At 37.8% G+C, this 72,089-nt stretch overlaps 2 protein-coding genes across 6 annotated transcripts; one reads left to right on the top strand and one right to left on the bottom strand.

Moving 5' to 3' along the window:
* The first annotated feature begins 21,744 nt into the window (after window positions 1-21,744).
* LOC140014623 (uncharacterized mitochondrial protein AtMg00860-like) lies at window positions 21,745-22,516 on the top strand. Its single transcript, XM_072065696.1, has 2 exons — window positions 21,745-21,954; window positions 22,061-22,516. Exons 1-2 carry the CDS (start codon window positions 21,745-21,747, stop codon window positions 22,514-22,516), a joined length of 666 nt encoding a protein of 221 aa, XP_071921797.1.
* Window positions 22,517-45,486: 22,970 nt separating this feature from the next.
* On the bottom strand, window positions 45,487-66,895 carry LOC113709510 (protein SHORT ROOT IN SALT MEDIUM 1). 5 transcript variants are annotated; one of them, XM_072066101.1, is made up of 23 exons: window positions 66,635-66,862; window positions 66,313-66,423; window positions 65,517-65,720; window positions 62,355-62,438; window positions 61,743-62,033; window positions 60,877-60,977; window positions 59,905-60,639; window positions 59,765-59,810; window positions 58,947-59,039; window positions 58,813-58,868; window positions 58,346-58,463; window positions 57,214-57,425; window positions 57,068-57,131; window positions 55,463-55,636; window positions 51,104-51,134; window positions 49,865-51,021; window positions 49,665-49,739; window positions 49,445-49,519; window positions 49,020-49,328; window positions 46,405-46,602; window positions 46,256-46,297; window positions 46,113-46,175; window positions 45,487-46,022 (listed from the first exon to the last, which is right to left on the bottom strand). In XM_072066101.1, the coding sequence occupies exons 2-23, from the start codon at window positions 66,403-66,405 to the stop codon at window positions 45,924-45,926; spliced, it is 4,320 nt and encodes a 1,439-aa protein (XP_071922202.1). In that variant the 5' UTR covers window positions 66,406-66,423; window positions 66,635-66,862; the 3' UTR covers window positions 45,487-45,923. The 5 variants fall into 5 exon arrangements, with proteins under 5 accessions (XP_071922202.1, XP_027088085.1, XP_071922203.1 ...); XM_027232284.2 differs by lacking the exon at window positions 62,355-62,438 and having other exon boundaries at window positions 66,635-66,895; XM_072066102.1 differs by lacking the exon at window positions 66,635-66,862 and having other exon boundaries at window positions 65,517-65,767.
* Between the last annotated feature and the right edge of the window lie 5,194 nt (window positions 66,896-72,089).

Genomic DNA, 72,089 nt, shown 5'->3' with positions numbered 1-72,089 from the left:
AGCAATCTGACTGGGTCATGGAAGATGAAGATGGGGATGAAACTATCTGCTCATCCATTGCTCACAACGTTCTCTCTCGGTCTCTGCACTCTAGTTCTCTCTCTATCTCCCAAAACTCCAGCCACCTCTCCCTCTCTTTTCAGATTTTCAGCCGTCCCCTTTTTGCTCTCTTTCCTCAGCCCCCTAAACTCTCCCTGCTCTCTCTAGTTTTAGCCGTCAAAAAACCTCCCCCTCGTTGCAGCTGCTGTCTTCTTATATTTCTACCAGACCAATACCTCTCAAACCCTCACCTCAAGGGTGAGGATGAAAGTGGAGATTTCTTTCGCAACCCAGGCCATCCGATGAGCCTATGATTTTTCCAAACTTCTGCCCTACTGCCGCGATTTTGCTGCGGGCAGTTTTTTCCTTTTTTTATTTATTTTTTTCAGAACCTCTTAAACTGCCCAAAACCCGCTCTCGGGTTTTCTTTTTTTTTTAACAAAATAAATAACAAACCTTCCTAATTTGAATCTAAAAATTTAAAGAATATTTTTTTGTGAGCAATTCTCTCTTTTTCGAAAAATCTTGAAATTAATAGACACATAAGCAAAAATGAATAAAATTAACAAATAAAACTAAATTAAAAGATTTGATGTCCAAAATGCTTAAAAAAAATGTCTAAGATAAAATTTTGAGATAATTAAAACAAAAATAGTAAATAAATCAACGAGTAAAATTTTGGTGTCTACAGGGAGGTACCTCTCATTCCCGTCTCCGTACTTTTCTCTTGACTAAGTCGATTGGTCATCGACTATAGTGACTACTTGGGAATCCAAACCTCACTGGCTAGTTAATCGAGTCGAGCCGGCAAGGGCTTGGTCGATTAGATAACGAACCATGGGTATCTAGTGTTGTCGAGTGGAGTGTTATCTCCTCGACTAATCGGTATACTCGAGTATTACCACTAGTGTTTAGTTGGTATTCGGGCTCGGTAAGGGGGTTGAATGGTGGACGGATTGGTGTTAAGCGAAGTACTACTGGATTGGGTTACTTTACTTGAAAGTTGACGGAGTGTCAACTAATACTTGATCAAGCTCTGGTGAAGTAACGGGAATTTGGCTCCTGAGAACCATCTGTATTCTTATACTTTGATTGTTATTCGTAGTGTTATTGTTTCTTTCAGAAAAAGAATTTTTCACTCGCTCATTTTGAGATTTACTAATTGAAGTGTTATTACTCACTTTTATGAACTTGTTATGCTCGCTATTTTGTCACTTGATACTTGTACTTTTGATTAATGATCAACTTGCTATTTGGAACCTCACTGGATTTTTAGCTCATTCCACACCATTTGTTTTCCTTACAGGGGATACGAGCGAGGCGTGAGACTTGTACAGGCTAGCGTAGTCTAGTTTTTGGATTTTGAAATTGTACTCGCGCTAGCATCCGACTAGGGTAGATTGTATTTCGGTTGTAAACACTTTAACGTAATTGGGCGTGCATAAGCCTTGTAGCTGGATTTGAACATCAATGTATATGTTAAGTTTGAAATTGTTGTTTCATTTCTTTTCTATGGTCGTGATATCTTTTCTCGAGATAAGCGTGAGTGAGTTCTGGCAAGAGTTGGGCAGGGGGTCCGCTAAACCCTGGGGTACATCCTAGGGGGAAGTGAGGTCGTCCCAGATGGTATCAGAGCTGCTTCGCGTGGTCTCTGCGCGGAGTAAGCTTGGGCAAAGTGGTATATGGTCCCGATTATGTGAATAAGTGTAAAGGACTAGGTGCTCTTCTTGGACGTAAGCTATGAATCGTGCCTGTTATAAGTGGAACTCCCTTATCATGGATAGATATGTACGTCAGGTAGACATCTCTAGTAGGGGTGATTTACTCTTGGGATCGGCCGGCTCGAGATGTGAATTATCTTATTATGGATTCTTGTACTTGAGTACCAAATAGTGAAGAGCACTGGAATCAGGGTCTGTATTTTGATTGCACTTGAGGTAAGTTTGTGGTAGCACTATAAGTGAGAAAAAGCCACTTGAAAATTGGAGAAAAATCCTGTAGCATCAAGTCTTGTGCGAGTAAAGGTTATAATTTCGAGGACGAAATTCTTTTAAGGGGGAGAGAGTGTGAGACCCCGAAATTTTACTTGTCTTTATAGCTCTTATTTGAACTTACTTGCCTTAGATTCTTGGTTGTTTTAATGGTTGTATTTGAGCCAAGGGAGTGAATTTTGTTAAGAAAAGTTTCTTAATCTCAAGTTGTTAGAAAATCTAGAAATTTTCGCAGGAGGCTCTGCGCAGTTTTTGGAAATTGGCTATAACTTCGTATAGGAAAGTCGGAATTGAGTTCCGTTTGTTGCGTTTGAAACTAGACTCAGAGGGCTTCCTACGGTGTAAAATCAGAGTTTGATTCAATGTCTATAAATTCTAGGAAATTGGCAAATTTGACTGAAATTTCTGCCCTGCACAAGTAAACATATGAATATTGTAGTAGTTTATGACTCAATTTGGACCAACTTATGAACTAAATCTGATACGAACTCGACCCAACAAGAACCTGTCTTGAAGAACCAAGTCGATCAGGCAGCGGAAGGATCTATCTTGATCAGGCTATGGAATAATAACTACCTTGCTAGACCTAAAGAGAACCCGTCTCTCAAAACCTAGTAGATTGGTTATTGGTTATGGAACAATAACTACCTTACTAGACCTAAAGAGAACCCGTCTCTAAAAACCTAGTGGATTGGTTATTGGCTTGAAAGAACAAGATGATGTGATCATCTTGCCTTGAACACCACAAGTATCCAAGCTAAATACTTGATACTGTTCAAGGAGAAACGCAAGTTCCATCAAGGAACTCCATAAAAGGAGACAACTCTCTTTTTATTAATTCATCTTCAAATCTCCCCCAATAGTTAAATAAAGTTGGCTATTTATAGCCTTACAGGACTCAAAACCCTAATCTAAATTGGAAACAATACAAGCTTTCTTATTTGACTTGTCACAACTTCCTAAATAAATTTGAAAGTAATTAACTACTTTTCTAAAACTCTAATTCAATTAGAATAGGAAACTAACTGACTCAATTGGCTTAACTATGGTCAACATGACCTTAGCCTTTATTTCCCTTAATAACTCAAGACTAACTAACAAGTATTGCTGGAAACTTACTTAAATAAATAACAAGAAATAAGCATGACAAATCTTCAATGATTCTTGAACCCGATTGCACCATCAACCATCAATTGAATTTTCTTGAATTTGAAGGGAATCTAAATCTTCATATTCTCATCATTCCCCTCCTCTTGAAAGACTATTTTTTCTCAAATCGAGTGCTTGCTTACAAAAGAGTAACTCGGAGAATGTCTTGATAAATGCAATCCAAGAACCATGTCGCCAACTCAACTTGATTATGAACGCAAACCATTGCACATGCTCCATTTGTCAAGAATATCTTCACCCAATTGTACTTGGCTAGAACTTGGAAGTCAACCAATATTTGGAAATCAATCAAGATTTGGCAATCAATTAGGATATCAATCATGATTTGGAAATCAATCAAGATTTCAATCAAGATTTGGAAACCATTCAAGGCAAGGCTGCCTCTTTTTTTTTTTCCTTCTTTCTTCCTTTTTCTGTTTTTCTAACTTGCCAATTCAAGAAAATAAGGTAGCCGCACTTCAAGATTCAAAAGGATGATTTTTAGGGTTTTCAAAGTATCAAGATTTTTTTTTTCAAGAACCCACTATGCAATCCAAGAATTTCAAGAAATTACCAAATCAACTACAAGAAACAAACACAAGGTAAAAAAAATTTTAAAAATAAAAAAAAATTTCGGATGAACAGTACTACTACAGTAGCGTCGGATGAACAGTACTGCTACAATCATGAACAGTACCTATGAATAGTACCGCGGTGAACAGTTCCGATTTTTTTTTTTTTTTTTTTTTTGCCTTTTGCTTTTGACGACTCAACACAAGGTTACGACTTCACTTGGAAGAAATTTAATGGGAGTTAAACCCTTGAAAAACCTATTTTCAAGAACGTAATCACACCAAAAAATTCCAACCTCGATCAATCACAGGATAGGTTAGATTCAAGTGATAAAATCAACAGAGAAAGAATCAAAATTTATTTATTTTTTTTAAATCAAAAGGCGGCTAGGGTTTTGGTAGAAAAATAAATAGAAGAAAAAAAAAGAAAAGAAAAGGATATTAACCTGAATCAAGAGCCGAATCTCTGATACCAGATGATACGAACTCGACCCAACAAGAACCTGTCTTGAAGAACCAAGTCGATCAGACAGCGGAAGGATCTATCTTGATCAGGCTATGGAACAATAACTACCTTGCTAGACCTAAAGAGAACCCGTCTCTCAAAACCTAGTGGATTGGTTATTGGTTATGGAACAATAACTACCTTACTAGACCTAAAGAGAACCCGTCTCTAAAAACCTAGTGGATTGGTTATTGGCTTGAAAGAACAAGATGATGTGATCATCTTGCCTTGAACACCACAAGTATCCAAGCTAAATACTTGATACTGTTCAAGGAGAAACGCAAGTTCCATCAAGGAACTCCATAAATGGAGACAACTCTCTTTTTATTAACTCATCTTCAAATCTCCCCCAATAGTTAAATAAAGTTAACTATTTATAGCCTTACAAGACTCAAAACCCTAATCTAAATTGGAAACAATACAAGCTTCCTTATTTGACTTGACACAACTTCCTAAATAAATTTGAAAGTAATTAACTACTTTTCTAAAACTCTAATTCAATTAGAATAGGAAACTAACTGACTCAATTGGCTTAACTATGGTCAACATGACCTTAGCCTTTATTTCCCTTAATAACTCAAGACTAACTAACAAGTATTGCTGGAAACTTACTTAAATAAATAACAAGAAATAAGCTTGACAAATCTTCAATGATTCTTGAACCTGATTGCACCATCAACCATCAATTGAATTTTCTTGAATTTGAAGGGAATCCAAATCTTCATGTTCTCATCAGAGTAGCTAATCACCTTAGCCTTCCAAACAACTCCACTAAACACCTCACAATCACTAAGTGAAGGGGTTTTATGGAACAAATGCAAGATCAAATGGTTGATTTGTTGAATTTGAGCAAGATAGAAGCAAGTATTTGAAGAGCTTTTCCCTTTCTTTTTGCTTGAGGTGGCCGGCCAAGAAGAAGAAGAAAATGGTAAATTTTTGGTAATTTTTTTTGATTTATTTGGTCAAATGGTAAAAGGTGAATAGTAGTCATAAAGTACAACCAATCTCTAAGTGACACTTGTCACTTCATTAAATGCATAGCTATCACTTTGTTTCCTCTCACACCAATCCACTTGGGTAACCTCTAATTATCTCTTAGCACCCGATAATTTAAACCCAGTATCCAAAACTTAACCTAGTTGGCCGAATTTTTCCGAACTTTTCGCCTTAGTGGGTCCCACGTCCAGTATACGCTCTTAATTTCTCAAAATCTACCAATACTAGAAAAAATCATCTAAAAACTATATTTACCCATAAAAATTATCTAGAAACTTTCCTAATAAAGAAAATGCAGAAAAACATGCCATTGAATATAATAAAACCTAGAAAAGGGAAAAATTACGGGTTCTCACACTCTCTCCCCCTCAAAAGAATTTCGCCCTCGAAATTTCTCACCTTAACTCACGAAAAGTTCAGGGTACTTCTTTCGCATTTTTTCTTCCACTTCCCAGGTAGCTTCTTCTACCCCATGGTTTCTCCACAGTATCTTAACCAACGGAATCTGTTTGTTTCTTAGCTCTTTGACTTTCCGGTCAAGCACTTGGACAGGTTTTTCTTCGTAAGCAAGCGATTCGTCTACGTCGATCTCCTCTGGTTGTAAGATATGGGATGGGTCGGGATAGTACTTCTTGAGCATCGAAACGTGGAAAACGTCGTGAATTCTAGAGAGACTGGATGGCAGCTCTAAGCGATACGCTACCGTTCCTACCCTCTGGAGGATCTTGTAGGGTCCAACGAACCTCGGTTGGAGCTTCTTTCCTTTGCCTGCTGTGACACTCCGTAAGGGTGTGATCTTGAGAAACACATGGTCTCCAACTTCGAATTCCAAGTCTTTTCTTCGATTATCTGCGTAGTTCTTTTGTCGGTTTTGAGCTGTTTGGAGTCGTTGCCGTATCAACTTGACCTTTTCTCGAGCCTCTTCCATCCATAGAATAGTGGTTGGATCTAATGCCTTTCTCTCGCCAACTTTGTCCCAGTAGATTGGTGATCGGCATTTTCGTCCATATAGTGCCTCGTATGGGGCCATTTGAATCGACGAATGGTAGCTGTTGTTGTACGCAAACTCTACTAAGGTCATGTGTTGACCCCAGTTGCCTCCAAAATCCAGAATGCAAGTCCGTAGCATATCCTCGAGAGTTTGGATGGTTCGCTCCGATTGTCCATCCGTCTGAGAGTGATAGGTCGTGCTCAAGTTGAGTTTTGTCCCTAGCGTTTCTTGGAATTTCTGCCAAAACCTAGATACGAAACGTGGATCTCGATCGGAGACGATACTAACTGGAACGCCGTGTAGCCTTACGATCTCGGCCATGTACAGTTGGGCCAACTTGTCCATGGAATACTTCATGTTTACCGGCAGGAAGTGAGCCGATTTGGTTAACCGGTCGACGATTACCCAAACAGCATCGTGTCCTCGTTGCGTTCGTGGTAAACCCGAAACGAAGTCCATTGTGATGTTTTCCCACTTCCACTCGGGTATCTCAAGGGGTTGTAACAAGCCCGATGGTTTTTGATGCTCCGCCTTAACCTGTTGGCAAACGAGACATTTTTGCACGTACAGAGCGATTTCCTTCTTCATATTATCCCACCAATATGTTCCTTTCAGGTCCTGATACATCTTGCTACTACCCGGATGGATTGTATACTTGGACCGATGGGCTTCCTCTAGAATCTCCGTTTTCAACGCTTCATCCTTCGGCATCACTATTCGGTTTCGGTATTTTAAAATACCCTCAGGACTAAAATTGAAATCAGTGGTTTCTCCTTTTTCCACTTTCTCTCCCCATTTCCGCACCAGTGAATCTTCCTTTTGAGCTTTTTTAATCCTCTCCAAGAGGGTGGAGGTTACCTTAATGTTACCAAAAATCACTTTATGACTCCCAAGGTAGGGTTTCCACTCGCAAACCGACTCGAGCAATTTCCACTCTTTAATCATTAACCCTGCTAGTTGCGCCTTGCGACTCAAAGCATCGGCCACTACATTCGCCTTCCCTGGATGGTAGTTGATGGTACAGTCGTAATTCTCCAGAAATTCCATCCACCGTCGCTGCCTCATGTTTAATTCCTTCTGTGAAAAGAGGTACCTAAGACTCTTATGGTCCGAGTACACTTCAAAGGTCACCCCATACAGGTAGTGTCTCCACTTTTTCAGTACGAAAACAACGGCGGCTAGCTCCAGATCGTGGGTCGGGTAATTTTGCTCATGAAGTTTCAACTTCCTAGAGGCAAAAGAGATCACATTACGGTTCTGCATTAAAACGCAACCCAGGCCTTCTCGTGACGCATCAGTATACACAACAAATCCGTCCACTCCATTTGGTAAGACTAGCACTGGAGCCATGGTCAATCTTTTCTTTAATTCTTGAAAACTGGTCTTACATCGGGCATTCCATAAGAACCGACCATGTTTCTTTGTCAGGTCAGTTAAAGGACCGGCTAATTTGGAGAAATCTTTAATGAAACGTCGGTAATACCCAGCTAGCCCTAGAAAACTGCGGATCTCTGTGGGGTTTTCTGGCCTCTTCCAATTCGTCACGGCCTCTACTCGCACCGGGTCAGCCGAGATACCTTCGTGGGAGATTACATGCCCTAGGAAAGATATTTTCTCCAGCCAAAACTCACACTTACTGAACTTGGCGTATAGCTGATGTTCCCGTAAAGTCTGCAACACCACTCTTAGATGCTGCTCATGCTCCTCGCGAGTTTTGGAATAGACCAAAATGTCATCAAGAAAAACAACGAAATATCGGTCTAAATAGGGCTTAAAAATCCTATGCATTAGGTCCATGAAGGCGGCAGGAGCATTGGTTAATCCAAAGGGCATAACTGCGAACTCGTAATGCCCATATCTCGAGTTGAAGGCGGTTTTCGGAATGTCCTCCCTCCTAATCAACAACTGGTAATACCCTTGTCGGAGGTCCAGTTTTGAAAAAACCACTGCTCCTTGCAGCTGGTCGAACAACTCATCAATGTGGGGCAGTGGATATTTATTCTTAACCGTGACGTTGTTCAGGCCCCGGTAATCAATACACATCCTCAAACTTCCGTCCTTTTTCTTGACAAACAAGACAGGAGCTCCCTAAGGAGACCCACTCTCTTGAATGAATCCCCGCTCCAGAAGGTCCTGTAATTGTAACTGTAGCTCCTTGAGCTCGGCAGGGGCCATTCGGTATGGTGTATGGTGTTTTTGAAATGGGTGAAGTTCCAGGTAGCAGGTCTATCTTGAATTCTATCTCTCTTTCCGGAGGTAGGGCTACTAACTCATCAGAAAATACATCCGAAAATTCCTTTACTATGGCCACGTCCTCCACTTTTAACTTATTCGAGGGGGTGTTAATCAGAAAGGCTAAAAATCCTTGCGCCCCTCTACTTAGCAGTTTCCTAGCCCGAATGCCCGAAATCAAAGCAGATGAGGCTAACCTACCCCTTATATCCAACCTTAAGATTGCCTCACCCGGAATACGGAATGCTACCACTTTCGTTTTACAATCCATTTGGGCATTATACTTGGTTAGCCAGTCCATACCCAAAATTACATCATACCCTTTGATGGCCAGACTAATTAAATCCCCTAACAACCTTTTCTCTCCTACCAAAACTTTGCAATCCCTATAAACCATACTAGTAACCAAACGTTGATTCCCCGTAGGTGTACTAGCTTCTAGGTCGTACGGTAAACTAACAGGTTTTATATTGATGCCACACATGAAAGCAGGATTAACAAAGGAATGAGTGGCACCAGGATCTACTAAAACTTTGGCAAAGTGGTGGAATACAGGGATCGTACCTTCTACGACCTCTGAGGAATCTGGGACCCGTTGGGGTTCTATTGAATACACTCTAGTTGGCACCTTAGGTTTGGACCCATCTCCCTTAGCTGGTCCAGCATTGGTCCTCGATGGTGGTTGACTCCCCTTTCCGTCTTGTTTTAGGACTGGACAAGTAGCCAACTGGGAGTCTGCGCTTCCACATCGCAGACATTTGCCCTCCTTCCTCCAGCAGTTATCTTCCTTGTGGTTTGGCTTCCCACAATGCCCACAGGGACCGCGAGGTGCTGAAGCTGAGCCTCCCTGAAAATTTCCTCTTCGGCCTCGCCCAGCTTGGCCACCCCTAGACGGAGTCCCTCTGCCTGTACCCGACTGTCGTCCACCTCCCATTCCTCGTCCAAACTTGGAGGGGGTACTCTTCTCACCCTGTCCTGAACTACTCCCAGGAACACCCCGCTTCTTTGCCTGGAAGTTCCGGACTTGCAATCTAGCACTTTCTACTCGTTGGGCCTTTTCCACGACCTCGCTAAAAGCATTTATTTGAGCTACTGTGAGGTCCTTCTAGATTTCGACATTCAAGCCCTAGATAAAGCGCCTGATCCGCCGTTGCTCGGTCATGATCGGCTCAGGCGCAAATTTGGACAGGCGGGTGAATTGACTCTCGTATTCCGCCACAGATTGAGCCCCTTGGCGGAGTCGGATGAACTCATCTTCCTTCCTCTCCTGAACCAGAGGAGGGAAGAATTTCGTGTTGAATTCCCTTATGAAATTCACCCAAGTCCAGGGAGTTTGTTCCCGTTCCCATTTTTGCCGTATTACGTTCCACCAGGAACGGGCCGCCCCTTCCAACTGGAAAACTGCAAAAGTCACCTGCCGTTCTTCGGTGTAGTGCAAGGCTGCAAAAATATCGACCATCTTCTCGAGCCATCTTTCGGCGACATCCAGATCGGGCCCCCCAATGAACTTGGGTGGAGCAAACTTTTGAAATCGTTCGAGAGCTCTGTCTTCGCTCTCGACGTGGTTGCTAGGGTTTCCAGGATTAGGGTTTGGGTTTTGGCCCTGTTGCTACACCACTTGTGCCAGCAAGTTGGTCATTTGCTGCATAGCGGCAGCTATTTGCACGTTGGGGTCAGGATTAGGTCCAGATGAGATTTCCCCAGTACCCCTGTCCGGTGTGGATTGTCTATTTCCGCGCCCACGTCCCCGTCGACTACGTGTACCTTCCATGAACTCTACTTGGCCTAGGCAAATGTACTAAACCAATATAAGCACAATGTATGTAAGTAAAACCCAAAAACTTTTACAAACATATAGATACATTCCAAACAAGGCAAACAACACACATATCAACAACCAGTCAAGTCAAGTACAAACATGGACAATCCACGAGGGAAAGGCCCCATCAAAAGAAATATACACATAACTAACCCAAACGTACAAAATGATTAGCTAAGGCTCTTCTCCCTATCCGCTCGATATACAGAAAACAAAACTATCCCCAAAAACCCTAGGAGTCGCGACCTAGTCCGTCGACGGGCTAGTAGACCCACCCGACGGGGTGGATCCAACCCCAGCCTCGGGCCCCGCACACGAGTCCTCGTCACTCAAGCCCTCGACCACGTCGGCGTAGAGGTTCAGGATCGATGCGGCTCGAACCTTAACCTTTCGAGCTCGCTTAGACTCGCGCTCACGTGTCTCCCTAAGCTGAGTGCAGAGGTCATCAACCCTATCCTCTACCTCAAGCACGTCGTACTCCAACCCCTTTATGCGGTCAGCCTGTTTCTCATTGGCCGCCCTAAGTTGGGTCACCTCGGCCTCAAGTCTAGTATTATCCACGGCCAACTCCTTACGCTCCTCAGCCATGGCCCACACTAAGGCATTCGAGTAGGCGTACGTGTGACGACACTCGCAATGTCGGAGGCGGTTAGCCGGGCTCCAACGCATAACGGCCCCTCTGGGCCGGATCTGGTACGGGATCACTGGGAGCGCTCCACGAGGTCACTCGCCTGGAGGGCTATTACTAGGCTCACCCCGTCCGTCCATCCTACACCAAAAGAAAAAATAAAGGTAAATAAGCTTCAGAAACATACTTAACATAATCCTCAAGTTGAGCCCTTCTAATACGCCCAGGCCAATTCAAACCTAGCCTCTGATACCACCTGTGACAGCCCCACCTTCCCCTAAGGCGAACCAAAGGGGTTAGCGGACTGCCTGTCCAGCTCTCGCCAGGACTAACGGTTCAGTTTAGAGCGATCTAATACGTTCCGGAACATACAAACGCGCGTAAACAAGTCAAAATGTCAAAAAAAAAATGAAATCGGAGTCGGCCATGAATAGTAACTGACACGTCAAAACCCAACCAAACATCAAGCAAATATTTACATGTTGAAATTAAGCATATACAATCCAAAGTGGCATACAAAAGTTATTCAAAAGTGGATACATGTACGGTTTGCCAAATCAAAAGAGAAACGGACCCAAAAGTATATTTAGGGTTTCAATCAAGGAGCTATACAAAAGATATGTCCATCTAGCTCAATTCGGCAACCAATTATCAAATCCAGTCGAAAAGTATTTATTTTCCTGTAAGGAAAACAAAAGGAATAGAGTGAGCTTACGCCCAGTGAGATAATACCACTCAAGCAACCAAGTTCATATAAGCATCAAGTTTTTCATTCCAATTCATCAAAAGTAAGCAAAGGCACCCATCAATAGTGGTGATAAAAGGATACGGGCGGCTCTAAAGAGCTCTTTTCCTCGTTTGCATTCTTGATCGAACCTCATTGACCCTCCGTCAATGTTTAAGAGTAACCAACCGTAGGCTCCACTTTACTTCCATTCCTTCCACCCAACATGCCCCTACCGGGCCCGAACTCCAAACAGTAGAAATTTGGTAATACTCGAGTATACCGGAATCAAAAGTCTCACTACTACAAGATTCCATATAACAGTCCCCATGGCTCGTCAATTTTCACGACCAAGCCCTCGCCGGCTCGATCCAATCGACTACCAATGGGGTTAGCTCAGTCGTATCAGTAATGGTTGTTGGATACTCGTCCAAGCGACACCAAATTCATGAACCAATTCAGTATTTCATGTATCATTCAATCATTGCAGTAAAACAGTAGACAGTCATATGAGATACCAAATGGGTGAGGGCGATCAAGTACACCCTCACTTAATTAAGTTCAACGAAGCAAATAAGCCTTCAAGGCATCAAGTTCACATATACCAAAGTCACATTGTAAACAACAAGTGAGTGGTACACTCACCAATCAAGCAAATGATATTTCATGCACTTCTGCCTAAGAGCGTCTTGGACCACCGTCACGTCCTAAAACATTCAAATAAACACAATAAGACTCGATTACCGGTCATAAACCAAGTCCAAATACCACCAAAATAGGGCTCCATAAGAATACATAAGCACTAGAGTAAACCAGGAAAATCCGAAAATGGCATTAAGCTCTAACCCAAAAAAATAGTTTTTGATATCATTTTGCGGTTTTGGCACCATTGGCACTACGATTATCGGATGGAGGTCCAAGATACACCGTTTCGAAGCTAAGAGATAGGGCTACAATGTTGAAGAAGGCTACTCTGCCCAGTTTCAAGTGTAACTAGGTCAAAAATGCAAGATACTAAACCAGAACCGCAAAAACAGGTTCACAAACCGCATTCTGGTTCAAACATCATAAGTCAGGTTACCTAAGTCCAAATCAAGTGATTCCAAAGCCATACGAAAGATAAGATACAAGGATACAATTCATCAGAAGGCACCAACAACCAAATCAGAAGAATTCCCAACTACATTAACCAATTACAGACGCAATTATCAAATTCGGGTAGAACCAGGGTAGCAGGGGTATTTCAGTGTTTTCTCAATCTACATTGCTCCGATTGACCTGAAATTTTGTAGGCATCTCTAAAATATCATTCCCTACAACTTTGATGTTTTAACCCAAGGTCAATTCGGCCTCTAACTATGAGGTACAGTGCCGGGCAGAATGTAAGAACATGAAACCCTAACTTTCCAAATTTATTCCAAAACAGAAATTTCCTGCAATTAACCACTTTTTCCACCTTCTAGCTTCCTTAAATATCATTTCCAATCATCATACATGACCCCATAATAATAATCATATAAAAACAGAAAAATCACCAATAATTATAAAATTTCACCAATTCAACCAAAAATCAAGATATAATCCATAAAATTACATCTTAAACTACCACAAATCATGAATTAAACATCATTAGATGGAGGAGAGGGGTCCTTCACTACTCACCTTAGTAATACAAGAGAGAGAGCAACTAATCACCTTAGCCTACCAAACAACTCCACTAAACACCTCACAATCACTAAGTGAAGGGGTTTTATGGAACAAATGCAAGATCAAATGGTTGATTTGTTGAATTTGAGCAAGATAGAAGCAAGTATTTGAAGATCTTTTCCCTTTCTTTTTGCTTGAGGTGGCCGGCCAAGAAGAAGAAGAAAATGGTAAATTTTTGGTAATTTTTTTTTATTTATTTGGTCAAATGGTAAAAGGTGAATAGTAGTCATAAAGTACAACCAATCTCTAAGTGACACTTGTCACTTCATTAAATGTATAGCTATCACTTTGTTTCCTCTCACACCAATCCACTTGGGTAACCTCTAATTATCTCTTAGCACCCGATAATTTAAACCCAGTATCCAAAACTTAACCTAGTTGGCCGAATTTTTCCGAACTTTTCGCCTTAGTGGGTCCCACGTCCGGTATACGCTCTTAATTTCTCAAAATCTACCAATACTAGAAAAATATCATCTAAAAACTATATTTACCCATAAAAATTATCTAGAAACTTTCCTAATAAAGAAAATGCAGAAAAACATGCCATTGAATATAATAAAACCTAGAAAGGGGAAAAATTACGGGTTCTCACACTCGTTGGTTAACTTTGCAAATCGAGCCAACATGGGCTTGGTCGATAAGCTTAGCAAACCATGAGCTATTCGTAGAGTATGATCTATTGGAGAGATCTTGCTCGGCATTACTCGCGCAGTATTGCCATGATATACTCGAGTATTAGCAAAACTTTGATGAGCGGGCCCGGTAAGGGGGTGTAACGGTGACGGAATTCGAAGAAAAGTGATGTATCTACGAATTTGATACTTATGTGGTTGACGGAGTGTCAACATGAGATGTGATCAAGACTTGGACACGACTACGTGGAATTTAGCTCCTGAGAGCTACAGTATCCTTGAATTGTTTCTGTTTATTTTTCCTATTCGAAGTGTGAATTATTCAAACTTGATAGCTTTACTTAAAATGTAATTGTTGTTACTACTTGGATTATGTGTTTGCATGTGTGTTTCTTGGCCTCATTGAGTATTGGCTCATTCCATTAGTTTGTTTTCCTTAACAGGAACCCGATTGGAAGGAGTTAAGGAAATGCCGACTTGAGGCACTTTTGTATTAGTGTTTTGATTGTAATCGACTAGACACTTTTGGATGTTGTATATTTTGGGGAAAGTGATTGTAAATCTGAAATGGTGATGTAAGACTGAATATTTATGTATGGAAATGACTTCGTACCTTTATTTCGAACTTTCATTGTTTGTATTAGATTGGGTTTGAATTGGGATTGTCTCGAGTCCTGGCAAGAGTTGGGCAGGCGTCCCGCGAATACCCTTGGGTTCGCCCTCGGGAGAAGTGGGGGCGTCACACCATGGCTGAGAAACGGGTTTCTCAAACAATAATACTTGCCATAACTCTCGTCGCTCCTCCACTGTGCATTTGGCATGGACAAAAGAGAAGCGCACAGCATGGGACAACCACGGATGATGCATCAAGATTGAAATGTGTTGGGAAGAGTTTCCAGCAAGAGAACAAACAAACGGTAATTTGTAAAATAACCAAATGTCCTCTGACAAGTTTACCACTACAGCATCAAAAGATAAACGTAAACGGATGGATTCTATGTTCGCAACATCTAGTTTTGGTTCACAAATAGCCACCAACTGAACACTATGGAAATTTCCAGATTGCTAATAACTTAAGAAAATGAAACTTTTGCTAACAAAATCTCACTCCCTGGGCTCAAATTCAACATATAATTAAAGGATAATAGGTATAAGTAAGAATTAACGAAGAATTACCATAAAAATGTAAAAAAAAAAAAATTAAAAACGTTCTCTCTTGTTTTCAGTTAGCAAGCAAAAGAATTTTTTTCAAAATCACAAAGTTTACTTGTTCAATCAAGGGGAAAAACCAAGTGCATTCTAGTCCAACATCTCAAGTATAATATAGAACAAAAGATTTTCAATTATAGCCATGACTGTTGAAGGAATTTAGACACAACTTTCTCAGTTTACTGCTGGAAATTTCTAGCAAGAAAGAAGTTGAGAAAAAATGGAGTTTTCTCCTCTTAAAACTCATTGTTTTAGCTCAAATCCAACACACATGTGAAGGTTAAGGTTTGACAAAGTATATCGAGCAAAAACTTGCCAAATTTACCATAAAATTCTGGAAAGTAAAGCTGAAAAATTTCTCTCTCCTAATTGGCCAACTCTAACAGAAATTTCAGCAAATTTCTCCTAAGTTTTTCCAACAAAACTTCCACCTTCCAACCTTAATTCCATGGCAAATACACAATATATCTTATCCAACATTTCATGAGTTATATAGCAAGAATTCTTAGCAAAGAATTTCATCACAATTGCAAACACAAAAGTTTACTCTAGACTATCACTTCATGCATCAAAATCAGCCATCAATAGCTTAGAAAACAAACAAAATCTTCCATAAAGTCTTTTCCTTTTTGCTCGCAAAACTTCATATGCTAAGTATAGGAAAAGAAAGATAGATTGTCTAGCAAATTTACCTCTTGTTTTCCACAAACTCAAGATGAAAAGCAACCAAGAAGTACTAAGAGTTTCTTCCTCCAACAACTTCTCCAATAGTTTCCCTCCAAGCTTGATTCAAGAATTTATGGAGAAGATTAGGGTTTTTCATTGGATTCTTCATGATTCAGGCAAGAGATCAAGGCTGGATTTTTTTGTGTTTTCTCTCCCTTTCCTCTCTCAAAATTCTTCCATGATGTGTGCAAGAAGAAGAAAATGATGAACACAAGAAGGCTTGGTCTTAGTCTAACTTGGTTGGTCAAGTTTGGTTGGTTAATTGACAAATGTCAAGGAAAGATGTATTGTCTATCCTTTTGCCTCTCTATTTGTCTATAATCACTAACATATCTAATGCCGCTCTAATTAACTCTTAACACGTCTTGTCATATAATTCCTTTTGCAAAAAATTCCCTCTAATCCTCCAAATTTATCGCACGCACCTCACTAGTAGATCACACTAGTATCATGCACTTTAAAAGTTAACATGCGTCAAATTAAACATGCATCAAGGTAAATAAAGTAATAGGGTTAAAAACACACCTCAATTATCAAAGCGACCACAAATTCAAGGCAAACAAGGAAAAACAAGATAAGAGACAAGAACCTAATTTGCGGGGCCTCACATCTTCCTGCTACTATTTTCTCCATGAATTCTTGTGTCATGAAGCAGAAGTTTTAGCATAAGTAATAATTTGAAGGCACGAGTTCAGTGGATGAGTCGTGAAATGAAGTAAAGAGAATAGGTCAAAGATGTGGAAACAAAATCACGCTTTCATTGGGAAATCCGCTCAACAACGTGACTTCAGCAACAGTGGTCCTGCAACAGATTTCTGGCACAAAGAGCCACGTGTCCGAGTTTGATTGCAGCATTAGGAAGTTAGTTATTAGTCAATACCTTTATAAAGTAAGATTTGGTGATTGTAGTGATAGAGAATATTTTTGTATCAGAAGATTTGGGATCATTGTTCCCACTTCATGTTCCCCTTTCTCAAATTTCCTTCATTCTTCTTCACCTTCTTCTCTTTTCTATCAAATTCTGTAACTCAACTCATTATATCAATATAAGCATTTTAAGTTTGGTTGCAGTGCTTATTTACTATTTTTCCATATGTTTATTTCATCTTGCCATTTCCCAAGTTTTATTTAGATTTTAGTTCCTTAGTTTAGCTTGATACCATCACAGTGGTATCAAAGCTCAGCTACGAGCCATTGAGATAACTAAGACTCAGGATGAAATGCTGCAGAAGGATTGGGAAGTGTGGTGCAAACATTTGCCAATAGAAATGACGGGTTGGAATACGCTGTAAAAACAATGGAACATAGACAAAAGAGTACAGAGAAGGCTATTAAGAGTCTGGACCAAAAGTATGAGGAAATGATGAATATGATGGCACAAATTATGGCAAAACTGAATGATAAAGGGAAAGAGGTAGAAGGTTGTTGTTCTGGGAGTGATTAGAAAATGGAGTTGGTTAAAGGGAAATCTGAGAAGGCAGAGGGAAGAGGGGAGAACTAAACTACCTAGGATAGAGTTTCTTGTATTCAATGGAGAAAATTCCAAAGAATGGGTTAGAAGAGCAAACAAATACTTTCAGATCCATAGAGTAGAAGAGGAACTGAAATTAGATATTGCTCAACTTTATTTTACAGATGGGGCAGACATCTGGTTCCATGGGATGTATCAAGAGAGAGGGGTAGTTCCATGGAATAAGTTGGCAATGGCTGTATGCGAGAGGCTTGGTGAAGGAGGTCCAGAAGAAGCTATAGAGGAATTTAATAAACTGATGTAGACAAGGAGTGTAGCTGAATACTTGGAGAAGTTTGAATTGCTGAAATCCATGGTAATGTCTTCCCTCCCTCGACAACCTGATTGCTATTACAAATCTTGTTTTCTTAGTGGCTTAAAAAGTGAAATCGTGAATATGGTTAGGATGACAAAACCTCTCACCTTAGCAGATGCTATTGAACTGCTAAACTACAGGAGAAAAATTTGGAAACCATTAGGAAAACACAAGGGAAAATAATGCAAAAATACCCTTCATCACCTTCTTCTCAGTTTGTTCATAAGCAAAACTCTGTCCCACAGACTAAAATGAAGTGGCCTAATCCTCTAAATAAGAAAACAAAACTCACTCCCAATAAGAACCTTAAAATAGGAGCACTCTCAGCTAATCACTTCAAAAGGATTATTCCTTCTGAACTTAGTTATAGGAGAGAAAAGGGATTATGTTTTACATGTGCTAAGCCCTATACTTTGGGGCATGTCTGTAAGCAAGCTCATATGCACTACATCTTCGTAGATGAATTTGTTGATCCAGGTGACACACATGAGAATCAGGAGGATGATGTTGAAGTATTTTGTGATTATCCTGAGAAAGAGTTACGTAACGGGAACATAGAAGTTTCTATTCACGCATTAGCAAGGGGAATAGAACACAAAACTATTAAAATGAAGGGTAATTTAGCAGGGAAAGAGGTGATGATTCTTGTTGACAGTGGCAGTACTCGTTGCTTCATTGAAGAAAGGTTAGCAGAAACTCTACAACTGCATGTTACTGGGGCACCCTTGACTATTAATGTAGCAAATGGAGAGAAATTAGAGTCTAGACAGTTGTAGAGAGCATTGAGGTAGAAGATACAAGGGCATGATTTGCAACATCAATTTAACACACTAAGGTTGGGAAGCTGTGATATGGTACTGGGAGTTGACTAGTTGGCCAAATATAGCCCTATTGAATTTGACTTCAAACATCTGACCATGAAGTTCTACAGAGGAAAAGAGCCAGTGGAGTTAAAAGGAGAAATAGTGGAACTTAAGTTAAAGCTTATCAAGAGAAGTAAACTAGTTAAATGGAGGAAAAAGCAAACCTATGGAATCACTACCCAATTATATGTAGTAGAGGAGGATAAGGAAGCCTTTGAGATGATGTCTGTGACGACCCCACCTCCCCCTAGAGCGTACTTTAAGGTTTAGCGGACCGCCTGCCTAACTCTCGTCAAGATTCAGTCAAAATCTTTCGTTCAATAGCATTAACTCCAACGTAAGCATTGAAACACTACAATTAAATATTACAAACCATCCAACTTTCCAAATCAACGATACTTCTGTGTACAACTAAACGGATCAAAATACAAGTTGTTCAATCAATTCACTAAGTACAACTAGGATGCCAATTTACTTAAAACAAAGACTTCAACTCTCAAACTCACTATTCTCCAGTTCCATGTTTCCAACCCCTATTAAGGAAAATAAACAAAAGGGGTGAGCTTACGCCCAGTGAGGTTCTAAGAAAGCAGGTAACCTTAAACACACAATTTCACACTTCAGTAATATAACAGGAATAACAAACCAATTAATAATAGGATAATTTGTGAAACAATTGTTAACAAATAGTACAATCAATATCAAAGGATACTGTACTGATATGGACTCTAGAGGTGGCTCTCGTCTGCTTCCAGACGTAGCACTTAGTCCCATTCAGTATTTCACTTGCAACTAAAAGGATACAGTTGGCTCTTGCAAGCTAGTTCAACAGCAGCGTTTTTCGAGTTCGTTGACACTCCGTCAACTATTGAAATTCAGTAATAAACAATATCTGTAGATCACCGCTTAATGCCAGTTTCCATCCACCGATCATTCCCCTATCGGGCCCAAATGCCAAATATATAACAAGAGAGGTAATACTCGAATATACTAAATCTAGTAATAATAAACACGACCTATGGTTCATCAATCACCTCAACCAAGCCCTTGCTTGTTCGATTCGACTAACTAGCCGATGCGGTTTGGGATCCCAAGTATGCAGTATAGTCGATTAGATAACATCTCCAGTTGACTTTTAAGTCATACACATATATATCAGTTCACTTGTAAACAAGATAGCAAGAGATCAGTCAAGTTAGGTCAAGTACGATAAAGTACACACTTATCTATTCATTTGCAGTTCAAGATATATAGTAGTATCAATCAACCAGACACATTAAGCATCAATCAAGCAAAACATATAGTCCTCACATGCACTTAGAACACTCACCGATTTAGTGAGAACTGTACACTTTCGTCTTGGGATCATCCACTTGCCCCCTCTCGAGTCCTGAGACCAAATATAAGTACACGCATGCATGTCGATTCCATCCATCAATATACCATAAGAGAGTACAGATTACATTCAAGTCTCAAACAACCCATTCAACTCCCACTCCCAAATTTCACGCGTTTCTCTCTTGTAAAAATCAAGAACTCAACATGTAGCCCATTACATATATAGTAGAGCATGCGAAAAGGAATAAGGCATCAAAATTCCATCAAGACCCAAGGTCAAAAGCAACTACAATTGAGTTCGTAAATCATTACTCAAGCTGTCAAATTTCTAGCAAACATATCTCGTATTTTCCTCCAAAGACTACAAGGTTTTCTTGTTCAAATCAAGTGAAAAACCACGTATATACTAGATCAATATTTCAAGTAATATATGGGGCAAAAACATCTTGAATATAGTCAAAAATTTTGAAGAAAGTGGAACAAAACTCTTTTGGTTCCAAAGCTGAAATTTTCTATCAAGAAAACAACTTGGAAAGTAGATTTTTGGCTCCTCTTAACCCTTTTGTTTAGGCTCAACTCCAACATACAAGTAACAATTGAGGTCATTCTAAAGTGGATTGACCAAGAGTATGTCAAAAACCACCATAAAACTACTGATATTTCCACATAGAAGCATATGTCAAACTCACCATAATAATTCCCATCAAAGCTACTAAGATTTCCATGGAGCATAAATAATACTTCTTTTTGTCATATAAAGAGGCATATAGCATGATTCTTAACAAAGAAATCCACCAAAATCCACATATTAAGCTTGTAAACTAATGATCTAACCACACACATAAAGCTGAAAATTTTCCAGCAACAATCTATCAAGAAGACAATTTGAAAACAACTAAAATCCTCCACAAAATTGCTCCCTTTTTGCTCCTATAACATCATACATCGAATAAACTCAATGATAAGGGAAGAAAGATAGGTTTCCTAGCAAATTTTACCCCCTTACCTTCAAAACCTAGTATGGAAACAAATCAAGAAAGTTGCAAAGCTTCCTCCTCCAAAAACTCGTCCAAGAGCTTCCTTCTAATCTTGACTTGAGGATTTACGGAGTGGATTAGGGTTTCTCTCTTGTTTGCTCACTAATTAGACAAAAAAGCAAGGCTAGAAATTTGGTGTTTTCTCCCTCTTTTCCTCTCTCAATTTTCATCCAAGGCTTGCAAGAAAAGAAGGAAATGGTGTTGAAATGGAAGCTTGGTTTGTGATAAGTATGAAGCTTAGTCTTGGTCAAGATTGGTTAGATGATTGACAGGTGGCAATAATCCAAGTTAAGTCTATCTACTTGTCTCTAAGGCACCCAAATATCTATTTCCTCATCAATTAACTCTTAACACCTCTTGTCACATAATTCTTTTTATACAAAACTCCCTCTAATCCACCAAAATTATTGTTCATACCTCACTAGTTGGTCACACTAGTATAATGCACTATGAAACTCAACATGCGGCAATTAGACGAGGCAATAGAAATAAAATCATTGCTCAATCATTAAATCAACCAAAAATTCAAGACAAGTATATAAAATACAAAATATGAAAATTTTGTGTCCTTACAATACCAACAGAAATGAAGGAATTATTGGCCCAATTTAAGGAAGTCTTTGCTGAACCACAAGGCATGCCTCCTATCAGAAGCCATGAGCACGGTATCCCACTAAAAGAGGGAGCAACTCCATTCCAGATTAGACCATACAAGTGCACCTATATATAGAAGGCTGAAATAGAGAAACTACTAAAGAAGATGTTGCAAATTGGAATAATACAACCAAGCAATAGCTCATTTGCATCTCCAGTACTGCTAGTGAAGAAGAAGGATGGAAGCTGGAGGTTCTGTGTTGATTACAGGAAACTTAATGAGCTGACAGTGAAGGATAAATTTCCTTTGCCACTAATAGATGAACTGATTGATATGCTACATGGCTCTAGGTTAGTCACTAAAATAGACTTGAGGGTTGGCTATCATCAAATTAGAGTCAAGGAGAAAGACAGACATAAAATAGCATTCAGAACTCACCAAGGGCTATATGAATTCAAAGTCATGCCATTTCAGTGAATAGCTGAGAAAGTTTGTCTTGGTGTTTTTTGATGACATATTGATCTACAACCCCACCTGGGAAGACCACCTTAAACATGTATCAGAAGTATTGACCACTCTGAAGAAGCACCAACTGTGTGCCAAAAGAAGCAAATGCTCATTTGCTCAACTAGAGGTAGAGTACTTAGGCCACATTATTTCTGCACAAGGGGTGATGGCTGACCCTAAGAAGGTGGAAAATATGATGCACTGGCCAAAGCCAACCACTGTTAAAGAATTAAATAGACTTCTTGGCTTGACAGCATACTATAGAAAGTTTGTAAATGGGTATGGGACCATAGCAAAGCCCCTTACATTGTTTTTGAAGAAGGATGGATTTCATTGGAGTACAAAGGCTGATGAGGCTTTTCACAAGCTGAAATTAGCAATGTGTAGAACCCCTGTGCTAGCATTGCCTAATTTACTAAACCTTTTGTAGTTGAAACTGATGCTTGCTATGGAGGTGTGGGAGCAGTACTTATGCAAGATAAAAGGCCTATTGCCTTCCTGGGCCAGAGCTTAGGACCAAAAAACTTTAGGCTATCCATTTATGAGAAGGAATTGCTGGCCTTAGTGACTGTTGTAACCAAATGGAGACACTATCTAGAAGAACACCACTTCATCATAAGGACAGACCATCAAAGCTTGAAATACTTATTGGAACAAAGGGTTACGACTACACTCCAACAAAAATAGCTCACCAAGCTGCTGGAACTGAGCTATGATATCCAATATAGGAAGAGAAAAGAGAATATGGCTGTAGATGTACTATCCAGGAGGGCAAGTAATGAGGAAGGAGACTGTACTGCATTGGTTTGTGTCGTTCCTGAATGGATAAAAGAGGTGACTGAGAGTTATAATCGAGATGAAAAGGTGCAAGATCTCATCAAGCAACTATTACTCACTCCTGGTAATCTAGATTACTCTTATCAGGATTGTGTGCTCAGATATAAATGGAGGAGAGTAATAGGCACAGAAGGAGGGATAAGGAGAAAGATCATTACTGCATTGCATGACGCACAATTGGGGGGACATTCTAGAGTGCAGGCAATTTACCACAAGGCCAAGCAATTATTTTACTGGCCAGGGATGTACAAAGACATTAAGGACATTGTGCTGCAATGTGACACCTGCAGGAAATGCAAGGACGAACACCTAGGTTCTTTAACCACTTCCTACTTCTCAGTACTCATGGAGTCATGTAACGATGGATTTCATCGAAGGCTTACTAGTATCAAAAAGGAAGGACACTATTATGGTGGTAGCAGACAAATTCACCAAGACAGCACACTTCATCAGCTTGTCCTATCCTGTTGATGCACCAACAGTGGCTCGGATTTTCTTGGATCAAGTCTGTAAACTACATAAAGTACCGCTGAGTATGCTTTCTAATAGGGACAAAGTATTCACTAGCCAGTTCTGGCCTGAGCTATTTTCCTTGCTAGGGACTGAACTGAATTTAAGCACTATATATCACCCTTAAACAGATGGTCAATCTAAGAGGGTAAGCCAAGTGTTGGAAATGTATTTGAGGAGTATGACTCACTTAGAACCTAAAAGGTGGAAAGCATGGCTCTCTCTTACTAAGTGGTGGTACAACACCACTTACCATACAGCCATACACATGAGCCCATTTTGAAGCCCTATATGGGATGCCCCCTCCACAGTTGGCTCTTGAACCTTACACTCACTCTAAAGTGGCTATAGTGGAGGATCATTTGAGGGACAAATAGAGGCTTGATAAGTTGCTTAAGAAAAACCTGCAGGGGGCTCAGGAAAGGATGAAACTGTATGCTGATTAGAAGAGGAGTGAGAGAGAATTCAATGTGGGAGATTGGGTCTACCTGAGATTACAGCCATGTAGGCAGACTTTAGTAGAGTTGAGAAACAACACAAAACTGTCTACTAAGTATTTTGGTCCCTACCAAGTGATACAGAAGATTGGGAAGGTGGCCTACAAGCTGAAATTACCAAAGGAGTCTAAGGTGCACCTTGTGTTCCATGTATCTTTGCTGAAGAAAAAAGTGGGACAGCAAATAGTTCCATTACTTCAGCTACCCAACATAGATGAGAAAAGGCATTTAAGAGTGGAACCAGTAGCTGTCTTGGATCAAAGAATTGTTAAGAAGAAGAATGCTGTAGTTATTCAATGGCTCATACATTGGGTAGGGAACTTCTCCAGCTAAAGCTACATGGGAGGATGCAGAAAATTGAAAGGGAGTTTCTTAGATTTCAATCTGGAGGACAAGATTGATTGAAGGGGGAGCAATTGTCATGAAATAGAAGTTTTGGCAAAAGGAATAAGCTGAAGGCACGAGTTTAGTGGAGGAGCTGTGAAATGAAGTAAAGAGGACAGGTCGAAGACGTGGAAGCAAAATCATGCTTTCACTAGGAAATCATCTCAACAACTTGACTTTAGCAACAGTGATCCTGCAATAGATTCCTGGCACAAAGAGCCACATGTTTGAGTTTGATTGCAACATTAGGAAGTTAGTTATTATTCAGTACCATTATATAGGAAGATTTGGTGATTGTAGTGGCAGATAATATTTTTGTATTAGAAGACATGGGATCATTGTTCCCACTTCATTTTCGCCTTTCCCAAGTTTTCTTCATTCTTCTTCATCTTCTTCTCTTTTCCATCAAATTCTGTAACTCAACTGATTATATCAATATAAGCATTTTAAGTTTGGTTGCAGTGCTTATTTACTGTTTTGCCATATGTTTGTTTCGTCTTACCATTTCCCAAGTTTTATTTAGATTTTAGTTCCTTAGTTCAACTTGATACCATCACATCTTGAAGCCTGAGTTCCTGCCTCTGTAGTTGTTCTTCCATAGTTCTCAAGCATGTGCCGTCAGCCATGGATTATAATGGTAGGTCAAAGCTACTGGATCCGAGGATCAGTAGGTATATTCTGAAATTAGAGATTGCAGGAAAGGAAAGGAAATAGAGAATATTCAAGAGCAAGAATGAGAGAGAGAGAGAGGGAGGGAGAGCAAAGAATTGAGTTTGTTATTATTTTCCAGCATGCCCAATTCGGTGGCTTTACAAGTATATATGGAAGTAGCTCTGATAACTGCCTCAACTAATAGTCTAACGAACTCAGTTACAATTATTACAATCATGACCCCACACTACCTTGCATTTACAAGATATCACATGATGATCAATCATGACACTTTGCATTCGAAGTCACAAAGTCAGATTAGGAAGCCAAGTAAGCACATGGTTAGCTAAATCTAAAATAATTTTGCTTGTCAAGTAGCTAAGAGCTCGAGATTGAATAGCTATGGGGCACTCTAAGAAAATGTGATCAATTCCATTGTTGGAAGCTTGACATAGTGGACATGAAGGATCAAGAGACACTCTAAGTTTGGTATTGGTGGGCAGAATGTCCAGAAAAACTCACCAGAGAAAAATTTTAACCTTATTTGGAAGATGAAGATGCCACAAATGATTCCAAACACTCTTCATTAGCTCATTACTTCTAGAAGGCGTATTTTACCAATTTGTAGATCTCTATCTAATCAAATCATTGGCGCTTTTTACAGAAAAAACACCATTTTTTATGAAGTGCCATATGAGTTTATCTTGACTTCTACCATCACCAATCGGGATGCTCTGAATTAATTCTACTTCGTCCGACCAAAAAAGCTCATTGCAAGGCAACATTCCAACTCCTTTGATAATTATCAATCAAGCAGTCTACTATGGAGTTATCTGCCATTCTATTAGAGCGCAATATAACTTTAAAAGTAGAAGGTCAAGGAAGCTGCCTATCTTTCCAAATTCTAATATCTTTTCCATTCCCAACAAGCCACCTATTGCTAGCCTCTAACTTTTGAGCCTCACAAATCCCTCGCTGTGATTACGATGGTCAAGAGCAGGGGTGTAAACGAGTCTAATCAAGCAAATACCCTAATCTTCAAGTTTATTTGATTATTTTAACGAGATTCAAATTTTTCTCAAGTTTGGCTTGTTTATTTGCCGAATCGGGTTTGAATGAGATTTTTATTGAGTTTTAAAGTTGCTGAATATAAAATGCTATTCAGGTTTGGCTTGACTAGTTGGCGAACAAAACTCAAATGAATTCTTACCAAGACAAACTCAATTCGAATATTGAGTAATTTGGTTCATCTTTCAACCCTAAACAAGAGCCTGCTTTAGCCTAGAAAAATCATTATGAGCAAAAATATTCAGTTTTATAAACCTGGGCTAGTAATGTGGAAGACTGTGTTGCAATGCGCCAAGCTTGTTTAGAAAATAATGCAAGGTTGAAGGATTTCAACTGTCTAAATCCCATTTCCCCTTCTGTTTTTCTCCAGCATAGCTTGTCCTAACTCACCAATGGATAGGTCGTGCCTTAATTCCACCCCCCAACAAAAACTTACTTATCATCGACTGAATATCCAGCAATGGAGAATCAGGAAATTTAAAGCACGACATGGAATATGAAAGAATTGTTAGCATCCATTTGAGATCAATTGGCAGACAAAGGTCACATGGGGGCTTGATTGGTAATTAATTTTGATAAATTGGCAAACAAGAATTTATCATCCACGGTTGAGTAATAAAGGTTCCATGGAGGATTGGCAACAATGGCAAATATTTATGTACCCATCGACGTGAGCAAATATGTGCAGATACATGGTTGTTAATGTGTATAAGAACGGTGACAAATTGGTCGGGTATCAATTAAGAATAAAGTCCATGGTGACAGTTGACCTGAGAAAAGATGTGTGAATCAACTCATGTCATACATATTATGGAAGTGATGATTATATTATCCCTGAAATATAGGAAGTGAGCAGTTACCGCTACTCATGATCCAATATGATAGGTAGTTGAAATCCGAAAATGGGCCATCGAAGAGGAAGTGGGCTTATCATTAGTTGAGATAAGAACTGTCAACTTTTCAACTATAAATAGAAGGAGGATTCTCATCAGATCAGGACACCACTTTTACACCACAAAAATGAGGAATCTGTTGTTTCTTTCCTTTTAAACAGGTTTTTTGCAGCCATAGGCTTGACTTAGGATTTCCTAAACTTTTCTTAGAAATATTATGCTAATTGTTATAATATTATGGTGGTAGAAGTAATTGTAGGAATTAAAACAATCTAAGCACTAGAATATATCTGTTTAGTATGTTTAAGATGGAACAACACTTCTATTGAGAATTCTATTCTTTATTCTTTATATTATTCTCTATATTATAATACCCCAACATGATAATAAGGTAAAATTGGATAATTTCATTTGTAAGGCATTGTAACTTGCTTAGGTAAACAGGATATTGTGATTATCACTTCGAGGCCCTTACACAATGTTCTAAGTGAGTGAATTTGATGATAAAGGTACTGTAAGGCCCAAAGACAACCTAAGAGGGGGGTGAATTAGGTTGATTAAAAATACTTTATTGAGTTTATGCACTTTTTCTTTAATAAAAATTTACCTTCTTTTCTAGTAGTGATCAGCCAAGTAAATTTAAAGAAGAGAGCAATGCTGATCAGAAATAAGAGTGTATATAAGCAATGAGAATTTTATTAAACAAAAGGAATAAGATAGAGTATCAAACCGATTGTCTACCAAGCTCTCCTCAAACTTGAAGACCAATCACAAAGATGAGCACCTTCTCTTTGATGAAAGATAATCAACTCAATGTACAATGGAGGGATCACTTCCTCCTTGCCCCAAACCTCATTTAGTCAAGCTAGGAAGTTTTACTATCACACAGATAACCCTCAACAAAGCTACACTATTGAAAATTTCAAACACAAGAGAAGTGCTTACAAGAATTTCACACTACTTGGAGAACAAATCTTGCTTAGGAGACTATTTTCTAGCTAAAATATCTCTTGAGATCTTGTAAACGAAGTGTGCAAAAGTCACTCCCTGGTTCAGAATCGTTTGTATTTAAAGGGGACCAAAAATGGGCTTCATTAATGCTTCCAACGGATAGAAGGCAGATGAAGAGTCAGCTAGCCGTTGGGGCTGTCGGACGTCCGACAGCTTAATCATCGTCCGATCCCATCGTCCGAAAATCAGCCAAGTTGTCGTTCGGACATCCGATGGGATTTTATCGTCCGACAGCTTCTGCGTCCGAACGTCGTCAGAGAGTCATCAAAACTTTGCGAAATTTTTCGGACGTCCGACGCGATCGATGTGCGTCCGATCCTCCCGGACGTCCGATGCTTCCTCACGAGCGTCCGACAGAGTTTCCTTCTTGATGTTCTTCATCCTTTCGGACGACCGACATGAGTGCCCTGTTTTTGCTTCTTCTTTTGGTTGATTTTCTTTTCTTGACACCTTTGTACCTGATTCTCTAAAAAGTAAAACACTTATATTTGAAGAGAATTAGATAAACATTTCAAAGTGCTTTGTGATCATCAAAATCAAGAATAACATTCTCCCCCTTTTTGATGCTGACAAAACAATGGTTTGAAATGAAATTTGATGATTACAAATAGGCTCCCCCTTTCTTAGTCAATCGTAGAACAAAAATTGAAAAATTCCCCCTCACTTGGCTACTTCACAGATTTATTCAATCATCCAAAAACAGTTAAGCAACCGACATTTTACCAACTGTCTAGCCAATTCAACGCATCCCGCACATATCCATATTCATATCTTCATATCTCTCCCCCTTTTTGTCATCACAAAAGTCAAAAGGCAAAGAGACATTACAAGAACCAGTAACATGAAAAAGAACTAAACATTCATAACAAAATAGTTTACGAGCATCACAAACATTACATCCACATATCCAGTTTTGAACATTACATGCACCAGAATCAAAGAAACAAAAAAGTCCCAGGCAGCCCTCTAACATCCAGCAAATAGAAAACAGTCAAACAGAATGCAAATGATCCTAATAGGTCTAGTGATCCTAAATGGTAAACTAAGTGGACCCAGGCGTCCTTCGAGTAAGCATCTACTGAGAGAGATCCTCCTCCTCAGTGTCTTCATCATTTTCAACATCTTCACCAACTGATTTCTTGCCTTTGTCAGATGTGGAAGGATCATGAGGTGCCACGGGAGTAGAGGTGAGGTCGATGGGAGCAGGACTCATAGAGCGAATAGGAGCTGATGAACTGGGATCAGTAGAGCGTGGCTCTTTGCCATGAGGAACTTCCTCAACCACAGGTGGGGGAAAGAGAAGATTCTTTTTATCCAGGAAGTCTGCTTGTTGCTCGGATGACATGGTGAGCATGAGACCATGTTCAAGAAGTAGAACATGTTGTTTAAGATCTCGAAAGAGCTCAACCACTTCAGAATTTGAAGAAGAAGATGCCTTAGTGGCAATCTTCCTAGGATGAATAGAAGTCAGTGCAACAGAGGATGGAGTGTGAAGGAGATCATGTGCAGCCTTAGATCTAGGTTCATTAGACGTGGCCCCCTTATAAGCCCACATATTATCCCTAAAGACAAGATTCTTGCGCTCAAAATAAGCCTTAGCAAAGGCAGAAGAAAACGTTTCTTTGGGACAAACACTAAGGATGGGTACTCTGTAAAACTCAAAAATCTTCTGAAGAAATTTTCCATAAGACAGTTTTCTACGAGAATCAGTGGTAAAGCGAAGTAAAAACTTGCACATGACAAAGCCAAAGTCAATGCGAATTTTTTCTCGAAAACAATAAAAAAGATACAGCTCCATTTTATTGGCATCTGTCCTATGACCATCGGTAGGCACAAGCAAATTTGAAATGATTGAGAAAGCAATGAGATTCACAGGAGCAAGGTCATTTAGTTTTGCATCAGCAGGGGCAGAAAACTTCTTTTGAAAATAAGACAACATCTTAGCACAATCAAAGTGATTATCAGCAGTGAGATGCTCTTCATAAGAAAAGAAATTGGCAATTTTACTTTTGCATCCTGGTTCAATAGCAGTATTTAAAACAGCATTCACAATCTCAGGATCAAACACTAAATCTACCCCATTTAACCTGGGCAAAATTTCAGTGTGGTCAGTGCCTTTCCCAAGATTAGCAAAGAATTGATATAGCATTTCAGGGTAATAAACGTTAGGCATGGAAATGATATGTGACCATTTCTGGAATCCAAAGAGACGCAGAATGGACTCTAAACCTATCTTGCGAAATTCAGAGGGATTTATGGTACGTTGAGGAATGAAATCTTTTTGGGATATTCAAGAGTGTTTTTCTTTGGCAGCATCATCAAAGAATGGGGAGACTGTGGTTGATTGGGAGGGCGGTTGAGATGTAGTCCCTTATCCGGATTCAGGCTGAGCAGAAGTCTGTGAAGTTTGAGCCTTTACTGCTCCCTTTTTGACACGTTTGGAGGATCTTTTGGCCCTAGGAGAATCAGCATCCTCATCCCTGAGTGTGTGTTTGCGTCCGGCAGGCACTTTTCCTCCTCTTAGATTTACCATTGTGTGAAATGCGTGAGATGTATGATGCTAATGATGCACACAGTAGTATGGGAGTGAATCACACAAGAATTTTGGGGTAAACGAGCCTTGAAGATGATTGAACAGAATGGCTATGGGAAAATAGGATTTTGAGGGAAATTTGGGAACTGTCGAAATGTGATGAGATTTGGTGAAAAAATCAGGAAGATGAACTCGCAATGATCAGGAAAAGTTTTTGGTTGAGTCAATTTTGGAATAAGTGCTTCAGAATAGCATGAATTGAGAGTGAAAAGGAGAGACAGTTTTCGTCCGAGAGAGAAGAGAAAAAGAAGGGTCTGAAGCAAATACGGAGGGAAGTTACTTTAAAAAGTGTACCGTTGCACTGTCGGACGGCCGAACGAAGTCGTGCGTCCGACAGTTTCGTCCGAACAGGTGCTTTCTGGGAAAATGGCTGAAGAACATTATCGGACGTCCGTTCATCTGCTTTCGGTCGTCCGAAAGCTTAGAATAGAAAAAATTTTAAGATGATTTTTCGATTATCCCTAATTTTGATCTTAGATGAATGAATTGATCCAATGGCAAAGATTTTGTAAAAATATCAGCAATTTGATCTTTAGAACAAACATAATTCACACAAACTTCACCTTTTTGAACAAGATCGCGAATAAAGTGGTGCTTTATATCTATATGTTTTGTCCTAGAATGCTGAATTGGATTTTTGGTCAAATTGATAGCACTAGTATTATCACAGAATATAGGCATGCAGTCATATAACAATCCAAAATCATTCAAGGTATGCTTCATCCATAAAAGTTGAGCACAACATGCACTAGTGGCAATATATTTCGCTTCGATTGTAGACAAAGAGATTGCATTTTATTTTTTGCTAAACCAAGAAACTAAGCAATTACCAAGAAAGTGACAAGTTCCACTAGTACTTTTTCTGTCCACACGACAACCACCAAAATCCGCATACGAATATCCATATAGAGCAAATTCATAAGATCTATCATACCAAAGACCATAGTCTAATGTACCTTTCAAATACCTAAAAATCCTTTTAACAGCGTTCAAATGTGATTCTTTTGGACAAGATTGAAATCTAGCACACAAGCAAACAACAAACATAATATCGGGTCTACATGCGGTTAAATAAAGTAGGCTTCCAATCATACCTCTATAGTGCTTTTCATCCACATGTTTACCTTCTTCATCTTTGTCAAGTTTTGTAGAAGTGCACATTGGAGTTCCAACTTGCTTTGAGTCCTCCATGCCAAATCTTTTCAGTAATTCCTTGGTGTATTTTGCTTGATTTATAAAAATTCCCTCTAGGGCTTGATGTATTTGAAGTCCAAGAAAGAAATTTAATTCTCCCATCATACTCATTTCAAATTCACTTTGCATAATGGTGAAAAAATCCTTGCATAGATACTCATTAGTAGCACCAAAAATAATATCATCTACATCTATTTGCACAATAAGAAGATCATTTAACACTTGCTTAGTAAAAAGTGTGGTGTCCACAATACCTCTTTTGAAACCATTTTCAATCAAGAAACCACTCAATCTTTCATACCAAGCTCTTGGAGCTTGTTTTAGTTCATATAATGCTTTTGAGAGTTTAAACACATGACTTGGAAATTTTGTATTTTCAAAACCAGGGGGTTGATCCACATATACTTCTTGATCAATAAAACCATTTAAGAAGGCACTTTTAACATCCATTTGAAACAATTTGAAACCTTTGAAGCAAGCAAAAGCAAGAAGCATTCTAATCGATTCTAATCTAGCTACGAGAGCAAATGTTTCATCAAAATCAATTCCTTCTTCTTGTGCATATCCTTTAACAACTAATCTAGTTTTATTTCTTACAACTACACCTTTATCATCCAACTTATTTCTAAATACCCACTTCGTGCCAATGATAGGTTGATTTTGAGGTCTATCAACAAGTGTCCAAACCTTATTTCTCTCAAATTGATTAAGTTCCTCTTGCATTGCCAAAATCCAGTTTTCATCCTTTAAGGCATCATTGATATTTTTAGGTTCAAAAAGAGAGACTAAAGCAAAATTGTCTATCAATTTCTTAGATGAGGAACGAGTCTTTACCTTCTCGGATGGATCACCAATTATAAAGCTCTCTTGGATGATTTTGGCTAAATTTCCAAGCTTTGGGAAGGTCTTTGAATGAATCATCATTCTTGTCTTCATCTTCCTTTTCTTGATCTTCATGAGCTTCATCCTCCATTTCCTTTGCTTCCGGTTTAGAGTTTCCTTCATCTCCAATTGTTAGCTTTTTCATTCCTTCACGAACACCTACATCATCATCCTCACACGAACTTTTGGAATTATCATCATTAGTTTCATCAAATGTTATGTGTATAGTTTCTTCTATCACAAGAGTTCTTCTATTAAAGACTCTATATCCTCTTTTGTTCTCACAATACCCCAAAAATATTTTTCATCAGATTTTTTTTCAAACTTACCAAGATGTTCCTTTAAATTCAAAATAAAACATTTACAACCAAAAACTTTGAAATATCCAACCGTAGGTTTCTTATCAAAAATCAGTTCATAAGATGTTTTATTCAAAATAGGTCTCAAGAGGATTCTATTCATCACATAACATGCGGTATTTACCGCTTCAGCCCAAAGATATTTTGGCAAACTACATTCACTCAACATAGTTCTAGCAGCCTCTTGGAGTGTCCTATTTTTCCTTTCTACAACACCATTTTGCTGTGGAGTCCTTGCAATAGAAAACTCATATGTTATGCCATTATGATCACAAAATTCTGAAAAATCACAAAACTTGAATTCCGTCCTATTATCACTTCTAATCCTAACAATTTTTAAACCAAGCAGATTTTGCACTTTAGCAAATAATGAAGTAAAATTCTTGAAGGCATCATCTTTATGAGCAAGGAATATCACCCAAGTATATCTAGAATAATCATCAACAATCACAAAACAATATCTCTTACCTCCCAAGCTAGTAATTTGAGTAGGACCAAATAAATTAAGATGTAAGAGTTCCAAAGGTTTAGAAGTTGATACACACTTCTTTGGTTTAAAGGAAATTTTTGTTTGCCTCCCAAATTGACATGCATCACAAATTTTGTCCTTTTCAAAACTGATTTTTGGCAAGCCTCTAACCAACTCCTTTTTCAAAATTTCCTTTAGTAATTCCATGTTAAAATGACAAAGTCTCCTATGCCACAACCAAGCATCTTCATTTGAAGCTTTAAGACATTGGAAGCTAGATGAATCAAGTTTATCAGGAACAACAATATAAATATCGTTAAACCTCTTACCTTTGAACACAACATTATATTTAGAGTCAAGCACAATGCATTCATGCTTTTTGAACAACATTCAAGTCTTTATCACATAATTGACTAACACTAAGCAAGTTATAACCTAAGTATCAACTAAGAGCACATTATGAACAAAAGTTTCACCATCCTTACCAACATCACCTATTCCAATTGTCTTAACTTTCACGTCATCACCAAATGTCACCTTTCCACTTGATTTTGATTTTAGCTTTATGAACAACGAAGGATCACCGGTCATATGCCTTGAACAGCCACTGTCAATGAACCATTTGGACTTGTTTGAGCCTTTTCCCTGAAAAGAGAGAGTGTTTGGTACCCTTTAACTTTTGGGTCCACAATAGTTAGCATTGTGTCTAACTAACCACATGCATCTCATTCCTTTGTTCAGATTTCTTTTCACATAACAATCTTCTTTCAAATACCCTCTTTGACAACAAAAACTACACATAATGGAAGTGTCTTTAACATGTAATGGTTTGATAAATCTCAATCCACTCCTTCTATATGTTGTGAAACCATGTGCATTTTTGTTGTGTGCTAATGTTCTTTCATGAGCAGTAAGAAAGGTGGTTGACATGTTCTTTTTGAGATAATCTTGTTTTCTAGCTTTTAAGGTCTCATCCAAATTGTCCATCCTTTTATTCAAATCACCATGTCTTTCCTTTAGCATTTCACAAACACTTGTCTTTCTATCAAGTTCATTTTGAACATCAAATCCGGCTCTTACAAGGCACTCATTGTCAGCCTTTAGTTGTTTATTTTGTTGAAAAAGTCTTGCATTTTCTTGAATGAGAAAAATAATTTTCTGTTTTAGCTGCTTGTTTTTATCATAAGATTCCTTCAAGGCATTATGCAATTTTTCAACAAAGGATTCAAGATCATCATCATCTTCATCATCACTTTCAGATTGAGAGTGTATGGAAGTTACCTCATTATCTCCAATAGCCATGAAGGCCATTTGAGCTGATTCTTCTTCTTCTTCAACTTCGCCTTCAGAGTTACATTCATTCCATGTAATCTGGAAGTTGTTGAACCTTGGCTTTCGATCAGCTTTTCCATCTTTCTTTTTCTTTAGGGAACATTCGTTTGCGTAGTGTCCAGGCTGTCCACATTTGTAGCGTTTGTCTAATTATTTCTTGTTGAATTCTTGTTTTCCTTTTTTCCTTGCGTTTGAAGACTGATTCTGGAATTGATTGCTAGGTCCTCCCCTTCTAAACTTCCTTTTATTCAAGATTCTCTTGAAGCTTTTTGTGATGAGAGCAAGATCGTTGTCATCACCATCCGAGTCTTCATCATCCAACTGAGCTGGATGATCTTCACCTTGAGATGCCTTTAGAGCTATGTTTCTCTTTGCTCTCACGTCCTCTTCCTCCTGCACTTTAGTTTTCAACTTCAACTCATAGGAGGTTAGTGAGTTAATAAGAGATTCAATAGGCACAGAATTCAAATCCTTAGCATCCTCTATTGCAGTCACTTTACTTTCCCATTCTTTGCCCAACGCATTGAAAATTTTCCTGGTTTTCTCTCCCAAGGTGTACTCTTTGCCCAACACCTCGAGATCTTTGATTAAGTCATTGAACCTGCAATACATTTTGTCAATATCCTCAAGGGGTTCTATTTTAAATGATTCATACTTTGTGACCAAGATAGACTTTTTCTGTTCTCTCACGTTGTCACTACCCTCATGAATTTCTCTTAGCTTATCCCACATTTCTTTGACAGATTTACATCCTTTTACTCTAATTGATTCATTTGAGTCTAAGGCACTATAAAGAACATTTATGGCTTTGGCATTCAATGTGAGATTGGTTCTATCTTGAGCAATCAACTCAGCTCTTGTTTTTGGCCGAAACAAACCTGTATCTGCATCAAGAACGTTAGCATCATGCGGTCCTTCATTCACAATAAACCATAGCTCAATATCAATGGATTGCAAAAAGATAATCATTCTTTCTTTCCAACTAATATAATTGGAACCAATAAACATGGGAGAACTAGTGACAGATTGCCCCTCAACAAACATGGCATGATTGGTTGTTATCTTTACTCCAAGCAGCTTGAGCTTAATCTCTAGGAGACCAAACTCTGATACCAATTGTAAAGCCCAAAGACAACCTAAGAGGGGGGTGAATTAGGTTGATTAAAAATACTTTATTGAGTTTATGCACTTTTTCTTTAATAAAAATTTACCTACTTTTCTAGTAGTAATCAGCCAAGTAAATTTAAAGAAGAGAGCAATGTTGATCAGAAATAAGAGTGTATATAAGCAATGAGAATTTTATTAAACAAAAGGAATAAGATGGAGCATCAAACCGATTGTCTACCAAGCTTTCCTCAAACTTGAAGACCAATCACAAAGATGAGCACCTTCTCTTTGATGAAAAATAATCAACTCAATGTACAATGGAGGGATCACTTCCTCCTCGCCCCAAGCCTCACTTAGTCAAGTTAAGAAGTTTTACTATCACACAGATAACCCTCAACAAAGCTACACTATTAAAAATTTCAAACACAAGAGAAGTGCTTACAAGAACTTCACACTACTTGGAGAATAAATCTTGCTTAGGAGACTATTTTCTAGCTAAAATATCTCTTGACATCTTGTAAACGAAGTGTGCAAAAGTCACTCCCTGGTTCAGAATCATTTGTATTTAAAGGGGACCAAAAATGGGCTTCATTAATGCTTCCAACGGATAGAAGGCAGATGAAGAGTCAGCTAGTCGTTGGGGCTGTCGGACGTCCGACAGCTTAATCATCGTCCGATCCCATCGTCCGAAAATCAGCCAAATTGTCGTTCGGACGTCCGATGGGATTTTATCGTCCGACAGCTTCTGCGTCCGAACGTCGTCAGAGAGTCATCAAAACTTTGCAAAATTTTTTGGACGTCCAACGCGATCGATGTGCGTCCGAAGCGTGCGTCCGATCCTCCCGGACGTCCGATGCTTCCTCACGAGCGTCCGACAGAGTTTCCTTCTTGATGTTCTTCATCCTTTCGGACGTCCGACATGAGTGCCCTATTTTTGCTTCTTCTTTTGGTTGATTTTCTTTCCTTGACACCTTTGTACCTGATTCTCTAAAAAGCAAAACACTTATATTTGAATAGAATTAGATAAACATTTCAAAGTGCTTTGTGATCATCAAAATCAAGAATAACAGGTACTATAGCAATTCACGTTGCTTAGAGAATTATATATGCATGCTTCTGGAACAAGTTTGATAAATAAAGTGCCCACCTTTTTTTCTTATGTTTTAATTGTGTTTGATAGCCTAACAAGAATATGGTAGCTGTCTCAGAATTATTTTGTAGAATTAGATACCGTCTTGCATTGATGGAGAAGTTGAGAACGGTAGTTGCTAATAGCAATTGAATTAACAAACTCACAATCTTTAGTATCCAAAACTGCATTAAGAAAACCAGCATCAAAATGATTTTGTGCTCCACTAACCTTAGACTTGTACTCATCAAAAGGAAATTCTATCAAGTTTTTCTTATATTAGTATACCTTGGAAATATATAGGGGTCACAAAAAGAGAGAAGAGAAGTCAACCCATAACATCTACTAAGTTGTCACTTTAAAGTCCTTGAGATAGTCACACTTGGCACTTCTTTCACCTAAATGCTTGGGTCATTAAACCCTTATTGATTTTTGCAGCCACCACCCTAATTATCATGATTGGACCTTAAAGATTTGAGTAGTTATAGCTTAATTAATTGCAATTTGAAGAAAAAATATTCTATTTGCAATACTGTGCTTTTGTGAAATTTTAGGATTTTGAATGTGCAAAAGCAAGTTGGCAAGATTAGATATGAAAGAAATTTGATTGATAGAAAGATTGTGCTAGTAAAGAAAAGAATTTGTTTATGAAATTTGTAGCAAATCTAGACTTTTCTTAGTAAATGAAAATGAAAGTAAGGGTTTTACTGATTTTGAGATAGTGCAAACGATGTAGGAAGAAAAGAGAAAAATAAATATAGAATGAAATAAATAAAAATAAAGGATCACTCACATGAATAATTGAGGTTGACTTGTATCTCTATTTTCTCAACTGATGTAACTTTATAATTCAAAATAAATTGTTTGTTAAAATCTTACAGCCCTCAAACTTTACAAACATTTAAATTTTTATTTTGACGAGAGGCATTTTTCTTAAATAAAGTAGTATCTGTGTTTTCCCTTTCAAATAAATTGTTTAATGAGAATTCAAAGGATTACTTATATCAAACACTACCAAATAAATATTTAGTCAAATTAAATACATGGTTGATTTCTTTTAAGTCAAGAGGTTCTTTTATACAAAACTCTTCATCTACGAAAAGCATTACAAAAATGCTTTTACATTTCTTTCATAAAAGGAAAACTCTTCAATAAGTAAAGAGAAAGAACATTGCTATCAAATTTAAATGCACCCTTAGTGCATTTTGTCACGCAAGTCGTTCTTTTGAATTGTGTCCTTGTCATTCGTTTGGATTTGTTTTGCATGATTTCTAGCCAATTTGTTGTTAAAGACTCATTTTATCACAACAATTGGGTGATCATTAATTTTTGCACGAGCTTAAGTTTTGTGATACCCCGACTTTTAGGATAATGTTTTGTTTAGTCTCAAAGAGGATATTACAGTTTCTTTATTTTATTTTTATTTTAAAATATTTTTTAATTTTAAATACTAGAAACCCTATTTGTACTTTAAAACCCTAGTTTACTTGTGACTAACAGGTTGTGTTTAAATCCCTCATATTTGACTCAAAACCCTAATTTTATTCTATGGAATTGTAAAATTCATCACATTTTTCTTAAAATTCCCTTTTATTTGAAATACATTACCTTATTATAGCTATACTACTTATTTACATCCTCAAGGGTTAGAATAAAGAATAGAATTAAGAGTTTTACCCTTAGTTTTATAGTTCGGGTAAATTAGAGTTTTCACGTATTTTGGTAATGTGATTAAGTGTGGAGGTTTGTGTACTAAATTTAGTAATTAAGAGTGAGTTTTAGATGAGAAATAATATGAGATTAGAAGTGAGAATAATAAGTTAGTGAATTATAAGTAAAAATCCTAGTACGTGCGAGTTCAGGAAAAACGGGTAGAACCGACGTGCACCGTTTGTTACCGAATAAGTGCACCACGTGAACACCACTTTATTACCTTAATACTCTTGCTATTAATTGAGTCAAATCAGGCCCAAAATATCTGATAAAGCAGCCGAAAAGTTGGACAAAAAACAAGAGAGAGAAAAGAAAATTTTGACCACCAATCAAATTGTGACATGTGTTAAACTTTGACCAAGCCTTTTTCTTGCTTTCTTATCTTTCCTTGGGCTGCATTTCTTCTTCATTTCTGCACATTTGGCCCTGAGAGTGAGGAGAGAAAGAAACACTTCATTCCATCTTGATTTCTTGCTCAATCTTGCAAACTAACCGATAGATTCACCAAATAATCCATAGAAGTTGCTTAGGAAGGTGGATTGCCACCTTGGAGTGGAGAGTTTTGGTGGTTCAAGCTTCCTAGAGGCTGTTGTGCTTCTCCAATCCTAGGTAAGGAAGGTATTAGTTCATGGTTGTACTACTTAATGGTTTACAAGTGAAAGTTATGGTTTGTTGGGTAGATCTCATGGTTTAGTAGTAGATTTGGTCAATTCCAGCTTTGTAGTGTAAAATTTCAGCTTTGGGTTTGAATGATTTTCTTCTTATACTTGCTGTATGGATGGTATATGATGTATATAAGCTTGTATATGAGGTTGTAGTGCTGGTTTCAAGCTTAAAATGAGAGTTATACCTTGAATGGAGCAAATTTCCAGAATATCGGTTTCTTATGTTTCAGTTCTGCCCGTTTCTGTTTGAGTATGTTAGAGATCGAACCAGCCTTATCCCAAAACACAAAAGTTGTAGATAATGATGTTTTATAGTTGCCTACAAAAGTTTAGCTCAATCGGACCAACGTAGCCTGTGAAAAGACTGAAATACCCCTGACTCTCATAGGTTTAGTCCAATGGACAATTTTGATATTTCGCAACACTAACCGTGTCTGTTCACCATGATCCGTACTGATTTAGCATCTGGCCAAAACATGAAAGTTGTAGTGTTATGTCTTAATTTTCCAACGCCCCTAGAATCACCTTTATTGGACTTTGGTAGCCTGAGTTATTATCATTTACGTATAGTGCGGTTAAGTAGCCCGAGTGTGAGATTCAAGTTCTGTAATTTGAAATTTTGACCTAGCTACACTACGAACTGGACTGAGTGGTCTTCATCAAAATTGTAGCTCTCTGCCTTAGCTTCGAAATGGTATAAATTTCACCCTAATCCGATAAGCGTAGCTTCGGTTGTGTTTGTTACGCAAAACAACGTCAAATCTGCCTTTTGTTTCCTAACTTAAACATCATTCTGCACATGTTCTTAGCTTGATTTTGTATTTGTATGACCTTGAGCCTATTGAACGGCTAATGAAATGAGATTATGTTGTGTGTAACTTTGGGTTTGATTGAGGAAAAGAATGAAGCCATAAATGGCTGGAAAATAGATAAATACAAAGGGCGTGCTGCCCAAATTTACGCTCGAGAACTAGGTAGATATGCTTGCGACTTGAGTAAGGTTTGAGAGCGAATACCACTTGAACCATCTAGGATATTGCACCTTCTTTTATCGAGGTATATAAGTTAGAACTTGGCCGACCTTGTACCCTTGGAAAAATGAAATTTATGACTAATAGATATACTTTTCTCCATTTCATCGACCCAAATGGTATTTCAAAGTATAATTGTTTCCAAGTTTCAAAGTCTTAAGAGCGAGCATGAATTTCTTAGAATTTGATAAGTATCTTGAATACTATTCAAACGAGTTGCATTTACTTGATTTTCTTGAAACGAAACTCCTATGTTTCGAACTCTAGAAAATTTTACATTCGTAAATGATATTTTATCGCGGATTTGGACTCCAACCAAGGAGTTGGACCTGAACGTGTTTTTGAGAGGCACTAGACTTTTGGTGAGTGCTTCCAAATATCTGGTTGAACTTGACACTTGTTTTGATACTTGATCCATGAAAATACATGATACGAGATTTGTTGATCGGGCAAGGGTATACTTTATCGCACTTGCCCTAATATGATATCTACTTGTTTATTGTTGCAATTAACTTGATATATTTGTACTTGATTTGTAAGTGTGGAGCCGCAGTATGTACCACACTCTATCCGAGTGGGAGGTGCCTCTCATTCCCGTCTCCATACTTTTATTTTAATTCAGTCGATTGGAGTGTTACCTCATCGACTTTTGGGGACCCCAAACCCCACTGGCTAGTTAATCGAGTCGAGCCGGCAAGGGTTTGGTCGATTAGATAACGAACCATGGGTAGTTAGTAATGTCGAGTGGAGTGATATCTCCTCGACTAATCGGTATACTCGAGTATTACCACTCGTGTTTATTGAGGATTTTGGGCCCAGCAGGGGGTTTGAATGATGGACAGAGAGTAGTGTAAGTGGTGCTCTATTGGATTGGTTACTTACTTGAAGGTTGACGGAGTGTCAACTATTACTTGATCAAACTCTGGTGATGCAATGGAAATTTGGCTCCTGAGAGCCATCCGTATCCTTATACTTTGGAGTGATTATTGTTTATTGGATTATTGTTTCTTTTGAAAACTTTTACACTCGCTCACTTTGAGATTTGCTACTTGAAGTATTATTGCTCACTTTTATGAACTTTTCATGCTCATTACTTTGTTACATGATACTTGCACTTTTAAACAAGGGTTAACTTACTATTTGGAACCTCACTGGGCTTTTAGCTCATTCCACGTCATTTGTTTTCCTTACAGGGGGTACGAGCGAGGCGTGAGACGTACAGGCTAGCGTAGTCTAGTTATTTTGACTTTTGAAATTGTACTCACACTAGTACCCGACTAGGGTTGATTGTACTCGTATTGTAAACACTTTGAAGTATTTTGGTATGTAAAAGGTTTGTATCTGGATTTGAGCATCAAAGCATATATATTAAGTTGAAATGGGTGTGTTATTTATTTTCTAAGTATGTGCGTTGTTATTGTTTTTTTTTTCTCCTTGAATTATGAGTGAGTGAGTCCTGACGAGAGCTGGACAGGCGGTCCGCCGAACCCTTTGGTTCGCCTTAGGGTGAGGTGGGGCTGTCACAAGTTTAGCAAGAAGTTTCCATTTTGTTAGGGTGAGGTGGGGTTGTCACAAGTTTAGCAAGAAGTTTCCATTTTGTTATGATCCCATTAATTTTGTTATTGAGTTTATCAATCTAATATGACTTTTGCATATGGCAGGAGAGAACATTATTTATATATTTAGTTAGGTTATTTCACTAGATACTAAATTCTCATTTTGAGAAATCATTTTTTGAATAGTTTTGTTTTGCTTTTACATTTTGAATTTAAATTTCAATAGTCCAAAGTCCAAACAAGTAAAAATTTAAAAGAATAACTTTGGATGATTTTGATTAAATGTTACAATTTTACAGGAGAAAAATATGCTGCTAAACTAGGCGAAAATGCAATAAGATCACCATTAACATTGGCCATTCCATTAGCCTCGTATTTGTTCGTCCCCCCAGCATCAATTTATGGAAAAGAACTTATCGAAGAAAAATTAAAGACTCAATCAACAATTTTCATATTTAATGTAGATTAGTTAATAGAGCAATAATTTGATTTTAATTCTGATCCTCTCCGTTCAATTGTCGAATTACAATCAAATTTGGATTTGGATCCCCAAATTTACGTGTCCAATATCCGTGTATCCATATAAAGTTGAGTTGATGAATATATGTCTACGGCACCACATTAGCAGTTTAGCATCAACTCATTGAATAAAGGGTTAATCGCACTTTATCCCCTTTAAGTATATGCCGTTTCTCACTTTACCCCCCAACATTTATTTTTCCTAGTCTATCCCAAAAACTAACGGTCAACTCTAATGGGGATAAACAGAATATTGAAAAGACAGTAATATCATTATGAAAATAATGAACAACCTAAAATACCCATATATGCTGGTTTATGAAATATAAGTTTCCAAAATTTCCCTGGAATAATGGAGGGAAATTTCTCTCCATCTGGCATGGGACAAAAAAAAAATATATTAGGGAACAGACAAAAGTTTCCCTTTTGTCAATTTTGGGTCACCTTTTGTTCCCTTTTGCCATTGTCGGTCACCCCAATCTTTCGTTTGGCTGAATCCTTAGCAAAACCTCCATTAAAAAACTTGAAAATTCACCAGCATCTTGAATGGAAAAAACGGGTAATCAATGAAGTTGTTAGCATACGGCAGAATTGAATTTGAAAATTGTGAAAGGAGATTATGAGAGCTTGGGCAGCCCTTAAGGTTCGATTTTGCAATTTTTTCTCGATTTTAGAAATTTCTAATTTTTGAATTCTCAGCTTACACAGCAAGGAAATTGGCCCGGAGAATATCGGAGTCCAGACGAGAAGATGAAAATTGCTGAAGGAGCGGTCATTGTGCCAGGCAGATTGTGAAGCAAGTGAAGGATAAGGTAAGCAGAAAAGTAGGGCTCGACATCACCAACACAATCATAAGCAGGGAGGTGCAGACAAGGGATGATGACGAACACGTTGTTCTCCTCAAACCCAACAAACCATCTAATACTAATAACAAGAAGTTGGCCTTAACAAGAGTACCAGTTGGCGATGATTCTAGCCAAGTCAAGCAATTAACACCATCTTGCTCTTCGAGGCTCTCGGAATATTATTATTATTATCACAAGAACAAGCCCCCAGTTGTCAATAGCACTCAGTCTGCGCAACATTCTCCAAGGCTCTCTCAAGTTGCTCCGAGTCTACAAGAGCATTTACCAAATCACCAACAAAACTCCCCCGCAATCAAGAAATGCAAGAAGGATGCCGTTGCCAGCCAGAAATACACCTTTCGTCTGAAAAAGCCTCTGCAATTCCGATGGCATTAGGAACAAAAAGGAAGAGCCATTCATTCGTTCAGCGACCACAAACAAAGGAAACGTCGCAGACAAGAAATGCAAGAAGACTCTGCTTTCCCATGACCTTCTCAACTGCAGTACTGCGGCCCCAACCCTCTTACCTGTCAAGAAAGACATCCCTTTTCCAGCGACCAAATTAGTATGTGATAAACAGGTAAAAAATAAATAATTAATTACTGCCACAATAAAACCATCTTTGACGTTCTTCTTTTGCTTTAGTTCTCTATACATATATTTTCTTTTTCTTTTTCTTTTTTAGTTTAAACTTTTGGGGGTCTTCTTACTAAATTTTAGTTTGTCAACTCGTGTCATGGGGCCAAAACATAAAAATTTAAAAAAAAAGTCCCAAGCATCTGATGCTGAAACGTGGAAAAGGCGCAACCAAAATTTATCACTAGTTGTTCGAGCCAGTCATACAACAAGAAGCAACAGCAGGAGCAGCAGGAGAAAGAGGCGACGCACATACTCACCACCATTACTCAAGAAAACATCAGACACCACTGAGCGGCATTTTTGTCAGCTAAAACTAACGGCCCTTTTCGTGTGGTAATTTCATAATCTTAAAGTTTTTAGGGTTAATCACATTTTATCCCCTTAAAGAATACCCCATTTCTCAATTTACCCCCTAACCTTTAATTTTGCTCACTTAACCCCCTTTAGGACAAAATTGCCCTTGCATTATTTTGACTTTTCATTTACCTTGTTTTCCTTCCTTTTATTTCTTTCTTCTTTATTTAATTCTTTTTCTTTCCCACAAAAATCTTCACCTTAATGATTGAAATTAAAAAAGAGGAATTGCAGATATCTATCTTCTCCTTAAATTATTAAAAAAGTATTCAAATCACTTTCCTAAAATACAATTTTTTTAGTCTTTCAATTCTTTTAATTTTAGGTTTTCCTCTTTCCTTTCTAGTTTCTCATTTTATTCTCAAGAAAATATCATAAGATGAAATTGTTTTCCTTTCTTTTATTTTTTTTTCTCTTTCTTCTCTCTTTCATCCTTCCCAATAGAAATTCCATTTCAACGAAAATTTTTGTTTTGAGTTTGTAATTGCATATTTCTGGGTGAATGTTTAAAAAGCATCAAAAACTAATTTTGATTTTTTGTGTGATGTCACGTGTCACAAATTTCAATTGATGATTATTAATCAAATCACAATTTCATCTTAAGATATTTTCTTGGGAATAAAATGAGAAACTAGAAAGGAAAGAGGAAAACCCAAAATTAAAAGAATTGAAAGGCTAAAAAAATTGTATTTTAGGAAAGTAATTTGAATATTTTTTTAATCATTTAAGGAGAAAATAGATCTCTGCAATTCCTCTTTTTTAATTTCAATCATTAAGGTGAAGATTTTTGTAGGAAAGAGGAAGAATTAAATAAAGAAGAAAGAGAAAAAAAATAAAAGAAAGGAAAACAAGGTAAATGAAAAGTCAAAATAATGCAAGGGCAATTTTGTCCTAAAGGGGGTTAAGTGAGCAAAATTAAAGGTTAGGGGGTAAACTGAGAAATTGGGTATTCTTTAGGGGGATAAAATGTGATTAACCCAAGTTTTTAATGGTGCAATTGCTTAGCTGGACTGACGGAGGGGATAAGTTGAGGAAAAACAAACGTTGGGGGGTAAAGTGAGAAATGGCCTATACTTAAAAGGGGATAAAGTGCGATTAACCCTTGAATAAATGTGCATTCCCCTAAAAGGATTTGTTTGCAATACAACTGTGAGGACAAGGATAGAGGAACATGATAACCGTTCATTCTTATATTTCATCAGCCTACACGAGTGATTGAGACCAGCCACATTCTACATGATACATACAGAATGAAAAACAAAAATTTGACTTGGGTCTGAAAAATGTGTGCTTCAGAATTGAGGAATTACTGTATAATGGACATTTGCATTAAATGCTCTAGACGGCAAATCTGCTTTTGCTCATGAGCCAGGAAAAGAGATGGGACCATAGAGAAATCTTTTCTCCAGCAGCCCCTATAGGAGCACATCAAATGAAAGAAAAAGCAGAAATACAGGGAAGCACAGTCAACCTTGCAAGAAAATCCCAAAGGTGCTTAAACAAAAACAAACATTTCAGAAGTTTAAAAAGGAAATAAGTTTTTTGATGATAGAAAAGGTAAATTTGTGAAATGACTTGGAAAAATTCAGCAAATTTCAATCATTGATTCAGCATATCTGATATATTGACCAGCTTATCATAGAGAATCCGATCATCCCTCCCAGTGTTGCTCTCTAGAAGGGCACTTTGCACAAGTTCCTGGTCCGTAAAGTAAATTTGGTAAACGTAAACAAAATGTAGCATATAAACAGACTTCTAAATACAATTGCAAAAGAAACAAAAACCAACCTTTACATCTCTGTGCGAGAGGAACTTCCCCAAGTTATGGATGATAAATCTCATATCTTCAACCTGAAACAAGAAAGATACAGCATAAAATACAAGTTCCATGGTCAACGCATAAATGTACAAAACAATTGACAGCCACTTACCCTTATATACCCAACACGATTCCGGTCGAAAAATCTGAAAGCCTGCTTCAAAACAAAAAGGTTGACAAAATACAAGAAACATAGCAAGAGAAAATTGCAATAAACCCAACCACCAACAACAGAAATGCAGACAGAGTTTAGTGACATGCCTGCAACAGGTCCTTGTCAACTTTATTTCTTCCTTGATTGTTTATATCTGTCTTTCCAATTTTCTCCTCACTGCCTTGAACTAAATCAGGCTTTGTCTGTTGGGCAACAACATTAGCAGTATCCTTCTGATCTTTTGGACCAACAGCATCCTTTCTACTTTTCACATCAACATCCATCTTGCCAACTTGAGAATTTTTCTGCAAATGAAGCATATATGGTTGCAGCTATGTGAAAGCTAAATCAACAAAAGTATCTCCATGCTCTTCAGAAGAATCATATCATCCTTAAGAGACACCTTTTCCTAGATCATTTGATATCCTCCGGAAAGATTAGAAAAATTAATTACAAAGGTTACAAGCTATAAACATCGATAAATTCACAAAAGATATGCCAAGCCCTAATGAAACCATTTTCTCTTAGGAGCTAGCTAGCTTAAATCCGGGACTAGGATCTTTCCTAATTTAAGACCACGCTTATACAATTTTCTCCTCCAAGATATAAATCCAATGAAATGTTTTCTCTGTATTTCACGTATTCATATTTTCTCTTCAACAAAGATCATGTTGAAAAGTACAATAAAACCCAAGCATGCTTAACTGTTTTATCTGAAGGACCAAAAGTTACTCTCTGAAGAAAGCATACTTAAGAAAGCTCCAAAACTCCTAGAGAGACCATTACTCAGAGAGGCTAAAGTGGCTGCACGTTGCACGAGTTTTTCCAAAATAAAATAGCAAATGCATGTCCAATATCCAGTTTCACCAAAAATTGTTGGCTCATCAACTTTTCTGTGCTGAAACCAAGTTTTCAACTGTCACAATATTGCTTGCTGGGTCAGTAGTTATTTTATTCGCCAAAAAGTTTTGGGAGAACAGAACGTGGTCATTGATGATTCAACAGGAAAGAACACAGTGAAGAACAGCCCCCCAAGATTTGAACAATCCATGCCTATACAGAGAGCCTAACACAGACTAGAATGATAGCAGGCTGCAATTGACTTTTCCATACATGAAAACGCAGATACATGTTTCAAATCCACTTTCACTAATGAAATGGTGGCTCATTGAATTTTATCTGCTTAATACAGATAATAAAGCTGTTATGTCTTGGTTGTTGGATCAATAGCATCAATATTCATTTCTTTTGCCTGGAATTTAGAGGACGAGGTTATTGATGATTCCGAACTGGAGAACACAGTGAAAAATGGCTTTGCAAAGTTCCTACCTACAGTTAATGGCACCATCATGTCAACACCTTTATCCCAGGGCCCATTTGCATTCACACAAATCTCCTAGCAAAATTTCCAGAAACAGCATACCAGGACAATAATCTAATGCTCATCAAGACAATAATATGTAAATAAAAGAAAACAGTGATCCAGTGCATTCTCTCTCTTCAGCATAATCTCAACTCAGTCCAAAGCCACCATTTTGTCCATCATTTACACTGAAATATATGATATCCAAAGCCCAACTCATTATAAAGAAAAACGACTATTGAACTGACGCCTGCAATCTTCTCTAACTCAATAATAATTTCATATTCAACAAATCACAATAAGTTCGCTGAAAGCTAGAAAGTATATAAAACAGGATACACTAAAATAACCATCTAACAGAGGTGCTTCCCAACTGTAAGTTTCAGATGGAGAATAAATCCTATAATTTTGCACAAGAAACAAGTTAGAGACAACTTAGGAGCCCTATTAGCCCAACTTCGGTTGGGCAGCCCAAAAATTCATTCTGTTTTGGGCCCAGACCCATAACTAAGTTACTTCAATTTACTACTTCCAGCCTTTCTTAGTTAGGTGTAACAGTAAAGACTACTCTAGTCAGAAGCTTATGAATGAAGCTTTATTATTTAACTGACTAAGCTGATGTAACACTGATTTAAAATCAAACTAGTGCTGATATCCAATGTACATCACCTCTACAAAAGGTGATGCAACCCATTAAGAGAGGAGCTTGTTGGCAGAAGTACCATTTCAGATTTCACATTGGTGTTTAAACAATTTCTAGTAGGTCATTTCTTGCTTTTACTAAATGAAATTCCTAGATTCCATTTAGCCTATTCTCCCAAACTCACTTCATTTAGTTGTATCCTGAAAAAATAAGCTCTCTTCTCCAATCAGTTTTGATCCAAGAAGACAGCTGCATCAGTAACACCGTGTCAATTATAGTTAATTCCAAAGAAAGATGCATGCGCACATACTATACTGTTATCCTGTAAAAACCTCTACCAAATATCTACCCATTCTTACATCCCTTCTAGTTCTCATTGTCAAAATTCATGAACATGGGCCAAATAGTTATTGTTTGATAAATTTCTTTTTTCATTCAGATATACTATGGTGATTTATGTTGTCTACAACAGACAGAAACCAGATATCCCTCATCATTACAATTCCAACAACATTTATAGTACTCACCACAATCATTCCCAGGTTCCTTAAAAAATTCACCAATTTTTAAGCTGCACAGACCTCTTAAAACTGGGGACTTGTCCGATACCCACTTAAAACTCATATAGCATTAATACAGATACCAAAAGATTAGATTAGAAAGAGAACAAATTGAACCAGTCATTTGGAGAAATCAGAAAAATAAAGAAGCCTTGCCTCATTAGCCAAGTCATGCTGTGGGACATCTGAAAGTTCCTCCACTTCCTCAGGGTCTTCCTCTTCATTGGTTTCATTTTTCTTCACATCTTCTGTCACAAAAGGCGTAGTAGTCTCATTGACAATTGATCCTTTTCCCTCTGGACTTACTACCTCATCAGTTTCAGTTTTATTGAATTTAACATCTTCAATAGTGCCATCTCTTTTTTGTCGCCTGCCTGTTGGTTTCTCCTCACCTTTCTTTGTACAGTCTTCTTCCCTCTGTCTCTTCCTTTGGTTCCTCTTACTCACAAATCTAACCCGCAGTTTCTGGAATAGAAGTGGACAAAGTGGTTGTGAGAACTTAAAAAAAAAAAAAGACAAAAAGACAATAACACCAGCAATAAGCAATTGTCAATAAAGGATCAGAATGCCTTCAACCATACCTGAAGAAAAGTCAACAGCCGAGAACCCATTTCATATTGAAGCATCTCATACAGTGATTCAGCAAATAATGAAAGCTGAAATAAGCATGTAGTGATCAGGAAGGGCAAGCAGAAGTATCTCAATTCAGAGAAAGCAATACATGCTTAATGAAGCCCTTCTAAGAAGTGAAAAACAAAATATAATTCAGAACCCAATAACTAGAGAAGACCCACAAAATACCTCAAATGTTGATTCTTCAGTAGCCTTTTCGTTATAATCCAAAAGTGAATCCAGAGAGAGTGACAAGGACTGCAACTGCAGTTGAGGATTTTATAATTAAGTCAAACTGTGTGCTAAGACAGATTCAAAGAAAGAGGTAAATATGTGTAGTTACACACAAATATAGATATAAATATAACCATATTTTAATTTGGACCTACCTTTAAATCCTTGCTCCCTTTTGTTTGAATAATCAACCCAGGATGGCGAGGGGCCTCATCGCTGCTTCTCTTTTCCTTCAACTCTTTCTTGAGTTTGTTTGAGTCATCCTTTTCATCTCGACCTCTCCTCTCTTTCTCATCTTTCAAGTGTTCCCTTTCTTTTGCTTTTGCATGATCATCACCCTCAGGAATCTTTTGCCTGTCTATCCCTGTTTTGGACTCAGAAACATCTACTTGGTCAGCCCTCATCTCTATCTTTTTTTCTTGCTTCTCAGCATTCACAGCTTCTGTTTCTATTGTAGAGCTAATATAGTTTCCTATGTTCATATCAGTTGACTGTTTGCTGTTAATTCCTGAAGTTTGAGCCTCCTTAATTTGGTCCTCATTATTATCCTGAATCAACTTTTCATCCTTCACATTCCCTTTCTTAGTGCCAGCATCAGTGGCATCATTGTTGCCATCCTTAGCACTTGCCTTTTTTTTAGGCACCCTTCTAATTATTTTCTTCTTCACAGCTGTCTTTGCACCAGCACATTGGGCCACCATGGTATTGCCTCCATCTGGTTTAAAGCTTGCCTTGTCTTCAGCACACTCAAGTTCGTTCAAAGATTTTCCCTGAATCCCTTCAGGCATCAATTGACCATCTACTCTCTCTGCAGCTTTACCAACCACAACCTTTTTAATGATTTTCTTTCTCTTAAACGTTTTAATCTCTGAAACATTAGCAGATGAGCTATCCTGTTGACCGGGAACTTCTGGATCTGCAGGTTTCTCCCCACTATCTTTTCCACCCAGTAAATCAGCCTGTTTACCTGCTGTTTCCAGATTATCCTTTTTTGCAACTTTCTGTTTAACAACCTTCCTTACAATTTTCTTCTTTCCAGGCACTATGGTATCAACTGTCTGCATACTTTCTTGTTTATCCTCTTTCATAAGATCACTGCCACCTTGGACACTTTCAAGCCCTTCTTTATTCCTAACATTTTGGTCAGTCATTTGGCAGTCTTTCTCTGCCACATTCCCTTTATCATTGCTTCCATGTAGCTCGTCATTATGAACATGTGTTACCTCTCCAGACAATGAAGTTTCTTTGTTTTCATGTGGCAGGCCTTGTCCTTTGGCATCTTTCACATCCTCTACCTTATCTGAATGAGACCCTGAAAGCAGAAAGTCCAAAAGCATAAATACTATTACTAACAAGTTAACAAATTTTGGAAAAGGAAGCTTAAGATGTTGTACCTTGAGTGCCGGTCTTGTTTTCTCCAGATTTCTAATCCAAATAAGATTTTATTTAATCAGTTCAAAGCAATTATCTTCACGCTCAATTCTAATGCAAGCAAAAGTAAAAAGGAAAAAGACTAGAGTTCCAAAATAAGCAAGCAACAGAAAGCAAACAATTTGGCAGTGAGAGCTACAAATAGTGTCCTATGTCTTCTTAAGTCAGCTAGTCAATCCACACTATATAACCCTCAACTAATGCTATTTTACTGTAAATTTAGACCCTCCTTTTCGTTCTTTCTTTTCCTTTACAACCACCTACTCCCCCTCATTTAAATGACTCTTATCATTATAAGATGATTAACTAGTTATTAACTAGTTATTCACTTATCTTTTCAATTGACCTTCTCTAAATCCTCAATCTGTATTTACAGTCCTCCCAGAAACTTTTTCAACTTACACACCCCCACCTGAGAAGAGTGAGCTTTTTCTGCAAAAGAAAGTAGTCTATCAAGGCACCCATATTTTTAATTTCATTTGCCTCCTATCTTTATAATCTTTTAGGAAGTCAATTTGAGTATCTTTTTTCAAAAATTTTTTTAAAAAAAAGTATAGTTGATATCATTAATCTTCTATTAGGCATATCGTTGGTAGGAAGGGTTATCTGTAGTGGCATGACATGGCGTGACATCTATGGAAAGTCAACATAATTTTAGAACATGTAGGGAGGAGGTCTTTGTAATATGATAAACCTCGAGTTCATTGAAATTTACAAACAATTTATTCAGACCATTTGATGAGTGATAAAGGCTTTTGTCATTGTCCATATATGTAATAGAGATATCCTCATTCAGGCCAAAATAACACAATACAAAAAAAAAAAGGCAAAATGCCATGACCAAGCCACTTTGATATTATTCAACACAATCTTTCAAGAAATGATTCTTTCAGGATACTAAACCACACTGTTAAAGTGCAGAAAACATATATGAGCGTTCCAAGTTATTATAGCCATTAACCAGCACCAAGTGCGCTTCTTACTAATATAAGGGATGCACAATATCCCCCATGATTTACATGCTTATATTTTCTGTGGAGGAGGTGTTTTGCCTGCCCTCAGAAAGAGAGGATAACAATCAGAAATACAGAAGCATTGAAGCCCATAGAAGAAATCCCGAAGCCATACTCTACGTGTTTGACTGAGAAAATACCATAAAACAACTAATATTGTCCCTTTCAATTTTCATGTGCAAGAATTCATTCATGCATCAATGATCATTCCTTTTTAGCATCTCACATTTTCTTCCAACACACCCTTTGCTATGCTAACATCTCACTTGTAAGATGCAAACCAATTTCAGGTGATTGCATGGTAGATTATTCCTTCGAGCACTTAACCATTAAATGGTGCATCAGGACTTATTAGGGATTTAACAGCCCACTTCTTCTTGCCAGAACAAGAAAAAGGGTACCTAAAATGACAAGATATAGGCACTTTGACGCATTGTTTCCTACAAAACTACCTGAAAGGAAAAAGGTTCCCAAAAAACTAAGATTCGTGAAAATTAACATATTTAACCACTGCTTATAACTTCTCTATCTGTTTTTGTCTAGCCATATTTTACAGTGACAAATTTTGCCACTCCTTTGACATCCATCTTTTTCTATAGAAGGCTGAGATAAACAACCTTGCTGCAATGAAGATTAAAGAGATGAATACTCTAAAAAAAAGTTTGCACAAGCACGAAATGTAGATTAGAAGAAAAAAAAACTATAGATATAAAGAGGAAAGTGTCAAGAGAAATCAAAAGGGAAATAGATGATTCACCATACATGAATATGACGCGACTTAACTGGAACAAACTTTTTGCACAGAGGCTGTGCCACTTATAGCCCTCAAGCTGTAATTTGTACATATAGCAGGAGGAAAAATAAATGAAGGGAAAACCAGATTGGGGTTCAAACTGCAGGTGACTTGAATGAAGGAGCGTGAAAACAGAAAAAGAATTCCAGTATATTTAAAAGGAAGGTAACTTAAAAGACCTCAGCTTATAAACTATGTTTGCCTGATTACTTACACTTCAAGCTTTAGGGCTAACAAAACTGGGTCAAAATAATACCTCAGTAGAATCCAAACAAAGTCAAGGCAAGCATGTGTATAAAGTTCCTCAAATTTCAAAATCAGTTATGAGTTCAGCAACAATACAACCTTCCATGGCACAAGGATAGAGTTTTCTAGAACATGCATGTCATTTTCTTTGCATGGGACATAGTTTTCCAAAGGGCTTGAGCATTTAGAACCTTTTGAAACCTAGAGTGATTGTTATCAATGGCATCCATAGTCAAAACGAATAACCCAGGAGATTTTCCAAGGGAAAAGTAGGATTCAGAAAGCAGGCAATCTTGCAAATTTGGTGCCCTTAAGCAGCAGGTGAGGCAAGCAACTTAACTTGTGCCTATCTACGTAAAGTTGTTGATTTCAACAAAAATAATCCAACACTGTCAGATGGGGACTTCTGTAATAGCACATTTTTCTCTTTTATTTTCACAGTACTGTCGACTTTGATCACCACTGGTAACCATGCATTATCAACTAGTACCAATAAGCTACTAGTTTGCCATTATACTTTCATATCCATTTAAGGTTAATGTTATATTTGGTATTCAATATACAAAGAATTTCTTAGCATCTTCTTGTTGCAATCTAGTTGTTAGAATTTGGTCCCATATTTTCCAGCAATAGCTTGCAATTTAAATATTATTCTTTTCATTTTCCTTTCCTTTTTTGTTTTGCGCCAGGAAGGGGGGGAGGGGGTTTCCTATAAATATGTCATTCCTCTTCCTTCTTGCTAACAAAACTAGTGCCGCCATCCTTTGCCCTTTTCCACCTCTGGCACGTTGGGTAATTAGTTGCCCATGAACTGGCTCAGACTTTTGCACCCATATCCTTTCCACGTAAAAAATTAACAGATGATGACCAAGAGTGGTCCACAATTTACCTCCCAGCAATGGCTCCACCACATTTTAGACAAATTGAAGCCAAATTTGAAGAACTCAAAATCCACAGTCGATTTCCATGGATAACAACCACAAATACACAAATCTAGACATAAAAGCAAAAAACTCGGACTGAACCCCCATCTACGTATTGGAACCCCAAATGGCAAGTTTTAGATACCAATATATTCCTTCAGATGTGTGGATAGTAGACTTAAAAATATCACTTCAAACATATCTAACAAAGAACCACCACCATTTCCTCCACCATCACACGCCTCCACACCTCATGGCTGCCGCTGCAACTAGGACGATTCAACTATTTGGTGGAAAGAGAATGAGAGATTCAAGGGCTGGGGAAAATTAACGATAATAATTCTGCAAAAAGAAGAGGGGGGGGGACCAACAAGAAGAAACTACTTCCTAATTAAATTGACAGAGACTATATAAAGATAAACTATACAAAAAATCTGCATGGATTAGAACATCTGAAGAAGAATTATACAACTGCGTCTATGGGAAAGGGGAAGAGAAGACAATAGAAGTGGAGAATCGACAGCTTTGATGGTGCAGAAAAATGTTCACTAAGCATTAACGAGGAGAGTACAAATTCATCAAGAATAATAACATCTAGGATTCCGAAATCACAAGAGAAATAAAATTGAAATCTAAGTCATTAAATGAAGGAAGCTACTGCTGCAGAATACCCTAAATGAACTAGTTGCCTATGCATACCCCCGCCATTAAAATAAAAATCATTCAAAAATACTGCAACACTAGAGCTAAATCTAACCCCTAAATAGAACTTCCGAATATTAAAGAAAATCCTAAGCAATTGATTATCGAAAAATATCAAGGATTTCAGATGCTCCTGCATGAGCTGACAATAGAGGGGACTGGACATATAACAGATGAACGAGAAGTTAAGGTTGTTCACTTCATGAGTGAATATGCCAATATTATTTACTATCCCAGTCACGAGTCCTCCCAGGACACATATTCCTTTACCTCAACCCCAAAGTGAATTATATTAACCCCAACACAACATTAAATCTTTACAGGATAGATATTCCCCAATCAGTCATCCCATGTGAAAACAACCAACTAAATAAGGGACAAAATACAATTACTAATTCAATCCCATCTCATCCCATGAACCAAATAAGCCTCATTGTTGTCATGCTCTAGTAACTGTCTCTCAAGTCCAACTAAGCCTAACAGGAAAAACATAAACCAGCCAAACAACCAACTTCATACTATAAGACAGTAAGATCAGCCAAAAGAACAAAAGCATAAAAAATCAGAAACTTTACAAAATTATCTCCAGATATTGAACAATAAAACTGTAAAAAATTACTTCAAGCAAGAGCAAGAAAACCAGACCTGTTTTCTGAGGGTTTGCAGCTGCTCTCTCTCAAAGAAAGTCTTTTTGTGAGCCAGCCACTGGTCTCGCCAAGCATCCAATGAAGGGAGACATTCAGATAGATCAGGAACATACAGTACAGTGACCTCTTTATGACTGAAAATCCCATCCTTTCCTACCCTGTCATAGTGTATCTGCAAAGTCATGGAAATTCAGCTCCTATATAAGCTGCAGAGCAGAGAAAGGTAGAAACAGAAAATGATGTCTGAACAAGACATGAAAATACCAATAGTCTTTATCATGGAAAAATGCAACAAAGAAAGCAAGGTGCTCAAGTAAGCTGAAAGAAATTGATTCCATTACAATGTCTTAAGGTCAAAAACCATGTCAAGTGCTCAAATATATCACTATACAAAACCCCAAACAAATGCACATGAAGCAAAAATAGCAAACAAGTGACATGGATTTAAAAAAAAGTTAATGTTAATATCAACGCCAAGATAAGATGTGAAAATTATCAGCAGAAAACATTCAAGGGGCCATTTGGTAGAAGTTCGTATTTTGCTGTTCCTGTTCTTTGCTATGGAAGAAACAGAACACTTGTTTTGTCTATAAAGAAAAAAAACCATAAATATATTTGGTTTGTAAACCATTTAAAAACCTAAATGTGCATGGTTTTTCAAAAAAAAAATTAAAGTTAACCCAATCTTGGCTAGAAACCCATTTTGAAAAATGGGCCAACATGAGCCACGTGTAATATTTGGACGGCTCGAGTTTGCACCAGTGAGAGATTTTTCCTTTGTGTTGGGCTTGGGCTGGTCGAGCACCAACTAAATAAGCCCAAATGATTGGATTAACGGTGCCAAAATGGGTTCAGGCCAGGCCAAACTAGGAAGAACGGTGTGGGGAGGAACAAGAAAAGGTAGGGAGGGATAATGGATGGTGATTGAATGAAGATGAAATAAAACAATTTACAACCTTGATTTATTTGTTGTCTATTTCGGGCATCTTCTAAACAGGTAACAACAACATTTTTGGCATTTCAAGAACAGAGGCTCATTTTCATAAACATCTGTTTTTTGGTAATAACACGAAAAATTTCAGCAAACACTGTTTTTTGTTTGTTTGTTAAATTTTACAAATAAAAACAGAAAAAAATAAAACATAAACATTACCAAATGGCCCCTTAAAGATTGAATCAATAATTTTTGAAACACAGAAACTTTCCGATTAGTATTACTGATTACAAAGTGAATCATGAACTTCAGCAGTTCTTTCAATAATACAAAATCCAAACCACAATGGTAGAATAAAACTTTAGAGGATTTTGGAACTGACAATGGTAACCTTTGCAGGAAACCAAAAGCTTTACTGACAAAAGGGAAAAACAGCTTACTAAATAACTTCCTTGGGGCCCAGAGAATAAAGTATAAACACACCAAATATAAAGGGAACCACAATGAAGACAACATCAACAAGCCAGATGAGCAAAATCTAAAATGCCTATGGTTTCCCTGCAAGTTTTAACCCTAAAAGGAACTTATGGGCACATCAGAAACCTCCTCAAATAAATCAATATACTTTAGAGAAAAAAAAATCAGGTGAGGAAAGGAAAAGACGTGTACCTCAAGAAAACGATTCCAGCTCTTGCAATTTTTCAAGTCAAGATGAGCCACATCCTTTGCATATCTAGGAGCCAGTTTTGCATTAGTGTAAACAAGATATGTAACAGAATCTTATAACCAAAGAAATTTATATTGAAAAAGCATACCTAAGAACTGTTCGAACCAAAGAAGAGTCATCAACAGATGGATCTCCGCCATCAGTAGAATCCCAGCGGCCTCCAATTGCCATCAAAGAGTTATCCCTTCTAAGAACAGCAAATCTGAGCATATTGCAGAAATGTGGTATGCGATCTTCATAGCTTCTTCCAGATGAGAGCTCTTCTAAAGCATTTTGGCTTAGACCGCTCATCAAAATCATCTAAAACAGAGAAAAGAAACTACACGTGATGCGTATAATGTACATATTAGAAGTTATTTCAAGGAAAAGATCATATCAGATTCCATTAAATCCTCAAAAATCTTAAACATAATGGAGAGTATTGAGTAGATCGTGCAAAGCCACCTGGACCTCGACTTGTCAAATGCTCACCAGGATTAACTTTAATTAAGCTCGAGTTAAAACAGCTCAAACAGCAATTACAGCTGAATTTGATGCCAAAAATAATATTATCAAGTGCTCGCTAAGCAATCATGTCCATCATTTTTTATGACATACTTATACAACAAAAAAATATCTGCTCTCCACTAATTAAAATGTGTCACCTCAATCCAAGTTTCATGTAAAGTGGCACAAGCCATCCCAAGACACGGCTGTTGAAAACAGGTAAACTTTGTACTTTCAAAATCATTCTTACAAACCTTGAAAGGAAGGGAATGAAATTCACATTACAACATGGGGAGAAAAAAATAAATAATAAATAAAGGGACAAAGCTAACTGTAATTCCATGTTAGTAATAGTCTGCATGTATTCTTCTGGTTAGTTTTTATTAATTCTCATTCTTCTGGTTAGTTTTTATTAATTCTCGTTATGAAAAATTGATTTCATAGTTTATTGCTGTCTTTGAAATCTACGTCAGCTAAAATCTTTTCAACAGAAATTTCCTTTTATGGGATAAATTAGATAGCTTCGATAAATGAGACTACCAAGTTGGTCTTCAGTACTACACTAAACTAATTAACTCAAAACTAATCTCATCTTAGAGTGTCTACCATTAAAAATTGATTGGGCTCAAGCTCGAAGCAATTTGAGCCAATCAAGACCTAAAGTGACGTTTGAACTTGAGGTTGCCTGATGCACCATTAAGTTAAAGAAAGCAAGCAACAACATAAAAACTGACCTTGGAATTCCACACCGTACTTCCGTGCTCTGATTTTGACAGATCACAAGTAGGCAGTCCAGAAAGCAATACCTTGCGTTCAACCGCAGCATCATCTTCAACAAAGTCATGCTCAAAGCTGTTCAAGTAACAGTGATACAAGTTAACCAACAAATTAGTAGTTTAATGAAAAAAAACTATTCAATTAGCTAGCTAAACTTGGCATGGCATAGAGTTCCAGAAACAAAAGTTTTAAGCCAAAAGACAAAAACAACACTAGTTGGCCAGCTAAACTTGATTGAAAACTTAGTAGTCACAGTCAGATGCAGTGATTTCATTATTTTCAAGAAAACCATACTCCTCCCTAAATTGAGAAACAAGAAAATAAACAAAGACATCCAGTTCCCAACCAATATATCAAGATATGATACAGTAGAAAAATGTTGTTAATTTTGAGAGAGAAAGAAATGTGTAATTAAGCAGGGTACCTGACAGGAGTGTACAAAGAAAGCTTCACATTCACCTTTGGCCAATTAACAACCACCTACAGCCAATAAAAGCATGAATTATAACATATAATGCTGAAGTTATCTATTAGTCCTCCAAGATGAGATGGGAAGACCTTTGAACATTCTGGTGATACAAAAAGCCGGGGGTATCGTTTAGCCAGTGACAAATAATCCCTCTCTACTTCTACCAACCTAGAAGAATAAACCTACAAAGACAATATAAATGTATCAAGTTACAGCATCAATAAACACAAAATTCACATATCTAATAATTAACATCAAAAATAAAATTAGAGAGAAATTAATAATTCTTCTACAGATGACGTCACTTCAATTTTAAAGAGGAATTATCCAATGACAAATAACTAATCTTAAATTCATGGCAGCCACCTTGTCTAACTCCCCAAGAAATGCCCCAGGGAAAAAAGCAAGCAAAGCTTATAGTTCATCCTATAGCTTCCCTAAGAGCAAATCATATAAATGATGAATAAAATATCTATGAGAAATACTGAACTATGTGCGAAAAAAAGCCTTGCAAGGCAGAGACTGAGAAAGGATGTCCACAATATAAAAGGAAAAAGTGTAAGGAGCCTGAACAAGCACAGTACCAGAACATGAGAAATTTGAAAAAGGGGATGTGCTGCAGAAAGCCTGGGCAAACAGGAAGCAGGCAGGATATCCACAATAGAAAAGGAGAAAGTAATGTAGCCAGAACAAGCACAGCACAAAAATACAAGAAGTTTGCCAAAGTGAACAAGCAGAGCAGAAGGAAGGTAACGGTGAACAACCAGTTTCCTAATTGAGTTAAGGTAGTGAATTTGAGAAAGCTGTGCCTTCAAGATTCTTAGCCCTGGATAACAGGAAGGAGATCCCTCTTAAAGAAAGAAGTCCTGACAATCATTCTTCTGCCAAGCTCGTGTAGCCATTTTACCTTGCAAACGTAATCTCTCCTTTTCTCTTTAGGAGGTGAATGACGCCTTCAGCATGATAGAACACCAAGTTAGTTGGCTGCAAGATACACTAGCAGCTAAAGACACATAACTATAGTAGAAGACAAAAAACAAGATCCACCTATGCAGAGCTTCATGACGTGGAGATTCTTGTCGTGAAGGTCTACCATCTTTTGTCAAGGATGTACCTCGACGCTCCTTTGAGAGTCTCGCAGGAGTTCGCTCACGTTTAACTGTTATTTCATGTTTGCGATGTTGTTCTCGTTCTCTTTCCTTCTCCCTACGCTCAATAAAAAGCTGCCTTTCACGCTCCCTATCCCGCTCCCGTTTCCTTTCTCGTTCCCGTTCTCGATCACGCTCTTGCTCTCGCTCTCGTTGCCATTCTTGTTCCCATTCTTTTTCCCTTTCTCTATCTTTCTCTCGCTCACGTGAATAATCCCTATGATGTTCTTTGCCCCTTCGTTCAAGCTCCCTTTGATATGCAACCCTATCATCTTTATGATCATTAATCATTGGATGAGCACCACGCAACAACATAGTATTTGGATAATCCGAATCTATGGACATGCCTTGAAGCCGCTTCCCTGTTCCATAATCCCTTCCAGGAGGCAGGCTTACTCCATAGCCAGGATCTAAAGAACCCTGAACAAACTTGAGATCATCCACATTTCTGTGAGGTCCTGCTCCTAAGATTGATGAAGAATGATTTTTTCCGTAGGATGAACCACTTAACATTGATAAACTGTGAGGATCAGGATCCATTCTCCCACCATAAGCAATAGGATCTTGAATTGGATAATGATCCTCAGCTGAACGATGAAGAGTGTTGCCCCTTGCAGCAAGGAAATCAGCTTGTCTGCCAGAAATTTGTTTCTACTCAGTGCAGTCGGATATTGTGTCATCTAAGGAAGCAGCACGTGGATGCATTGTGCAGACGTATTATGCGATTAAAGATAACTTTTCTCATTGCATATACATTAACAAAGAAAAATCAGAATGGCATTTCAGACGCCAACAAATATCCACTACTCCCATCAACAGCAACTATATATCATTGCCGAACCAGTTATACTTGACACCAAAGATAACATACCTAGAATTTCCACCAAGGGAAGTAGATGTTAGTGACTGGGTTTTCAGCACTGATTCTTGCCTTAGCATTGATTGTTGTTCCGTGCGTTCATATATCTCAGGCTGTACAGAACCAAAGTTAATGTACAGCATGTACTAATCTATATAAACAAAAGAGATACTATGCATAATGCAATTCCTCAGTCCACACATGAATGTCAAACAATCTCCATGAAAGAGTTGATGTGTTTAGCATTGAAGGGTAGCATTTATCCAAGGATTACAAAGATTTCAAAGTTCATATGGACCAATGCTCAAGATGATAGCTCAAGAAGTGCGAAAATTTGAAATTTTGAACCAAAAGTGAAAAGCATTCCTTAATTAAACACAACTGACTATTTCGAGATGATTCATCACACTTTTGGTGTAAAAGAGGAAGGCTTAGGAGACACTTTCAAGTCCCTAGGAGATAATTATAGCATTCCCTAGGAGACACTTTCTTTTGGTGTAAAAGAGGAAAGCTTTCAAGTCCGTGTCAGAAGGCAAGTTACATTTATTGCCACAAAATATGCTGTGAGGAAAATTCAGTAATACACTTTAACAGAAGGTATGTTATGTTTATAAAGCACCTAGAGGTGCAACTCAAGTTACATATGCATTCATGTTAGTACACTGTGCCGTGTTTATCAGATAACTGTGCAAAAGATCAACTGTCAGTAGAAAAACTGTACTCAATCAGTAGGGTAGCAACATGCTACTTCAAAAAAATAAACGACCTATAAAGGACAATTGCCACAAAATGTACCATGCAACAAAATCCATTTACTATCTCAATACATAAAAAGGTAATAAGAAAAACATAAGGTAACTAAAAGCATTACTGGCTACCTGATGCTTATGAACAAAGGCAACTGATTCAGCATATCTAGAAGCAGGTTCACTCGGCAATTCCCTTCCTATATAAATGCTATGCCGATCACCATATTGGTGCCTATCCCCAGGTGTGTAATCAGAAACTCTATCTGAATACAACTGATCAACTTTATGGCCAAATGCATGGCCAGATGAAGACACATAGTCACCAGAAGTGAATTTAGGTGAGTCTGCCATAGATGAGTTAAAACCCCTACGACCTTCCAATAGAGATGGAAGGGATCCTTTAGCACTGATCTTGGGGGCCTGCAAAATAAATATCAAGAACCATAATGAACTACAGGTAGTTTTGTTTTTCAAGAAAGCACAAGTTGCCAAATACAGAAATTTTGGCATCTAACCACAGAATGAACAGAGCTCAGAACACTGGTAACAATAAAGTTGTCATTATTAAGTAGTTGAGAATACAGATATTCCTCATAGTGCCATACTTTATTTCTTTTTTCATATCTTTTTTCATTTTCCTTTTTGCAATTCTCCTCCCTCCCACCAATTCCTCATAGTGCTATACTTTATTTTCAGAACCCACACAATCCACCCCCTTTGAAATCCAGCATTCTTGCTTACCACAGCTAAGACAGAAAAGCCAATTAAAACTATAGATCGCCCACTCAACCCGTTTCCTTGTTGGGAAGGAGAAGAGGCACAGTCCTGTAGGGAGACCAACAACCAGATTAGTAAGGTGTATCGGGCCTTTAGTAGATTGAAGGTGGAGGATCAGTTTTTGCCAAGGTAGATGCAGGATAGTTTGGGGAATATGCAGAAGAAAGCAGCAATAAAGTTATTGGGAATAATGTCAAATACATGCACACAGGATATGGGGTCTGGACAGGTGAAGTTGCTAATTTATTAGAGAAAACAGAAGGTGCTGCAGTAAGTTAGATGAAATTTAGATGCCGGATGGGGTTGTTAGGAGAGTTTCTTTAGCTGGAAAATGAACAAAAAAAGGCCAACTCTATTTATTCTTATTTACAACATTTTTGAAAACCAACATATGTCTCCCTCAGCTTACCCATAAAGCATTTACCCAACAACTAAAATTATCTTGAGTCCAACATTGTATCTGTTTTGAAAGTTCGGTGGCTGATTTGAAACCTTACATAGTTTAGTAGTCAAAAATACAAGCAAGCAATACCCTTTTATATTTCTTTCCCTTATTCAAAATAAAAGAATGCCTAAGCCAAAGATGAAAGAAAATTGTGCCTTCCCAACACATCAGTGAAGATAATCAGTAAAAATCGAAGTTTTTTAGCTTGCAAATTTATTGTCTTCGAATACATCTCCTAGCAAAGCTTCAATTTTTCCAGCTTTCCAATGCTATCCAAACTTCATCAATAATACAAGTCTGATCCTATGCAAGCATAAAGCCTTAAGATGAAATCTAAATTGAATCAAACAGGCCACTGTCACTACAAGTAACTTGTACTTCAGAAAGATTTTCTTACATGATCATTATGGAATCTTTGCTATAACATTGGATTATATTTAGGCACCCTTGAGAGGCCAGCAGTTAGCAACAGATAGAAGCAACACTAAGGTGCAAAAGCTATTAAAGCAGGAGTAACCTAGTCAAGATTCAACTGAAGCTAGCTATCCATATTTGGGGACAGTTCCTTATCCTCCTTTCAGCACCTAGCTACACAAGGAGTGAAACTTAAAACTCTTTTAGCTATTGTTCAGTGTTAAGACACTATTGATGTCCTGGATATTTATCAAAATTGCTAAAAATTATGTTTAATTAGAACACATAGCCAGGGCCCAAATAGGCAATAGATTTATCTGTAAGTAGACTGTTTGGCGCACTTATAACACCTGAAGTTTCAGAAAATCATGGGCTAATTTCAGAAACCTCCCTCAAGATTTATGATAATTTCACTCAGCATCCGTCTAAATTCAAATATTACAGTGACCTCCCTTCATGGCTCAAAATGACTAATGACCTTCCCAAAAGAATTAGAATCATCGTGTGCAAAAAATGTGGCCACAGTTTTCTTTAAAAAGGAAACCCATTTAAAAAAAAAAAAAGCAGCAGAAATGTCAAATGTCTATCCAAACTTAAATAACTTACCAACAAGTATCTCCCTGCCATTAAATAGCCCTATTACCATCAATGTTACTTCTTCCCCACAACTTCAACTCATCTTTTTTGCCTGTCTCCAATCCTTCCCCATATTCCTAACCTCCATATCTCACAAATTCCAATATCAATCATGCTTCTTAATCCACCCATCTTTCATTCTTTTCATTCATCCTACTGTTTTCCCCCACCAAAGTTTAATAAATAATTACAAACATAAATATACGATAGTAAACGTGCCAAAGGAATATGGAGAATGCGATTAAGGCTTAGACAAGGCAGAACGTTTGAGATGAGGAGAAAAAATATATATTCATTGAATAGTTTTGTTTAAAACACTAAAAAAAAATCCTTAAGGGCAATTTCAGATATGAATATGGTTTTTTCTGGTCAAATCAGCCAAATGAAACACAAAGCTACTATTCAGGGGAGGTGAGTATAATTTTTGAAACATGGTCAGAGCTAGCTGTCATTGTCGTAAACCTCAAGAGAGGTTTCTGAAATTATCCCTTAAACTATTCCTGTGACTGGCTACTAAGTCCTGTGGGTCAGTGAAATGGAATGGATTCATGAGCATTTCAGACTTGCATATTAGGTATTCAACTTTTTGTTTATATCTTTAAATGTACTTTGGTATTCCATCGCCCCACATCTTTTACTGGCAAACTGTTTCTTCCTTTTGGTGCCAGAATTCAGTTGCTGTAAGTAATTTAATTCAAAGGTCAAACTATGAAGCGGATGAACAACTATGGTCCATAAACCAATATCCATTTGAACTACAAACCAAATAGATTAGGGAACACAATAAACTCATCTCCATATCAGGGTCTACAATTCCGGTTCCATCCTCATAGGCAATTTCAGATATGAATATGGTTTTTTCTGGTCACATCAGCCAAATGAAACACAAAGCTACTATTCAGGGGAGGTGAGTATAATTTTTGAAACATGGTCAGAGCTAGCTGTCATTGTCGTAAACCTCAAGAGAGGTTTCTGAAATTATCCCTTAAACTATTCCTGTGACTGGCTACTAAGTCCTGTGGGTCAGTGAAATGGAATGGATTCATGAGCATTTCAGACTTGCATATTAGGCGTTCAACTTTTTGTTTATATCTTTAAACGTACTTTGGTATTCCATCATCCCACATCTTTTACTGAAAAACTGTTTCTTCTTCTTTGATGCCAGAATTCAGTTGCCGTAAGTAATTTAATTCAAACATCACACTATGAAGCGGATGAACAACTATGATCTATAAACCAATATCCATTTGAACTGTAGACCAAGTCGATTAGGGAACACAATAAACTCATCTTCATATCAGGGTCTATAATTCCAGTTCCAAATATGGGCACAAATCAAATGCATTATGAATACCCATTATATCAATTAAATCACTATTCGCACCTTCTACAACTTCTTATTCCACTATAATGCTATAACACTTTAATGTCAAAGTTCACTCACAAAGTCTATGTAAAAAGCATAACAAAACATGTTTCCTTTTTTTCCTCACAAAATACTGGAAACAAGTACAGCAACAGTTCAATCTTCGTCAACCCAAACACCTTCTAAGAAAAACAACTATTGCTTTCTTAAAATCATGGAAAGCCTACTAAAGTAAAAGAAATAGTAAAAACTACAAAAGTTTAACCTGTTGATCTGCCGAACTATATACAGAACTATACTGCCTTGCACCATAATTTTGTGGCCCAGCAGAGAGATGAGAATGTCCTCTATATCCACCCATATCTCCTTCCTGTGGACCTCCTAACATAGATGAATGCCGTGAAACCACAGATGGCTGCAACATTCCTTCAGGCCTTCCACCAGGAGGCCCATGGTAACCAGGCCCCAACTAAATCACAAAGAAATGAAATTCATACACAAACATCCCATCAAATCCTGCATAAAGTGCAATCTTTGAAGCACGACAGGTGAAATCAAGGGAAAATGAAATTATAATAAAGTCCTTGCTTTCGAGGAAATGTTAGTCCACTCATTTATTTGTTAATGGCACTCCCTTTGACATTCTGGCCTGAGCTAGACCAAATACCCCTATGCTCCAGGGAATTTACAACCACACCTTTGAATGAAGTTTGTAATCAAAACGAATAGTAATGCCATTTTATCCTTTCACATGAGTGAAAGAGTCAAGTGGACTGCCATCAATAAATAAAGCTGATACAGCTGCAAATCATTATGAAGGGCACGAATTGTCAAAATGGACAAGTTCATGTGCAAGAACTTACTAATTCATGTACATAAACATAACAGATTCTAAAACAGAATCTATTTCCACCATATACAATGAAGGCCACTAATAAAACATACAAGAATTACGCACTCTTTATTAAACTGCTCACCAAGCAAGGCACTTTAAAACATTTTACCCTAAATAAAAATGGAAAGACACAACCAAACAATTATAGAAGAGAAGAAAAACACACATTTTGGGTATAGGCGGATTGAGAAGGGTAGGGTTGCTGCTGCTGCTGCGGCTGCTGTTGACCATATGAATTATTCCCACGAGATGAATACATTTTTCACCTCACAATATACTGCAATCAATGATTACAATTATCACAATCAAAACTTGCACAAAATTCAAATAAAGTAACGCTTAAAAATCTCTTATCAACGAAATTCCAAAATTGAAATTGAAAATTTTTAAAAAAATGGCAAAATCAGAAACCTAGCGTCACGCAAGTCGCTTGCCTACATACGTTATATATACGTATAAATCTACATAGAGAGAGGGGAAAAGCTTACGATTGTCCGCGAGGAGGTTCAGAGAGGCAACTGGTAGACTTTATCGATGGTGCCCCTTTATGAGGGTTATTAACTTATTATGATAATAGGGCTTAAAGGGGTTAGAAATGGTTTGCACATGACGCAAAAAGATTGACTTTTTCTTTTTCTATTTTTCTGATAAGAAACCACAGAGGATTTCAACTGGGCGAGTAGGGTAAAATGACTACAACAGTCCCCCGGTTTCACAAAAATTACCTTTTTTTTTTCCTGATGAAGATTTCAATGTTCAAATGAGCAGGCAACGAAAATACCACCATAATCTGTAGGCTTCCACCAAAATTATATTATGGTCCCCATATGTTTAAAAAATATCAAGTAAGCCATTAAATATTCATCCAATTTGTTCTAATGTAACTTATGCATTGTTCTTACGATTTAACTTTGTCCTAAATTTGTGTTACATACCAAAAATATTAAGAAAAATTCTGTTCATCTTCCAAGTTTGACCTAATCAGTGGAAAAGAATAAAATCATATTTTTGGGGCCTGGCTATGTGAAATCTATGTATTTGCTAGTGCATGATTATTTGCCCATTTTTAGATGTTTGGAGTAGTAGAACTACACATGTTAACCTTCTTAGAAATTCTTTAGTAGAGATGGAAAGTTTTGTCTTATGTGATAGGCAAATCAGTAATAAGTGACAAGATAAAAGTGTGAACAAGGAAGAATGAACAAGCATGGTTCAAATTGAAATCATGTTATTGATTGTAAGTCGCAAGTAGTTACTGAGGATAACCGTCTTTCATCTTCAAATTGAACCTCATGCTTTTGTGGTTGTGTGACAACCCCACTTTCCCCTAGGGACGTACCTTTGGATTTAGCAGACCGTCTGCCTAACTCTCGCCCGGATTCACTCACAACTCTTAGAAACACAAATCATAACTTCAAGAGAAAGAGAAACAACAACAATTAAACTTAACATATATACATTTGATTACTGCGAATATCCATACAGACCCAAAATTAACAAAGGATTCAATCTCAAACTGAGACACTAACTCTAGAAGAACACTAGTATTACTACAAAAGTCAAGGGGTCTAGACAAAATCTCTGCCTTCTCTCAATCACACGCCCTTACTCTCGCGCCCCCTATAAGGAAAACAAACTAATGGGGTGAGGCAAAATTCAGTGAGATTCCAAAAAACATGTAAACAAAGTAGCAATCTCAAAGCAAGTAAGAAAATAGTAATTAGGCAAATCAATAGCAAGCAAGCAAGGGACAATTAGCACTTTCAAGTGGAAGGATATAGTTTCTCTCGCATTGGCCGCTTGTCTTGCAACCGCTGACACTCCGTCAACTTTGAAATACAATATCAAGATCCAGTAGAACACTACTTCACACCAATCTCCATCCACCGATCATCCCCCTTTACAAGGCCCGCACACCAAACAAGTAATAAGTGGGGTAATACTCGAGTATACCAGAGCGAGTAGTAAGATACAGGATCCATGGTTCATCGGTCACTTCGACCAAGTCCTTACTGGTTCAATTTGACCAACTAACCAATGGGGTTTTGTGAGGACCCGGATTTTTATTTTCTTACTTTTATATTATTTTAAGGACTTAATTAATTATTTATTCACCCGTTTACTCTGAATAATTTATTTCATTCATTTTAAAACCCATTTGTATGCAAAAATGTCTCTTTTATATTTTTAAAACATTCCGTTTACGAATTTAATTTTTCTACGGCTCGTTTAGCGAGAAATAGCGAATACACGTTTTTCGAGACAATATTCGATTCGAGAGTGCAATAGTCTTGGAGATTTGAGAACTCATGTTTTGTTCTTAAAATAGTTATTTTTATAATTATTTACCCTAGAATTAGTTAATTATATCATCGTTACATGAATTTCTTTTAAATTCCGTTTTATCACGCGCGAATCGGAAGTTCGGGTTAAATCGAGCCGAAACGGCTAAGTGGAGATTTGAGAAACTTATACTAGACTACTAAGGGTGAATAATTATAGTGTTAAAGGAATTACATTGAAGATTTAGTGCACAAGTGAAACAAATTCGAGAGAAAACGGCGATACGAAACTCGCGCGCGCACTATTCCTAGTTGACTTTTGTAGGATTTTTTTGCCACAAATCCCTCAAGCTTCCAAGAGAAGCTTCACAACACCAACCACACTCTCTCTCCTCTCCATCTTGGTCGGCCAAACCCTCAAGGGAAGAAGGAAGAAAGCTCACCATTTTTACTCCAAATTCTTGCTACCATTTCACCTCAAATTTTTCTTGCAACTCGCATATCATGTGGCGACTCCACCTCCCCTTAGGGTGTACTCTAGGATTTAGCGAGTCGCCTGCCCAACTCTCGTCAAGACTCACTCACTCGTATTTCGAGATTGTAAGGATCGAAGACAACCTAAGAGGGGAGGTGAATTAGGTGGTTTGAAAAATTAGCCAAGATATGAGTCACTTTATGAGAACTTGCCCTCTTTTTCTAATGGACCACACAAAAGAGCAATTGATGAGAAAGCATAAGTGCTTGGGAGTAGAAGAGATAGACAATTTATATTGCAAGACAGTAAGTAAAAGGATAGAATAGCAAACCAAGTTTCAAACTCCACTTGAGTTTGAATACCACTTTATATAGCAAGTTTCTTCAAGTTGATCAACTTACAACCAATTTCTTGTGTACAAAGGAATGATCACTTCCTCCTCGCCCCAAGCCGCACTTGGTCAGGCAAGGAAGTTTTACTATCACTCGAATAACCCTCACAAAACTACACTATTGAAGAAATAGAAACACACTTGAAAAACTTATCGAAAGTTACACAACTAAGAGTACAAATCTTCTTTAAAGAGTATTCTCACACTTGAATCACTCAAGATCTGATGTAGTCTCAATGTGTAAAGTTCTTTTTAAGTGGTTGACTTTGTTCTATTTATAAGAGACCAAAAAATTTTTCAATTAATGCTACCAACGGACAGAAGGCAGCTGAAGAATCAACTAGCCGTTGGTGGTGTTGGACGTCCGGTAGGCTAGTTTTCTGCGTCCGAACGCAGGTAGAGAGTTCAAGAAGTTTTCTTGAAATGTTTAGGACGTCCGGTACCTCCAGAATATGCGTCCAAAGGTTTGATGCAAAACTGGGAATTCTCCTTCAATTCGTTCGGACGTCCGGTGCCTTCAATGTTTTGCGTCCAAAGTGTCGCAACATCTGTCGGACGTCCGGTACTCAGGTGTTGTACGTTTGATCGGGGTCAATGAGTTTAGAGGACTTGGCTTATAATTTTCAGACGTCCGAGAGTGGGTTCTTCATGCGTCCGAAGTTACTCAATGGTTGTCGGACGGCTGATGCAGTCTTTATGTGCGTCCGACAGCTATTTCAGCATATGTTAGCCTTTGAAGCTGTTTTGCTCCAATTCTGAAAAGATCTAATCAGAGAATATTAGTAACATCCATTTGTTTTGTAATCATCAAAAGTTACGGATTGAGATAAACAATCTTCCCCTTTTTGATGATGATAAAACAATGGATGGAATAAAAAGGTTTTAGGTACTGCTCCCCCTAACTTAATGCCTTCAAGGAGTATACACAACTTCCCTTCAGAATAATGTTCACTCCCCCTTAAAATGACTCCCCCTCACATATAGATTACATGTCATATCCATATCTCCCCCTTTTTGACATCATTGAATCAACCAGTAAAAATTATCCATATTTCCAATAATGTGGTCGTTTATTGGCTCACCAAATTGAATTTAGTAACACAGCAGAACAGCAACATCATCCATCCAGAACAAAAACCAAAGCATTATCAACCAGAAACTAATATTTGCAGATAAATTGAAATAAGCAACATTCAACATAAAGGATAACTAAATAGTTTTACAAACCAGTAGAAGAGTAAAATCCTTAACACAGAGCACACCAAATATTTTTAAGTGCAAAAGATGCAAAAACCTACTATGAACTATTATCCTAATCATGAAGTGCAGTAGCCTAGTAATGCTTATATGGTAATCTTAGAGGATCCAGACTTTCTTCTAGTCAAGCGAAACTGGGCAGGATCTTCTTCCTCAGTGTCCTCATCCTCATCATCATCATCCTCTTCAGTCTTTTCTTCAGTTGCCTGAGCTTTTCCCTTGTCCTGTGGTTGAGAACTGGAGGTACGGTATTCTGGGGTAGTCTGAGTGGTTGGCTCAGCTCTAAACTCCTTTCGGTGTGCATTTTCATTTTCTGAAAGAATGGGAGGTACAAGCAGATTCCTTTTGGCAACGAACGTGGCTTGTTGTTCAGAAGTCAAGGTCATCATCAAGCCATCTTCAAAAAGCAGGATATGTTGTTTGAGGTCATCAAGCAGAGATATGACCTCAAGGTTGGATGAAGTATGCATAGAGGCTGACCTTTCTAGGATGAATGGTGAAGGCTGTCACATACATAGACTGGTCTCGAGGAGTCCTAGGGGTTACAGGAGTTTCATGAAGATTTTTTCTCCTAAACTCAGAGACAGTTTCTTTGTAGCACCAATGACCCTCAAAAAATTTCATATTTTTCCTTTTAAAGTAAGCCTTTGAAAGCACAGTTGATGCACTCTCGTTTGGAGATTTGCCAGTAAAGGGAATTTCAAAATGAGTAAAAATAGGAGTCAAAAATTTTTCATAGGATAGTTTCCTACGGCTGTCAGTGCTGATTTTGAGCAGAAATTTGCACATGACAAAATCAAAATCAATTCGAATTTTTTCAAGAAAACAGTAGAACAGATAAAGTTTCATTTTGTTTGCATCAGTTCTGTGACCATCAATGGGCACCAACAGATTTAAAATTATAGTAAAAATGATCAGGTTTTGAGGACTAAGATCTTCCAATCTTGCCTCAGCAGGAGTATTAAAGTGAGACTGAAAATAGGTCATCAATTTTGCAATATGAAAGTAATGGTATGCAAAGGGAAATTCTTCATAAGAAAAGAAATTTACAATTTTGCCTTTAAAACATCTTCAATTTTGGTTTCCAAAATAGAGTTGACAATTTCAGGATTCAACTCTATGTTAACAGAATTGACACGTGAAATGAGATCAGTATGTGATTTACCCTTTCTAAGATTTGTAAAAAATTGATGAAGCATGTTAGGATAGTAGGTGTTTGGAATGGTCAAAAGATAGGTCCATTTTTGGAATTCAAAAAGGTTGAGAATAGATTTAAGATCAAGCTTACGGAATTTGTAGGGAATGATGGTCCTTTGAGTGATGAAGCCTTTCTGCGAGATCCATTCAAACCTCTCCCTGGCTTCATCATCGATGAACTTGGGCAGGAGAGTTGGTTCAACAGTAGTTTGGGTCTCTGGTTGATCATTTTCTGGATGCTTTCTTTTTTCACTGCGCTGAGTAGTTGGTGCAGTACCCTGGACACCAGACCTTGTCCTTGGTGACTTCCTGGTAGATAGTTCATCAATCTGCTGTTCCCC

The sequence above is a fragment of the Coffea arabica genome, chromosome 9e, assembly GCF_036785885.1.
Source record: "Coffea arabica cultivar ET-39 chromosome 9e, Coffea Arabica ET-39 HiFi, whole genome shotgun sequence".
NCBI lineage: Eukaryota > Viridiplantae > Streptophyta > Magnoliopsida > Gentianales > Rubiaceae > Coffea > Coffea arabica.
Note: the sequence above shows the minus strand (reverse complement) of the source record. Positions and strands in the feature narration are given on the sequence as shown.

Excerpts from the sequence above, each read along its gene's own strand:
- LOC140014623 (XM_072065696.1), top strand. The coding sequence starts at position 21,745 with ATGTTGCAAATTGGAATAATACAACCAAGCAATAGCTCATTTGCATCT. Across the intron at positions 21,955-22,060 it reads TCACTAAAATAGACTTGAGG|CTGAGAAAGTTTGTCTTGGT; the intron begins GTTGGCTATCAT and ends TTCAGTGAATAG.
- LOC113709510 (XM_072066101.1), bottom strand. The coding sequence starts at position 66,405 with ATGTATTCATCTCGTGGGAATAATTCATATGGTCAACAGCAGCCGCAG. Across the intron at positions 49,329-49,444 it reads GGCTGTTGACTTTTCTTCAG|AAACTGCGGGTTAGATTTGT; the intron begins GTATGGTTGAAG and ends CTTCTATTCCAG. Across the intron at positions 46,603-49,019 it reads AGCATGACTTGGCTAATGAG|AAAAATTCTCAAGTTGGCAA; the intron begins GCAAGGCTTCTT and ends CTTCATTTGCAG.